Here is a 71271-nt window from a genome sequence, read left to right on the forward strand (position 1 = left end):
AAATCTCAATATAGTAGAGTATAGTAATAAAATCATCAAACTGTTTTTGTTTTGTTAAAGGCTGGACTTCTGTCATATTTTCTGTGTAAGACTAACTTATCTTATCACCAGATAAGCTACATGGTAGAAAATTTATTAGGTTGTTAATTTAGTTAGGAACAATGGGTCTGTCATACGAGCCAGTGGTAAGCATACTATCTAATGAGTTTAAATTATGAGAAGCAGTATTTTATTATGGCATATTTACTTATCTTTACCAAGGCTGCTAATAACTATTGCACATAAACTTTCAAAACCAAATGATACCATTAGGATAAATATGTAATGTTAATATTGTCCTTTAAAAAAAGGAATGAAAAATATTGTCTGAACAGTAAAAAAAAAAATAAAAAAAGTGTACCATGACATAGCAATGTGAAAAACGTTAGACAGACAATAATTCAAATTGCTACCATGCGGCTTATCTGGTGACAGAATGCAAACCTTACTAATGTCACTGAACCATCAGATGCATTACTTTCACTGTTAACAGATTAGCTGTGTCACTGTATTATTTGTTGCCACCACAATTAGCTGCAATAAGATTATGATTACATTTATGTTAGCTAGATAGTTGGTCCTGGGTATATGTAGATTTCATTCAAGGACAGACCACAATAAATGGGAATTCACCAGTCAGCACACCTATAGGCAACACCTAGGTTTATTTACAAAGCCTCCAATAACACAGCTTCATTACTTTCATTTCCTTTGTTTAAAGTCCCTTCTTTAGATATTTTCCTTTACAGTCTTTACAGATACCAAATGTTGGTTACAGACAGAAGTCTTTAGAGTCCTTAGAGAGGCAATCCAGTTTGCAGACAACAAGTAAGAGGCCCCCCTGAAGTCAGCAAACAACCTCTATGCAAACTTCACCTCCTTGTTTACTTGTCCAAGCACATACTTTGCTGGTAACACTTCCAGTGGGAGTATGGTCCCAGACATAAATAAAATACAAATGCAAATATCAATAAAGCTTCTAGCATTACTACTGAAGTGGCTACTAAACTACTACGACCACCACATAAAACACATAAAACTGAGCAAACCTACATTCAGCGTAAGAGCAGGATCACTCCTCAACAAGGTGAAAATCAGAACTGTTTGCTGTTACAAAACATTATAAACAATCTTTTTTTGGTAACTCTCTCTTCTTCTCAAAGAGGCCCCTACTGACCCACAGCGGTGAGAACAGATGTAGCACCATGACAGTGGATTACAACTGTCACATGGGTATGGTTACAATTTGTAAAGCACCCCTCTGGATTACTGACTAGAGCCTATCACAGCTCAGTTCAAATGAACTAAATATCTATAATATTTTACAAAAAAATCTACACCAAAGCACAGCTTAATGTTAAAAAAGCGCTATACAACTGGATGACTAACAGTAATAAAACACTGTCTATCCTCATTAAATCCTGGCTCAGGGTTACTCCAAACTCTGGCCACAGACTAGCTGGCCACAAAGTACACTAGAAAGCACAGGTATCTGTGTCTGTAGCCCTGGCCATCTGCTGCAATGAATCTGTAACAAGAGTGAAAAGCCCACCCTTAAGATAACAGCAGAGCTCCTCCACTACACATCTGATGGGCAAGGCCTCTGGATTCCTAAGAACAGGTTAAATGGTTTAGAGTTTGTTAGGGAACACCTCCATAGGTGCTTTTTAAAAGGTCTGTTTAAAATCCATAAAGCCGTAACACAACACTACTGGATTTCCTCATCAGCACAACCAATGACCAAAAACTCACTGCAATCCGCAATTTGAACTCAGAGCTAACGGCATTCAAATGGCCATTTGCTACACGTTCGTGTTTAAGGGGTTGGGCTGCTTCTCTGCCATCGCTCACCGGCCTCTCCTCAACCCACTGGTTGTCCCAGTCATTCATTGCATCCCGCTTGCCCCCCACAATGTTATCAAGACTGAGCTGAGACAGCTGCTAGAAGCCGACTGTGAAAGGCGCCTGACCCCCAGCAACCACGAGAGGTGGCAGGAAACCAGTGCCCAAACCTGGCATGCCGACAAGAGAAGAACAGCCCAGAAAGATGACGCTACGAGGACACCAGCAATGAGAAAAGGCAGGACAAGGACGCCAGCTGCAAGAAAATGCAAAGGCCAAAAAAGCCATGAGAAAAAGTGGGAGAGCTACAGAGCAGGGGCAGTGATGGGGAGGTGGAGCAGTGAGTTTTCTCCTTCTCTTGGCCCAGGTGCTCACGCTGTCCTTGAGAGCCAGCTTACACTGTTTTGGCTTCAGCAGCATGGGTACCGTCCCACTCTGGGCAAGTGGGCTCACTGCCCCCTATTGTGTGTGCATTCACTAATGTGTATGTGGGTGTTTCATTGCACAGTTGGGTTAAATGCAGAGGTGAATTTCCCTTTTGTGAGATTAATAAACGGTAACTTAAAGCAGAGGGAGTTTGGTGGAATTTTTCCTAGGAAGAAGCCAATGTGGCAAGAAACATTAGTAGCTCACTAACAGTAAAAAGGAATGCTTCGTTTTGTTGGCCAGGCAGTAAAACCCTGTGAAGTAAAACCCTGACAGTTTTGTGTTTCAAACTGATGGGGGCAAACCTGAGTGAAGTGTAGCACAACACCCAACAGCCTCATGTTTTACAATATGCACATGGCTAAGATTGATGGAGAACAGTTTATGAACTGATCCATGAGCACAGCTCATTTTGGCACCTTGACATTCTTTCCTATACTGGGTGGGGTTCCTGGCAGGGAGCTCACAAAAATCTGAAAGGGGCTGACACCCCCTCGGTACGTTAATGTGACAGAATTTATCTGAAAGATGCTTGTCAGGTTTGGGCCAGGGGTCAGCAACACATGGCTCTCCATGGCTCCACATGGCTCTGCTGTGGAGCCCCATTGTGGCTCCACAGCAGAATTAGATTTTTAGGTAAAAATAAAATAATCAAAGTAAAAACACCACTCACAGTTTTAATAATAAAACGTCTTAAATGCAGGATTTAATGTATAACTGATAATTCACCCTTTAACCTTGAAGGTTGGCATGCAGACTGCTGGTCACTATAGCATTGCAGACAGTCTCGCTTAGCTAGCAGCTAACGAAACGGCTAAAAAGAAAGATTTAAGATGAACATTGACTGCAACGAGAAACTGTCAAACTCTAAAAACTCACAAAGCTGAAGTCAGCTTCTCGCTTGCTAGCTTCCTGTTTGAATTTTCTCGTTCCACCTTAAATGGTGCAACAGTTAGCTACATAGTAAGCTACATTCTAGCACCTCAGGCACCATTTAAGGTGGAATGGGAAAATTCGAACAAGAAGCTGGTGAAGGAGAAGCTGATTTAGCCTTGTAAAAAAGTCAAATATTTCCACTATTGCAGAAAAGTTTCCTGCCAGAGATGCAAGAAAAGCAGCTATAGCTGAGCTGAAGCTTAAAGCAGAACAAAGCAAGTGTTTTCGTTTATAGTGTATTTTTTAGCTTATTCTATGACGTTAACACATACTGAGACATATTTTCAGCCAAGATGGTAAAATGTTACTTCAATAAAATGGGCGTTAAAACTTGACAAAATGGCTCTTCTTAACCTTTGGGTTGCTGACCCCTGTTCAAGGCAGAATGAAAACCCTGTCCCCCTGCCTCAAGTACTGGGCAGCATGGGCTGACCCACACTGTCCCGTCACAGAGGAGCTCGACAATGAGAACCTTATGGACATCTGAGAAACTTCAAAAAAAAATTTTTTTCACTTTCACGTCGTTTAATAAGGTTCCAATCTGGGCATATGAATAATACAATGGTTAATATAACGGTTAATATGATGATTAATATAATGATTTGAGTACAACACTCCTGTTTATATAATTCACCACTGTTTTTTTTTTTGGATCAATGAAGGGAGCTGGATTTTATAGTCATTCATTGGATTGGTATGTCACATTAAGGTGCTACTGGCACAAAAAGAAAGGAAGGAAAAAAATTAATGTTTTTCATGCTACTGGTACACGCATGTCCCATGTGAAGTCTATTCTAGAGAACCGAGGGAAAACAAAAATAACAAAATTATAGATAAACAAGATGAAAGGGAATATTATTGCAGCAGATCAGAGAGTGTTTATCACACACTGCAGAATGACACTTCCTTACGCAATACGTGTGAAAAGATTGCACAAGGGAGTGAAAAATAGTTTCTAAACTATATAAATCTCAGGGCTACTGGATGTTTTACCCACAACAGTCATGAAGCTGGACACTGCCGCTGCGGACCTACAGAAGATCTGAATCAGACATCTGAATCTGTTTTAAATGCTGGATCCATGAATTTTACTGAGGCTAACAAAAGTGACAACTGTCTCCCTTATACCTGTCCAGAGAGATCTGTTTCTACTGCAGTGTATGTGTTTCTGTATGTGTGTGCAGCTGCTGCTGTTCTGCTAACAGTGTGTGGAAATCTGCTGGTCATCATCTCTGTTTGTCACTTCAAGCAGCTCCACACACCAACTAACATGCTCATCCTCTCTCTGGCTGTGTCAGACTTTCTGGTTGGAGTTCTTGTGATGCCGACAGCATTAATATGGCTGATCGAGTCATGTTGGGTTTTTAAGAGAATTTACTGTATGTATTTTCTGTGTAGTGCTTATTTTCTCTCAAGCATGTCTATATATAGTGTTGCTCTCATTGCGGTTGATCGGTATTTTGCTCTCTCTAATCCGTTCCTCTACACTAAAGCAGTGTCTGTAAACACAATGTGCATTGCAGTTTTATGTGACTGGTGTTTATTGTTGGCATATAATTTAGGAGTCCTGTTCTTCAATTTACCTTTCACAAGTCTGATCATGTGTCCTGGAGACTGTTATTTCTTGTTAGATGAGGTCTGGTCTCTGGTTGATCTTTTGGTGACATTTGTTGTCCCACTTGCTGTTATAACCACACTTTATGCTCTAGTTTTTGTTATTGCAAGGAAACATGCCGCTGCTATCAGAGACCTTAATATTCATACTAGAACCCAAGCTTCAAATAATGCGGCAGAGTCAATGAAATCGGAGAGAAAAGCAGCTAAAGTCCTTGGCATTTTGGTGTCTGTGTTTTTAGCTTTTTTGTTTCCATATTTCATTTATACCGTCTTGGGTAATGTAATAGAAACTGAAGTAGAATCATATCAAAAAGTTCTGATGTTGGTGTGTCTTAACTCAACTGTCAATCCAGTTATTTATGCTTTGTTTTATCCGTGGTTTAGGAAGTGTGTTAAACTCACTTTAACTCTCCAGATATTCAACACAGATTCTTCACTGATAAATGTTCTTTAATTAATTTATATGTATTTAATAATTGTAGCTGCACATGATGTTTTTGAACAAATAGGGGAAAGCCCCCTAATAAGCTCACTTGCCCTATAAGCTTACTTGAAGCTTTAATGTGAAGCTTTTTTTGTCATTTGATGCATATATATATATATATATATATATATATTTGATTTGTTTACTTTCAGAATTTGTTTACGATTTATTAGGCAAGTTTTTTAGGTTGGAAGCAGAATCACATGGAAAAGTCTTGACTCATCCTGCTTTATATGAACCATTTATTTATGCTTTGTTTAACCCATAGTTTAGGCGTGTTACTCAAAAAAAAAAACAAATACACTGCAAACTGTAAGTACCTGGACTTTGGCATAGTTACTACTATTTTAGCTTGGGACATCAGAAAACTGAATTAAAACATTAAATCAATCACTGGTTATGTTATCTTTGATTTGAAAGCTTTTGCATTTGCACTGCATTGACTATAAAAATCTATTTAAGGGTGTCAAATATAACTGAACACATTAACCTAATCTACAATAAATTTATGACGTTTATTTCTGCAGCTTATACAATTGTATAAGTATGTATGTATACGATATGAATGTATGATATAAATGACAAAACTGTACGGTTCATAATAGTAAAAAACATAAGTCACAGTAATAGTAATAAACAGAAGTCATGCAATATCCATACATTTTCAGCTGTCCTATATCCATGACCCTCTTTCTTCCCTCCAAAGTGTTTTCTTTGATGTGCAGATTTAGCATATCACAAAACTTCAAGAGAGAAAGTACAGCACAGAAAAAACTCCAGATAGCAGATTAAAAAAAGATAAGGAAAGAGGGGAAAAGAAAAAGCTGAGGGAGGGAAAACACCATCACAACCATGTGTGTAAAAAAAAGTGAATAAAAAAAGAGTAAAAATCTTATTAATTATGTAATTGACTCCACTGCCATGGACCATTGTAGTGGACTGATGTGTACAGTCCATCCACTCCCATCTAACAGACCATCGCCTTCATACTTACACAAAACGGAAACAAGAGCCTTTACCAAACAGGACCATAAAACCATAGAATTTTGAACTAAAAATCATGTTTGAAGTGTAAGAATGGTCCGTTATGACATGGAAACAAGCTCTAGAGTCTCTGAGGTCAGCTAATGAATGTAAACCAAATTTACTTTAGTGTATTTTAACTTTGCTGAGCTAAGGCAAATGTGTTGTAATGTTGTCAAGTGAGCTCTGTTTCAAGCATATTTAGCAATTATCAATTTATTACAGTCTACCTGAACTCAGGTTTTCCTCTTTGATAGTGTGTCGGTTGATAGTGTCCAAATAAAGACTGAGTTCTATTCTGGATTTGCTTCTTTTCCAAAATATCCAATCTTTAAATTCTTCTGAAACACAATATTAGTTTAAACATTCCATTGTATTTGATGAATCCTTCAATCATTGAAGAGAACTGACCAAAAAAGTGATTTTCATTCTTGCTTTTGCAAAGTAATTGGGGGTTGTCCTTGATAGCTAGTATGATTAATCTTACGCATTCCTGCCTGACACAAGTACTCTGGAATTTGTGAAACAAATGACAAAAAATGTGTTCCATGAATATTCTAAACATTCTCCCAGCTGGACTCGAACCAGCACCCCTGGCCTTACAAGCCCAGCACCCTACCACTGCGACACCGGGAAGCAGAGGTGATGAGCGGAATTACACCCCACTGAATGGTGGGGAAAAAATGAGAGCATGGTGTAACACAAACAAAGGATAAATTAAAAAAAAAAACTAATGACCAAACCAAAAACACCTCTCAAAGGAGAGATGGGCAGCTGACTATATTTCAGCCTCTACTTTTCTTTCTCTCTCTCTTTTTTTGTTCTCGTCTACAATCAAAACAATGTTTCTTTCTCCTTCTTTTCCTTTTTTCGTTTTAATTGCTTAGCTTAGAGCCATGGCGCCAACTTTTTGGATTTCACCCAGAGAGGGAGGTCTTAGTGGACAGCCAGACTCGCTGACATGGTTTTAAACCAGCTGTTGGTACCAAAAAGCCATAGGGAAATATTATTGCATGCGGCTCAAAATAATCCCATGGCAGGGCATCTGAGGCAGGAAAAAACACTCAATCATCTAATGGTCCATTCTATTGGCCGGACATTCGTGGGCGGTGCCTCAGGATACCAAAAGAGATCCTGACTGATCAGGACACTACATTTATGTCACGCACTTTATATGAACTATACAAATTGTTGGGCAATTAAATCGATTCATACCAGTGTTTACCACCTCTGAACGGATGGACTGGTCGAATGCTTTAACCAAACCCTAAAAAATATGATTTGGAAGTTCATTCACGACGACGGTAAAAACTGGGATAAGTGGCTAGAACCACTGTTGTTTGCAGTGCGAGAGGTCACACAAGCCCCTTCTGGGTTTTCCCTTGGGAAGGAGGATGGGAGGAGGGACCTTCAAACAGTAAAAATGTAATCCAATATGTTCTTCACCTGAGAGCAAAACTCCAAGCACCGGGGCACTCAACTTAGGAGAATTTGCTCCAGGCTCAAGAACGTCAGAGTCGCGTTTTCGCCTACGCATGGCCATACTGACCTCACAGAACACCACACAGAAACTCCTCCTGGCATGGTTGTATGCAGCCGGCCTTCTCAATTTTTATTGCCTGAACACAAAAAGATGGTTGTTCAGGATAAAATCCATGCTATGCTTGATATGGGGGTAATCGAGGAGTCTCAGAGTGACTGGAGCAGCCCCGTGGTGCTTGTCACCAAGCCCAAAGGGACCGTTTGGTTCTGTGAGGACTACAGAAAAGTCAACACGGTGTCTAAATTTGATGCATACCCAATGCCGCGTATGAACTGCTCCATCGGTTAGGTGCTGCACATTTTTACTCAACACAGGACTTGACCAAGGGCTAATGGCAGATCCCCTTGACTCCAGTATCCTGAGAAGCTTTTTCCATGCCGTTTGGGTTACATCATTTCACCACTCTCCCGCACGGGTTGGTCGGAGCACCAGCGATGTTTCGGCAGCTCATGGACAAAATCCTCCGCCCACACTGTGCTTATGTCGCTGCCCACTCAAAACGGAGAGCCAGTCAGGCTGAACCAGCAGGCTAAGTAGCTGATGATATTCACCTGTGCCTTGAGAGAGAAGGAGACCTGTAGTGACACAAGCGAAGCAAAGAAAAGAAAAAAAGAAAAGATGAGACTGAAAGGTCCCAGAGGATGTGCTCTTTAATTTATATGTGAGCTTTTTTCATGATATTCAGAATAAAATTGTGTCTCCACACCCTGCTCCCGATGTCCTCACTCCTCCCACCCCTCTAAAATCGTTACAAGTGCGTTAGGATGTAAACTTATTCTGAACTTGAGATGAGATAAAACTTGAGCTCACGTTGCTGTCTGTGTGCTATATCAGCACTTCTCCCCATGTATACAGTAAAACTCATTACCCCTTGGTATTCTGGGATTTTGAGTCTCTGAGAGTAACACTGCCTCGCCGCTGTCAACCTCTGCCTGCAACCAGCCTAACAGACTGACCCTTTACAGGACCTCCTCTCCCAGGGACGGCCCCAGAAGTCCCCAGGCCTGCAGCATGCCTTCTTGGTAGCTCTCTAGCGTGACGGATTGTAATAAATAATGATGTGGGGAAAGTGAGTGTGTTGTGTACTGTTAGAGAAGAGTAACTCCCAGCCGGATTGAAACCAGCGACCCTTGCCTCATAAGCCCAGCACCCTACTACTGCACCACTGGGGAGCACAAGGGGCAAGCAGAATTATACCCCTCTATTTCAGCCTCTGCTTTTTTTTTCTCTCTTTTTGAAATTTCTTCTTATCTAAAATCAAAACAATGTTTCTTTGTCCTACCTTTTCTCTTTTCTTCTCAATTGACTAGCTTAGAGCAGTGCTCTGTTTTCTGCTCTTTGTTTGTTTTCTCTTTTACCCTTCTTTCTTCTTTTCTTACTTTGCTTTTGTATTTATACCCACTTGGGCTAAGTACCATACCGGTCACCCCTCTACAAAGGTGTGACAAGGGTGAGCTGTCTGCCACAACCTTAAAAGCCGGTATCAACAGGTGCGCTCGGTTGGCACTGTTTACCCCTTGGTATTCTGGGATTTTGAGTCTCCTGGAGTAACAGTGCTTTGCCATCGCCCTCTGCTGGCAACCAGTAGCACAGGCTGACCCTTTACACATACACATTGAAAGCACTGTTAATACCACTATGGATCAACATAATGTGGGCAATACTGCAAACATTACATATACATTTCTAGCATATTGGCCAATTTATGTCTGCAACAAAGCTTAAATTTGATAAGCTTTTATCCAAGTCATAAATATTTATTTCACTTAAAAGGACATGGTCTTAGGCCAACAACTCTTGCATAAAGAGTGAAAAAAAAGTTCTTTCCCATGCTCCTCCCAGATAAATTTTGTATGCAACCTCTTAACCATATAAATGTCAGAGCTGCTGGCTCTTTATCTGCAGTTTCTTTTGTTGATGGAGACTGCTGCTGCCTTACCAGGAGATTCTCTAAAGAGAATTCAAGATCTTAATTCTTGAGTGCACTTAAATTGCTGAGTCCATGAATCATACAGAGGCTAATCAATCCGGTCACTTCCTGCCGCTTTCCTGTCCAGAGAGATCTGTATCTACTGTTTATGTGTTGCTGTATGTGTCTGCAGCTGCTGTAGTTCTGCTAACGGTGTTTGGAAACCTCCTTGTTATAATCTCTGTTTGTCACTTCAAGCAGCTCCACACACCGACTAACATGCTCATCCTCTCTCTGGCTGTGTCAGACTTTCTGGTTGGAGCTCTTGTGATGCCAACAGCATTAATATGGATCACTGAATCATGCTGGATCTTTAACAGAATATTTTGTATATGTTATGTAATAACCACTTATTTTCTCACAGGCACATCTATACATAACGTTGCTCTGATCGCAGCTGATCGATATTTTGCTCTCTCTAATCCATTTCTCTATGCTAGAGCGGTCTCTGTGAACACAATATGCTTGGTGGTTTTATGTGACTGGTGTATATTGTTCTCTTATAATCTAGCACTTCATCATTTCGACAGTAACTTCAAAAGTGCAGTAAAGTGTCCTGAAGACTTTGTTGCCTTGGATGAGGTTTGGTCTTTGGTTGATCTTCTGCTTATTTTCGTTTTTCCATGTTCTGTTATAATCATATTGTATGTCCTAGTTTTTGTTATTGCAAAGAAACATGCCACCGCTATCAGAGACCTTAATGTCCATACCACGGTTCAGACACCAAAGAATGATATCGCAATGAAATCAGAAAGAAAAGCAGCTAAAGTACTTGGAATTGTTGTGTCTGTGTTTCTGGCTTGTTTGTTTCCATATTTTATTTACAGTTTATTAGGCAAAGCCATTGAAATTGAAGCAGAATCATTTCAGAAAGTGCTGATCCTTGTTTATTTGAATTCCACCATTAATCCAGTTATTTATGCTTTGTTTTATCCGTGGTTTAGGAAGTGTGTTAAACTCACTTTGACTCTTCAAATATTCAACACAGATTCCGCACTGATGAATGTTCTTTAATGAATGAAATGGGTATTACTGTTGGCACAGTACTGCACATTTGTGGGCACTGCATTTATACATTAGTTCTGTGTTCAGAAAAGGTACTTGGACTCCATCATACTCTAGAACACCAAACAGCGTTCTATGAACTCCAGGAATACATGCTCTTGGTTCTACAGCTTTAAAATCAAACAGCTTCAGTTGATTCAAAATACAGCTGCCAGAGTCTCACTGGGAGTAAAAGAAGGGAACACATCACCCCCCCACACCCCCCTCTTCTTAAATCCTTATACTGGCCGTCAGTCTGTTACAGTACAGAGTTTAAGGTGCCGTTACTGCTCCATAAATGCTTTAATGGTGCAGGAGCAGTGTATTTATCTGATCTGCTGAAATTATTATGTACTAGTCAGTTAGTCCTGCTGAAGTTTAAGACTAAATATGAAGAAGCAACATTTAGCTACTATGCTGCTCTGAATGCAACCAGATGACAGAACATTAGAAAAGCCCCATTACACACTTTGAAACCTGGCCTGAAAACGTTCCTATTTGAGCAGCTTTCATCTCAGTTTAAAACACTGTAAGCTCCTCTGCACTCCTCTCCTGTAAGAGCACTATGTTATTCTAATTTAAATTTTATTTTGATTTTTACTTATCCTAATTAATTTTTAATTTGATTTTTAATTCATTGATTCTTCCCTCTGAAAATCTACTATTTCAATCATGTTTTAATCACCTTTCTAATTTATATTGTCCTTCACGTTCTTCTAGTCTCCTTTACAGTTTAAATGACTTTGTATTTTATTATTTGTAAGGCACTTACACTAAACTGGCCTTGTGATGCACTGCGGCTTTCATTTATTCACTAGAGTCTAACAACAGACTTTTGCAGAGAGCAACACAGACATCTGAAGTTGTGCTTTATTTAACAGTGTGCTGTTTCCCAGATGAGATTTCTGGATGTCACACTTCTGATGAGTCATGTTTGAAGAAAATAACTCTTTGCCTAAGTTAAACTAGTCTTAACACTTTAAATATTAAAAACATATTCAGCAATTGATAAGGGGTCATACAGACATCATTTCAATTCATCTAACTTTTGGGCAACAATGCGCTCACAGTGTTAAACATACAGTAACAACAAGCAGGTAATCCCTTTGAGGCCTTCTGATGTTCACGTCATGACTTTTTCTTTTAAAAAAATATTGGATACGTACAAACACACAAAACCTGGAAGCTGTACTAACCAAGCTACACACACCAAGACATTTAATTGGATCAAAGCTTCGCTGAGTTTGCTGTTTTCATGGCACACCAGGATAAAGTGAGAATCCAACTTCAATAAAAACTGGAAATGATGCTACCAGTTGGCTGACTGCCAGTATATTCTTTTTTTCTTTCTTCTTTTGTCTTTTAAATTTAATATTTTGTGACATAACTAAATAATATATGAATGCTTTAGTGCAAGTTCTGCCAGGGAGACTTCAATGCTATGTCACTCATTGCTCTGATCAGTCACAAGCTTCCACCTGTCTTTAAAATGACTCGATTTACACATCACACATCTGCTTTGCTGCTTTCAAATGCTGATGTTTTGTCCTTCTTATTCACATTGCCGACATATCTCACTTTGAGATTCTGAGGTGTGTCTCCACCGCCATCTACGCGCAGGAGTGCTCATATTCACGTCCAGGAAGCTCCCTGGTCTTCTTGGCTGTCCGAGAGGATTTCGAAGGTGCTGGGTGACAGCAATTTGTTAAGGAATGATCTCCCCTCCTGGCTGCTCATATTTTGGGCTGCCTTACCTTTCCTATTGACAGCATTGCTCCAGCTGTTTCCATGGCGCCTGCACAACCCGCGAAAGCTGGAAGGAAGTGTTCGAAGTCTTTCTCTCCTCGCTGGGCAAAGAGGTCCTGTGGGTCTCTTGCTCATCTGCTTTCCCACCTTCGATGCTCCCCGCCTCCGGTTTCTCAGGCCCCGACTGCCCCAGATCTCCGATTTGTTTTCGGCTAAGTGTGCCTCGTACATTTCTCTCTTCGACTCCAGATTGGACTGGTCTGTCACAGACACTGAATTGATGGTTCACCACTTTGGCGGCCACTGCATGCTGGTTTGTGCTGATTGTAGGGCTCAAGGTCACTCATCTGCCCTCTGCCCTATGACGTACGCTGCTGCAGCTGCACCCACTGGCCATAGTGATGAAGCTGCAGGCGATCCTCGAGACAGATGGACCTGCCACCTTGTTAGTTTTAATGGAAACATTTTGATCTGTCCACTCCCATATGATTGTATTAAAAGCAGAACTACAGTCAATAACAGCTCAACTCATAAGTTGTGCTCTCAGCTGAGTGGGGGAATGAAGCAGATGTTGATGTTTGTGGAAAGTGCTCATAGTTGAAATCCAGGCATATCATTTCATACACAAAAACTCCTGAACTTCAACAAAAACAAATGATTAGAAACGTTAGTGTGTCTCCAAAACATTTTAGTATGAAATAGTGGCTAACACCATCGCCCCACACATGAGCAGTAAACAGTTATGCTGTCACCATGGCAATGTTTACATAGTTTCATGCTGTTGTTTCATGCTGTGAAAAAAAGACAACATGTAAATACAGCATTTAAAAAAAAGAGAACATGTAAATACAGCATTAAACATTTAGGTACTATTCAGGTTTCTAAAGACAGATTTATTTATCTGCAAAACACCTCCAAGCTGTACATGTGTATTCATTTTATTTCCCGCTGGGAGTCCATTAGGTCCACAAGCCTACTGCAATTTTAAAATGTTTCAATGGACTAAAGAAATACTGCATTCAGTGAATGATTTACTTAGTTTCTTGTAAAATGATGCTGTGGTACTGCCAGGATGTAACAAGAAGAATTTAGACTGGAGCTTAAATAAATTAAATGCATGAAATCAACTTGACATGATTTAAATAGGCTGAATTTCAGGGACCACAATGGATCATCATAATATATGTGATTAAACTTACATGTCCAGCAAGTTCACTGTGTTAAATCTGCAGCAAAGCTACAGATTAAATTGTGATACATATCTGAAAGGATATAATCCATGGCCATTAACATTGAAAGGTACTGGGAAAAATGTTCCCCTGCTCCACCCATTACTGAATATGCATCACGCTGCAAGTCAAACAAATTAACATGGCCAACTTCTCAAACATATAAATATCAGAGCTGCTTGTTGTTCATCCTGCAACTTCTTTTTCATGGAGATGGACTATTGCTGCTTTACCAGGAGAATCTCTCAGAAGAACCCATGACCTGACTTATTTCAACTGCTGAAGTACTTCAACTGCTGAATCCATGAATTATTCAGAGCTTAACCAAACTGATCACTGCTTACATTTTTACTGTGCGGAGAGATCTTTATCCACTGTTTATGTGTTTCTGTATGTGTCTGCAGCTGCTGTAGCTCTGCTGACAGTGTGTGAAAACCTGCTTGTTATCATCTCTGTCTGCCACTTCAAGCAGCTCCACACACCAACTAACATGCTCATCCTCTCTCTGGCTGTGTCAGACTTTCTGGTTGGAGCTCTTGTGATCCCTATAGCATTAATATGGATCATTGAATCATGTTGGATTTTTAATAGAGGTTTCTGTATAAGTTTTGTATTAACAGCCTTTTTTCTTAAAAGCACATCTATATTTAATGTTGCTCTGATCGCTGTTGATCGATATTTTGCTCTCTCTAATCCATTTCTCTACACTAGAGCGGTCTCTGTGAGCACAATGTGCTTTGTGATCTTGTGTGACTGGTTTATTATGTTCTTTTATAATCTGGCGGTTCACTATTTCAACAGAGACCTCAAAGGTTTAGTAATGTGTCCTGGAGACTGCTTTCTTGTCTTCGGTGAGGTCTGGTATCTGGTTGATCTTGTGTTTATTTTTGTTTTTCCATTTGCTGTTATAGTCATACTGTATGTTCAAGTGTTTGTTATTGCAAAGAAACATGCCACTGCTATCAGAGACCTTAATATTCAGACGAGTACTCAGACATCAAAGAAGGATATTTCAATGAAATCAGAGAGGAAAGCAGCTAAAGTACTTGGAATCGTTGTGTTTGTGTTTTTGGCTTGTTACTTTCCATACTTTATTTACAGTTTATTAGGTAGGGTAATTGAAATTGAAATTCAGTCATTTCAAAAAGTTCTGATCCTTGTTTATTTAAACTCCACTATTAATCCAGTTATATATGCCTTGTTTTATCCATGGTTTAGAAAGTGCATTAGACTAGTTTTAACACTTCAAATATTAAAAAAAGATTCTGCGCTCATAAATGTTCTTTCTTAAGCCCACTTAACCAATAAGCTCACGTGCAGTTTTAATGTGAAAAACCTTTTGCCATTTGCTGTCTGTAAATTTGATTTACTTACTGTTTATTTTGTTTATTCGTTATTAGGCAAGTTTATTATACTGATAGATGAATTGCTCATGGATGAAACGGGTCTCACTATCACGTTAGTTCATTTAACCAGATCTTCAAAATGTAGAAGAGTCAAGACAAATTGACTGAATTGTTATTTTGTTTGTTTGTTTATGTGGCATGTATAGGAATTTTGGAGGATTTGGCATTTCATAATTTCACACCTCCACAGTAAAAAAGCACAGTAGTCACTGCATAATGACTAGTGGAGTTACCATGGCCAGGTGTGGTTCTCTCAGTGTAGGCTGGTCCTTCCTGCATACATTCACTTGTACCTATTGTTTCTGATGAGTCTCACAGAGACTTCAGTTACATTGTGAATATTTAATACTGCCATTACATTCTATCAGTAACAAAACTGGAGCATTAAACAGAATTATAAAATGACTGTTACCAGCTCTGCCTCGGGGACTGTGTTTTGGAACTTTGTTTCTGTTCTACATACACCTGGCCCTAACAGCACTTTACAGGTTTGTTCTCAAATTCACCCAACAAAACAATAATACTATAAAAAAATTAACATCTGTCTGATAGAAAAACATACATTTATTTTAGACTACAACTTTTGTGGCTTAAAAAAAGACAAGGCTTTTAAACCGAAAAAAGCTATTAAACAGAAAAAAACACCAATGTAATGGATGAATGCTTGAGTATTCAAATTATTTGGGCCAGCCTTAGTCCTACATACAGTTTACAACACAGTAACATATAATATATGACTTATCCGAAAGCATGGGGTAAAGATTTGATTTAAAGGGTGGTTTTGATCCCTTGTAATATTTAATGCTTGTGAACATACCCTAAAACTCCACAATCATCTCCTTTGTTTTATTTACATTCAAAACGAAAGTGTTGAGATTACATACACCATTCAGCTTAATCCACTATCCCCATTCGTACCTATTAACATACTAAGTCACTAAACCAGTTCATGAGGCGTCAAACACATTGTGGCGTCAGCATAGTGTAAGACACAGAGGAGGCCGTGATTTCCACAAGAAGTGCTCTTTATTAAACACCAGGACAGAAAGGCCATGCAGAAGCCCAAACCCAGAGGGGAGGTCACTATTAGCCAAAGGCTTCACCCTCACAGTGGATCAATCCCCAACACCAAACACACTAACTACACCTGTACACTGGCACAAAATAACACAAATAACATACATACACAACGTAAACTAAAGCTACATCAACATCACTGGTGAGAGCCCCAGGGAATCATATTCCGCACAGCAACAAGTGGTCACTTGGCATTACTGCTGGACAGCAGCCGTCACTGTGATGCAGCTGTGTTTGGCACTGGAGAGGAAAGCATGACAGGTGCTTGTAGATCCGCTACCTGAACATGATCACCTAGCGATACTGACCACAGCCTTCCAGTGACGCTTTGACGAGTCGGTTAGACAGCTGCTACTGAAGAGGCACAGGCTAAAGGGAGAATGGATCAGCATGCTGGCAGCAGAGCTCAGCACAATGGTTCAACAGGCATACTCAGCTTCCAAGAAGACTGCGCAGGAAGAGTTGGAACCCTTCCTAAATGCGCAGCTGTCAGAGGACTTGAGACAGCACGTGAAACTCGCAGATTAACACAGTGTTAAGCAGACAGAGAAGCTCGAGGAGAAGACGATGTGTCGAGGAGGCCCAGACAGAGTGGCGCAGAAGCAACTGGTGTGCGGGTGGTGCAGTAAGAGGGAACACCATGCCTGTCAATGCCATGAACATGAGCCGGCAGGAAAATGGAAGCCAACTAGGAAGAGTAACTGCATTAGAGGGAGGAAGTTTCTCCTGGTCATAGCAGGGAGCCTGAGCCAAGCGTACAAATTCTGACTACCACCTATACAGGATGCGTGCATGCTCAGGCTGCATTTCCTCAAAGCGGCTGGGGCCATGCTCAACATTAGGAGGGAGCTTCAAGAAGGGACAAGTGAAGCTGCTTGACGTGGCTAGTGGTAGATCCCAGAGTTCCATGGGCAGCACACACGAACAGCACCCCTGTCAGCACTGATGACATAGTGAATGGTTGAGAAAACAGAAGACAGCTAACAGGAGTGAAACTGCAGCTGTCATCTCTCCCAGTAGCACTGGACTTCACACTGCGAGGTACGAGGAGTTTAGCCGTGCCAAGGAGGACCCCTGCCACTGTATTAATATAATCCGTCAGCCTAGTTTGGTGCCGCAGTGCCAAGGACACAGCACCGAGAGAGAACTGGGGATACCCCCTGTGAAGGAGCAGGCACCCCGAGGCATTTGTGCTGTCCTAGATGGTGGACAAGCCCGGGCTCCAACTGCAGTGAGGCCACGGTATGAGTGATACATGCTTGCACACCCCAGGGACTTTGTTTGGGCTGTGTGGGTCGCTGGGACAACTGACCCTTGAGAGAGGCTGTCTGGCATGCACAGTGAGCTCCACACTGCGTGGGGAAATTAGCAGGTGTGGCCCTGCAAACTGGCGCTCAGGGCGCACCACACTCCCAATTAAAAACACAGCTCTTGTTGTACTGGTACCTTTGGTGTGTAGATGCATTTAACAGAGTAATTGTGTCCAAGGAGGATGGACTTTGTGGGTAAACAGTGTCTCCTCTTTGTGTTGGGGAAGCACTGGGCTGGGCATTTCTGGTCTTCGTAATGACTCACTGTCGAACTGCCTGTTAAAAAAGAGCATTAGCCTGTATGCGCAATGTTTTTTGTGGCTTCTTCTTCGCCAATGCTACAATATTTGATAATTAGAAATTGCATATGCTTGAGAACCATGTATACAGAGTAAATCAACAGACATAAGACACATCGCTTGAATGACCTTATTCTTAATACTTACTCAATACTTACCCATGGATACTGAATGCTGGACAAATTGATTCTGTCTTTATGCAACCAGCCAGGGGAAACTCTTGATAAGACACTAAACATGTTCTTAACTTATATACTGTCACGCCTTCTTCCAGCCTGGCTGAAACTACAGCAAATGGGGCTGCCCAGGATTTCAATTCCCAGAACTCCATGCACATGACAATGGACACTCACCAATCCACCTATCAGCACTTCTCATCTCCAGACTACTGATTACTCTCACACCTGTTCCTTATTTCCTTTGTTGGTTAGTTTAGTATTTAAGCCCTGGCTTTAGAATAAGTTATTTGCGAAATATTGCCACCTATGTGCGCACTGAGCATTTCTCCAATGTTTCTGACTGCTTCCCTGTGTATGATCTGTTTTCTGTTCATGACCTTGATTCTTGCTGTACCCTTTTGTTCTGTGTTTGTGTTCTGGTTTTCGACTTTCAGCTTTGGTTTATCGACCACATATCTCATGGTCCTCCCGCGAAATAACAGTTTCATCAGACTATTGTTACTCTAATTGTCTCACATTTCCTGTACTCAACTGAGTCAGTTCTACCACCATTGAATGTCCCAAAACCACTTACATTACACAAATTCCCCCTGAATATTCCAGCCTACTCGAAGTTTTCAACAAAAAGAACGCCACTAAGCTTCCCCCTCACTGTCCTTATGACTGCTTGATAGATATCCTAGAAAGTGCCCCATTGCCTTAATCCCATGTGTATCTGCAAAAGCAAGAAGAGGAGAAAGCCATGGGGAGTACATTGACGAGCATTAGCTCAGGGGTTTATCCGTCCGTCCACTTTCCCAGCTGCTTCAGGGTTATTCTTTGTTAAAAAAAAAAAAGGATGGAGATCTTAGGGCTTGTACTGACTATCGAGCTCTCAATGACATCACCAAAAATTCACCTATCCCTTGCCACTTATCCCTGTAGCACTCGAGCAACTTTGTGGAGCCCGATTTTCACTAAATTAAAGCGAGCAAATCACAGCTGTTCTTAAGGGAGCGTCTAAAAAGTTAACTTGGTGTCCAGCAGCTAAGAAAGCCTTTCAGGATCTAAAACTTTGTTTCCACTTTATTTGTGATTCTGCAAACATTGAACAAACATGTCCAGCAAGGTCACTGTTTAAAATCTGCAGCAAAGCTACAGATTAAATTGTCAAAAATATCAGTTTCATTTGAAAGGATATAATCCATGGCCCTTGACATTAAAAGGTACTGGGAAAAATGTTCCCCTGCTCCACCCATTACTGAATATGCATCACGCTGCAAGTCAAACAAATTAACATGGCCAACCTCTCAAACATATAAATATCAGAGCTGCTTGTTGTTCATCCTGCAACTTCTTTTTCATGGAGATGGACTATTGCTGCTTTACCAGGAGAATCTCTCAGAAGAACCCATGACCTGACTTATTTCAACTGCTGAAGTACTTCAACTGCTGAATCCATGAATTATTCAGAGCTTAATCAAACTGATCACTGCTTACATTTTTATTGCCGTGACAGATCAGTATCTAGTGTTTATGTGTTGCTGTATGTGTCTGCAGCTGCTGTAGCTCTGCTGACAGTGTGTGAAAACCTGCTTGTTATCATCTCTGTTTGTCACTTCAAGCAGCTCCACACACCGACTAACATGCTCATCCTCTCTCTGGCTGTGTCAGACTTTCTGGTTGGAGCTCTTGTGATCCCTATAGCATTAATATGGATCATTGAATCATGTTGGATTTTTAATAGAGGTTTCTGTATAAGTTTTGTATTAACAAACTATTTCCTTAAAAGCACATCTATATTTAATGTTGCTCTGATCGCTGTTGATCGATATTTTGCTCTCTCTAATCCATTTCTCTACACTAGAGCGGTCTCTGTGAGCACAATGTGCTTTGTGATCTTGTGTGACTGGTTTATTATGTTCTTTTATAATCTAGCGGTTCACTATTTCAACAGAGACCTCAAAGGTTTAGTAATGTGTCCTGGAGACTGCTTTCTTGTCTTCGGTGAGGTCTGGTATCTGGTTGATCTTGTGTTTATTTTTGTTTTTCCATTTGCTGTTATAGTCATACTGTATGTTCAAGTGTTTGTTATTGCAAAGAAACATGCCACTGCTATCAGAGACCTTAATATTCAGACGAGTACTCAGACATCAAAGAAGGATATTTCAATGAAATCAGAGAGGAAAGCAGCTAAAGTACTTGGAATCGTTGTGTTTGTGTTTTTGGCTTGTTACTTTCCATACTTTATTTACAGTTTATTAGGTAGGGTAATTGAAGTTGAAGTAGCATCATTTCAAAAAGTTCTGATCCTTGTTTATTTAAACTCCACTATTAATCCAGTTATATATGCTTTGTTTTATCCATGGTTTAGGAAGTGTGTTAGACTAGTTTTAACACTTCAAATATTAAAAAAAGATTCTGCACTGATAAATGTTCTTTCTTAAGCCCACTTAACCAATAAGCTCACTTGCAGTTCTAATGTAAAACACTTTTTTGTTATGTGCTGTCTGCATTTCTGTACTTCCATATTTTGTTTATACTTTATTAGTCAAGTTTATTATACTGGGAGTAGGATCCTTCATGAATGAAACAGGTCTCACCAGCACATCAATTCATTTGAGCTGATTTCAGCTGATCTTCAAAAATGTAGTGGAATCAAGTCAAACTGATTAAATTGTATGTGGCATGTAGACAACTGAATGGGAATTTGAGGATTTGGCATTCCATAATTTCACACTTCCACAATAGTCATTGCATAAATACCTGTCATGGAGGTCTTTAAGGATCTAATGGAGTTATCATGGCCAGGTGTGGTTCTCTCAGTGTAGGCTGGTCCTTCCTGCATACATTCACTTGTACCTATTGTTTCTGATGAGTCTCTCAGAGACTTCAGTTACACTGTGAATATTTAATACTGTCATTACATTCTATCAGTAACAAAACTGGAGCATAAAACAGAATTATAAAATGACTGTTACCAGCTCTGCCTCAGGGACTGTGATTTGGAACTTTGTCTTTGTTCTACATACACCTGGCCCTAACAGCACTTTACAGGCTCTGAACATTTGTTCTCAAATTCACCCACCAAAACAATATTATAAAATACCACCTGTTCAATGGAAAAGAACACATTTTAGTTAAATTTCTGTGGACTGAAACACTATTTTAGACTACAGTTGCTGTAGCTTAAAATAAGACGACGCTTCCAGCTATTACACAGAAAAAAAACACCAATGTAATGGATGAATGCTTGAGTATTCAAATTATTTGGGCCAGCCCTTGTCATACATACAGTTTACAGTAACAGCAACATACAGTATATGATCTATCCTATCCAAGATTTGATTTAAAGGATTATTTTGATCTCCTGTAATATTTAATGCTTGTGAACATACCCTAAAACTCCACAATCATCTCCTTTGTTTTATTTACATTCAAAACAAGATTGTTGAGATTACGTACACCATTCAGCTTAATCCTCTATCCCCATTCGTACCTATTATCATACTAAAAGATTAAACCAGTTCATGAGGTGTCAAAGACATTATGGCGTCAGCCTAGTTTGAGACACAGAGGAAGCTGTGATTTCCACAACGAGAAGTGCTCTACATTAAACACCAGGGCAGAAAGGTCATGCAGAAGCCCAAACACACAGGGGAGGTCACCATTAGCCAAAGGTTTCACCCTCACAGTTGACCAATCCACCAATACAAAACACACAAAGTAAACCTGCACCCCAGCACAAATTAATACAAATAACACATATACACAACTTAATACGCTACAACATAAATGGTGAGTGACACTGGGAGCCATCCTCCACACAGCAGCAAGTGATTACTTATAAAGCAGTACAGGTACTCAGGTAGATCCACCACCTGAATATGATGACTTAGCAATACTGACCACAGCCCTACAGTGACACTTTGGCGAGTCTGCCAGGTGGCTGCTGCTAGAGAGGCAGAGGCTAAAGGGAGAGTGGATCAGCGTGTTGGCGGCAGAGCTCAGCACAGTGGTTCAACAGGCATACTCGGCTTCCAAGAAGGCTGGGTGGCGCTGGAACTCTTCCTGAACGCGCAGCTGTCGAAAGCAGAGCTGGGCGATAGAGCCAAAAATGTTATCACGATAAACCAAATTCATATCAGTCGACAGCGATACATATCGCAATAAATGTCGAATCATTGTTTCTTTCAACTTTGAAGGCTGATTTTTGCTCCTAAGTGGTTAATTGCTGTTTTAAACTATCCTTTATGGTCAGAACATACAAACACTCACCAAACAGTGGAACAATTCACAAATCTGTAATGGGACGGTGGGAGAAAGTTTCTGGTTAGCTCTTTTTACCAGCTGGAGAAGCACGGCCACAGTTTTTGTGCAGCTAGCCTGGAAAGATAGCGTTTTCCCGCTCTCCAATGGCACACATACAACTTCGCATCCTCAGTTTACTTTCGTTTAAATCAGGGCTGTAATTTGCATGAACCCACCTTATTCTTTCACTTTCGTTGCTTGGAACTGCACTGATACTAAAATATGACTATTTGAGCGCTGTAACATTGCAGTAGTTGTGTGGAGCAGATGTGATTTAAGCTGGGGCCATATTCAACCTTAGGAAGGAAACACTGGGACTAGTAAAGCTACTTGCGGCGGCTAGCAGGGGATTCCCGAGTTCCGTGGGCAGCACACATGAGCGGCACCCCTGTCAATATGGACGATGCAGTGGATGGTAGAGAAAGCAGAAGATAGCTAATAGGAGTGACACTGCAGCTGTCGTCACGGCCAGTAGCACTGGACCTGACACTGTGGGCCATGAGGAGTTCAGCTGCGTTCAGGAGGAGCCTTGCCACTGTGTCAAAGTCATGTGCCGGCCCAGAAGGACACGGCCCCAAGAGAGGACTGTGGGAACCCCAAGGCACTTGTGCCATCTGGGTTGGTGGATAGGTCAGGTCTCCGTCTGCAGAGAGGCCACGGCATGAGCAATGGCACACCTGCGCATCTCAAAGACTTTGTTCAGGCTGTGTGGCCCTGTAAAGTGGCGCTCAGGGCACACCACAAAAAAAACAGACAGTTGTTGTTTTGTTGATACTTCTAATGTGGTTGCGAGCAAAGCAACAGACTTTAGAAACATCTCTGGAATGACCTTATTCCCAATATTTTGTAAAGAACATAAAATTATTTACTCTTACTCAATGAGGTCCGTCAAACAAAAGTGCTACAGTCCACACAAATACAATCTCTCTGTCAATCAAGTTAGGAGATATGATTGTAATAAAAGCAGAACTAAATTCAATAAAAAAGCCTCCAAGTATGTTTTGTATGCTAACACCAAAACAAAAAAAAAGATTAATGATCAGATTTGCCAAAAGTTGCAGAGGGAAACGTTCAATATGCATTTTTAATAATGATCCAGCGCTATCTGAGTATATTCTGACCTCTTGTTCTGCCAGTAACAGCATCAGGATGCCCTTTTCATGCCTGCTGATGTCAGGCCATTTAGCACACCAGCACTATTAGCCTGAAATGAAATGTAGACTTCAATCAGGATTACACTTGAAAATTCTCTTGGTACAAAATAGGGCTGACACTTGATCAACAGACATTCCAGGTATCGCAGATTTGTTTTTGACAAAACTTCCACTTGACCTGTTGTCATTATCTAGGAAGCAGACACCTCCACCTCTGGTCTTCCTTGTGGACACAGGATCACTTTTCAGTCTGACTACAGAGAAGCTGTTCAGCTACACAGCCAAGTTGGGAACAATCATCGAGCACGTTATATAGAGAATACACATGTGCTAAAATTATACTAGGCAGAGGAGGCCAGTCAAAGAGTCTACACACTAGGCCTCCGTGCTTACCATGGTGCGTTTTGCAGCGGCGCTGCACATGAGATAATCTGCTACCTGCTTATCTCAAATGGTGAATAAATGATGCTGAGCATAAACAATTTCGGTCGACATGTAACAGATTGACTAAAAATTACCGGTACAATCCAAGTGCAGGTTAAACAGCCAACTAGAAGCTGATGTGTTCAAAAAACAGGTGAGCACAGGTAAAGTCCATGCAAAGAAATCCAAAGCAGGAATCCAAAAACACAGGTCCGAAACCCATTCCAAGGTTGAATATCAAGGGAAATGGCATTAAAAGAAGCAAGACAAAACACCAAGAAGGCGAGGAAATGCAGATAGAGTAAACACAGAACTTCACAAAGAAAGACTGACCCGTAAGACTATGTAAAACCCACTGATTAACAAAAACTGGATGCAGGTGAGCAGCAAAAAGCACAGTACTGGGGGAGAGCAATGCCTGGAGGCATGGAGAGGAATCTCCAGGCATTTATGTGACACGCATTTTGTGTGGGAAAGGTTAAAAGTCGAAAAAAACAAAAACAAAAACAACAAACGTCAATGAAAGTTCAGCAGGTGTTGAACATTTAAAGGTTTTCAGTGGTCTAAAGAAAGCATTGCATTCAACATTCTTAATGATTTAACTAGCTGCTAGCAAGGTGATGCTGTGGTGCTGCTATGATATCAGAATGTAAGAAAAACTGAGACTAGAGCTGACCAAACATGATTTAACAAGTTTTAAATTCAGAGAACCTTCAGATCACTTTTTGCTAATGCCCATCTAGCAGCTGCAATGCCTGCAAAAACGTTAAAAAAATGCTTGATACCACAACGGATCATCATAATGTTTGTGACATTGCAAACATTACACAAATATATCCAGCAGGGTAACTGCAGGAAATCCAACTGTCATAAATATAATTGTTTCATTAGAAAATGGTCCAGCGTCACAAACTCTTGCATTAGAGAATACTGGGAAAAAATGCTCTTTTCCATGCTCCACCCATTGCTGCATATGCATTATGCTGTAAGTCAAACACACTGACATGGACGGGTTCTCAACCATATAAATATCAGCGCTGCTGGCTGTTCCTCCTGCATTTTTTTTTTTTTGCTTATGGAGATTGATAATTACTGCCTCAACAGGAGAATCTATCAAGTATAATCTATTTCAGTTCTTTCTTTGAGTGCACTTTAACTGCTAAATCCATGAATCATACAGAGGTTAATCAAACAGATCACTGCCTGCAGTTCTATTGTCCTGAGAGATCTGTATCTACTGCGTATGTGTTGTTGTATGTATCTGCAGCCGCTGTAGCTCTACTAACAGTGTGTGGAAACCTGCTTGTTATCATCTCTGTTTGTCACTTCAAGCAGCTCCACACACCGACTAACATGCTTGTTCTCTTTTTGGCTGTGTCAGATTTTCTAGTTGGAGCTCTCGTGATCCCTATAGCATTAATATGGATGATCGAATCATGCTGGATTTTTAATCGGGGTTTCTGTATAAATTTTATGTTAACCTCTTATTTTCTTACAAGCACATCTATATATAATGTTGCTCTAATCGCTGTTGATCGGTATTTTGCTCTCTCTAACCCATTTCTCTACACTAAAGCAGTCTCTGTGAACACCATCTGCATTGTGGTTTTATGTGACTGGTGTATATTGTTCTCTTATGATTTAGCCGTTCACTATTTCAACAGAAACTTTGAAAGTTTAGTAATGTGTCCTGGAGACTGCTTTTTGGCCTTGGATGAGGTCTGGTCTTTGGTTGATCTTCTGTTTATTTTTGTTTTTCCATGTGCTGTTATAATCATACTGTATATTCTAGTTTTTATTATTGCCAAAAAACATGCCACTGCTATCAGAGAGCTTAATGCTAGGACTCAGACATCAAAGAAGATGACCGACTCTATGAAATCTGAGAGAAAAGCAGCTAAAGTACTTGGAATAGTCGTGTCTGTGTTTTTGGCTTGTTTATTTCCATATTTTATTTACAGTTTATTAGGCAAGGTAATTGAAGTTGAAGTACAAGCATTTCAAAAAGTGCTGATCCTTGTTTATTTAAACTCTACTATTAATCCAGTTATTTATGCTTTGTTTTATCCGTGGTTTAGGAAGTGTGTTAAACTCGTTTTAACACTTCAAATTTGTAAAAAAGATTCTGCGTTAATGAATGTTCTATAATGAAAAAAACTATTATCACATAAATCTATCTCTCAGCTAGGAATTTGTTCAGAAAGTTACATGCAGAGTAATTACATGTACATAATCTTTTCTCATGCCTTGAGATGTTCAGCCAAAGGCTTTATTTTTAAAAAACGTTTTGTAAATGTGTGTATATATATATATATATACACACAAACACAATTCAGAATCCAACTTTATTAAACTCTAAAGATGATGCATGCCACCAGCTGGTTTATCGCTGATATACACTTCTTTTACTTTTGTGTTACGTCTTTAAAAGTGTCTACTTATTTTGACACAATTTGTGTCTATATATTTTGTGGGAGGATTTTGGCATTGTATACTTTCAAATTCCCAAAGTAAAAAAGCACAAAAGACATTACATAAACACCTGAAGTAGTGGTCTTCACAATTTGTCAATTTACTGGAGTACACTGGAAAATTATGTAATATGAGTATTTGTAAAAATTAGTTCAGCTGGGTTCTGGTTTAAAAAAAAAAGGCTAACCTGTTCATTACAAGTTCAAATATACACACCACCTAGTGCTACATCAGTGTTTCCCATTAATTACCTTGATTGTGGTGGCCCTCCATCGTCTAATTTGTCCCGTCACAGTTTCATTATGAACCAAAAATATCTTTACACATCTCATTATAACATGCACAACGTTGTGTTTTGCCCCGTTGCTTTGGCAAAGCATCTCTCACTACCAGTCAGCCCCACTTCTCTCCCGGCTGTACATGTGCATACACACACACACACACACACACACACACACACACACACACACACACACACACACACACACAGGACTGTCTTGTCACCGGGCTGCATCCAAAACACATGCATTTTGAGTACACAACACTTTGATTTAAGGTAAGTATCGTTAACGTTACAGTGTCCACTGCAGTCTTCCACTTGTCCAATCACAATCTTATCATTATCAATGTAAGACTGCAAGTAAATAATGTCAGTGCAGAAGTTATCACGTTGATATCACGTTAACATTAATCCAATTTTAACTTAGCTAAGGAAAATTAACATCAGTGTGTCCAAATCTTGTCTCCTTGCTTTAAAACAGTGCACTGAATTTGAATTTGAGGACTTTTAGCTTGTTTCTGAGACAAAAAGGTGACATCAATACTGCTAATACATCTGGTGGCGTATTTTTTGACCCTTCAAAAAACAACTGCACGCTCTAGCGGAGCTACTGTAATATATCAGCGAGTTCTGAGATGTGGCCAGCATAGAGGCAAATTTATATAACTATGTCACACACAAAACTGTTTTTGGCCTCTCAGGAGCAAGTTGGCTCTTCATGTAACATTAGGATATTTGTAATTTTAACTGTGACCTTATTGCTGTGTCTTCATTCATACCTATACTGCCAATATGCTTATGACTAAATTACTAAAGCACAAAATAGTTTAGATCAGGGGTTTTCAACCTTTTCCACTCCAAGGCCCACCTGTTTATAACTATAAAGCATAGCGGCCCACAGAACAACTAAAAATCAAATTTTTTTTATTGTTCCAAAGGAGTAACTGTTTGGTCTCTAGATGTCTCTAGTTTTGAAGGTTTTAGTGCCTCATTTGAAATAAACCTCACACCACTCAGTGGGCTTTTGGATTAGCATCGTCACAGTCAACAATAATGATAAACCATACTTGACATCTGCTTCTTTGTCAAAGGTTTATCAGTTTGAGTTTAATTACTCAGGTCGCTGATGCTCGGCCAAAAATCAACAGCAGATATTATTTATAGACACGTCTGTCGTTTTTATCAGCTGCAGCTCGAGCTGCAGGAATGATATAAGTGCAATGAGAGTCTGTAAAGAGTCAGACGTTAAAACAGGCAGATTATACTGACAGTATACAGCGCTGCTGTGCTGCTGGAAGAAGAGGAAAGCCAGGTCTATTGACGAATTCCCTCATTTCATCATAAAATGCGTTCACACCAGCAGTGAACTGAACAGGGTTCGGTTGGAAGTGGACCGAGACCTGCAGGTTTTGCTGGACCTGTTCAGCTGTTTGATGCAGACCCAAATACAGGTGGACTGTTCACATACGTCAAAACAGAGAAAACTAAAGAAAAAAGTTTGATCCGCACAGAACAAGGTAGCACCCCGAGGAACCTCTCCATCTCTGACTAGCTGTCTGCACTGTTCCCCATGGCTGCGTCGTCACAAACTGATGACGTTTAATTAGCCTGCGACCGCTATGTTTTTATTTACACGTCTCTACCGGCCCACTACGAACTATTGCCTCCCCCTGAGTACAGGCCCGCGGACCACCAGAGGGCGCTTCACGGCCCACTAGTGGTCTGCAGCCCACAGGTTGAGAAACCCTGGTTTAAAGCACAGCATTCTTCATAGATGTAACCTCTTAATTTTGCTCTTTTAGTGCACCAGATTGATGCATTTAACTACCAAATATACAAAATTTTCCTAGACCCACCCCAGAGGGTTCAAGTGAGGTCCAAAATCCTGTGGCACTGGCTACATCATGAAAAGAACCCAAAATAAACAGATCTGCCTACTATAACACCACAAAAAGATCAACCAAAGCTACTAGTAACAGTATGTAGTGTTAATCTCTGAGCTGACAGTGAATCAGTCAATTTGATTTATGATATGATTCAATTCAGAAACAATTAATGTAATTTACTAATAGCACTAGTGATTTGATTAGGTGATTAGATTCAGTGATTCAAGTCGGTGGTTCTGAACATGAGGTGAACACCGATACTCTGGCTACTATTTAAAGAGAATAATTTTTCATAAAATCTTGCCAATCTCACGGTAATTAATTTCCTCTCCACTGTTGCTTTGTGTACGGGCAGAGGACACTTCAGCTAGGTCACAGTGGCAGTATTTTGCGAGCTCAAGTATACTGATAATTTTCCAAATAAAGACGTTTGCTTGAGCTCACTCGACCACTGCTTCCATTACTTCTTCGCCGTAATCTCTATAATATCTTGTTTTCTAAATGAAAATAGGAATGATTGGTGTTAAAGCATGAGGACACCAACTTAAAACAAAAAGTCTCAAACTTTTTTAGCAACCAAACTTTACTACCTTCTATGTATATTGGTACTATGTGATTTCTAAGTAACCACTCGTGCTGTAATGTGCTGAAGTCTGAGGAAAATATTGCACATGCGTGCTGTGCAAAAGTCAGAGGTCACACTTGATTCGTTTAATTTCACATGAAAATGACCTGAATTCACGTGAAAATGACTGAAAGTTGATCATTGTCTGAGAAGATTAGATACAACCTAATGTGTTTGCAAAGAAGGAAGAAAGTCAAAGAAAAAAGTGAAAAAAACTATAAAAAAGACACAAAGAATGGACTCCTAACAACCACTTGGAAGACCTGGTCGACCCCAAAACTGCTCCCATCAGATAAACAGCACTTAAAGCTTTCATCTCTGAGAGAGAGGAGAAAATCAAGCTGCTTCAGATCTGAAAACATCCACAGGTGTTTCTGTCCATCCTTCCACTGTGAGAAGACGACTCAGCGCTGTGGGTCTGAAAGGATGTGTAGCTGTCAAGAAGAACCTCACTGACAAAAGGAGACGGACACATCAAACAAAGAAGCTGAACGATGGACTGACCACCCCAGAGTCCAGACCTCAACACCACTGAATGAGTTTGATTACTTCAGAAAATCATCAACCAGCTTCTAAGACTGAACTTTGGAGGTGTGTCTGCAGATTCTTTGAGGAACTGAAAGTGAGTCTCCTGAAAAGAATGATCTCTGACTTCTGCACAGTACTATATTTGTTCAAATATCACATATATTTGTTTAAACAAGTTTGTTTTGTTAATAATTTGTTATTCATGGCAATTATTATCATTTTGATTTATGGAATTAAATCTATTTTTGATTGATGTAAATAATTCAATAATTTTCTTAATTTCACAACTGATCCAGATGCCTTGGGAGAAATTCTAAATGACGCACAGAGAAAATGAATAAATCATTCCACTACTAGGTAACAAAGGCCAAAACATGCAAACTGTACTCAAGGGTTTAAATATCCAAACATCCATGATGGGGATCGCCCTGCCATTCCGGATGCTTATAGGCTCTGCGCACAAAAGCATCAATGGGCAGAGGAGGCAATAGAGGAGAACAATAATACAAATTGTAATAAAAACGTATACAACATCTTCTCACAACAGATATATACCACTATTCTTTCTGTATTTCTGGTCTGGAGAAATGTCTTAAGGACTATCCTGTAATCTAGCCTGTTCCCTGTAAAATGTAAAAACAATGATGAACATAGGTGAATTTGAGCGCTGTATGAGCTTACTCACACGTCATGACATCATATGGATGAAACTATTATTCAAATGAGTGGGAGTGAGCAGCTTTTAAACCATATTAATATCCGAGCTCCTGGCCAAGATCTTGGGCATTGTTAACTGAGCACTGACTCTGCAGCCTCTCAGATCGGAATTATTTCTTTGATATGCTGGATCCATGAATTTTATGGAAGATAACCAAACTGATCAATGCCTCAGGTTTTCCTGTCCAGAGAGATCTGTATCTACAGTGTATGTGTTTCTCTATGTGTCTGCAGCTGCTGTAGCTCTACTAACAGTGTGTGGAAATCTGCTGATCATCATCTCTGTTTGTCACTTCAAGCAGCTCCACACACCAACTAACATGCTCATCCTCTCTCTGGCTGTGTCAGACTTTCTGGTTGGAGCTCTTTTGATTCCTTTAACATTAATATGGACGATTGAATCATGCTGGATTTTTAATCACGGGGTCTGTACAGGTTATATGTTAACCTCTTATTTTCTTACAAGCACATCTATATATAACGTTGCTCTAATCGCAGTCGATCGGTATTTTGCTCTCTCTACTCCGTTTCTCTACACTAAAGCAGTCTCTGTGAGCACAATGTGCATTGTGGTTTTATGTGACTGGTTTGTATTGCTTTTATACAATGTAGCACTGCAGTACTTCAATGGAAACTTGAGAAATGTACTAACCTGTCCTGGAGACTGCTTTCTATTGTTAGATGAGGTCTGGTCTCTGGTTGACCTATTAGTTACATTTATTTTCCCATGTGCTGTTATTATCATACTGTATACTCTAGTTTTTATTATTGCCAAAAAACACGCCACGGCTATCAGAGAGCTTAACGCTCAAACTGCGACTCAAACATCAAAAAACATGACAGACTCTATGAAATCTGAAAGAAAAGCAGCTAAAGTGCTCGGCATTTTAGTGTCTGTGTTTTTGGCTTGTTTATTTCCATACTTTATTTACAGTTTATTAGGCAATGTAATTGAAATTGAAGCAGAATCATTTCAGAAAGTGCTGATCCTTGTTTATTTAAATTCTACCATAAATCCAGTTATTTATGCCTTGTTTTATCCGTGGTTTAGGAAGTGTGTTAAACTAGTCTTAACACTTCAAATACTTAAAACACGTTCTGAATTGGTAAAAGTTCTTTGATGAATGAAACGGGTATTAGTTCTGAGTTTTGAACAACAGTTTTCAGGTATTTATCAGACTTTTGAGATTATTTAATTTGTTTAGAATGTTGTTTAAATGTACAGTAATTATATATAACAATATAAAATTAGATTTTTTTCAACCTATCAGCTGGGAGCCTTTATAGAAACGTACAAATTTATCTATGCTCATTGATATATTTAGATGACTCGAATCTTGAGTAATTCTGCTGTTTTCATGGCATGCCAGAGTAAAGACAGAATCCAGCTTTAAAGATGATGTTCACTGTGGGTTTACCTTAGTTATACTCAAGAAAGTGGTGTCTGAGTGTCTACGTAAACAATGTTGTCTGCTGCTTGGAAAAAGATCTGTTTTCTTTCTTATGCATACAGATCCTTCCTGAAATGTTGGTGTCAGTGTTAACTAAAAAAACAATTGAGGAACATGTAGCACGCCCTGTGCTACCCTGGGCGCATGAACACTGGAGGCAGGGTTCAAATTCACAGCAGCCATTTAACTTTATCTTCTTACCAAACAAACACAAAACAACCAAACCAACACTAAGCTGGATACTTTTCAGTGGCTTCAAACTAGACTTTTCAGTCCTGTTCTCCAAACTAAGCTTTTCAGCTCTTCAAACTCTTCTGCTGCTGCTTGTACCTCTCTCTTCTCTTTCTGCTCTTTTTAAAGGCAGCTGAGCCAAGAAGGTAAGAGAGCTTGTTGGTCCGTCTTCCAGTCATCGACCCCGCTCTGCAGCTCAGCTGCCCAGGACAAACGTAAGGCAAATTAAAGTGACCTCACTGCAGGACGGGAGGCGGTGGCTTGGAGACAGGGCCCAGGATTCACGTGCTGTCCCCCACCCACTCGCGGTTCTCCTCTCCCCGCTGTCCTCACTGGGATTCGTCCTTACTTGGAGTTTGGGCCCCGTCTTCATTCCCGCTCTCGCGGCCGTCATCAGGGCACGGGAGACAGGCTCTTGCTGTAGAATAATATCTTGGCAACGAATATACACAGAGGTGCCACTGTCTAGGTACATATACCTTGTGCCTGTACTTGGATAAAGTCTAGTCTCTGACTGATCTTCTACTGAAGTAGAATCCTGATCCTTGTTTATTTAAATTCTGCTATCAATCAAAACATGCCACTGCTATCAGAGAACTTAATGTTCAAACTAGACTCAAATATGAAAGAACATAGCAGACCATAAAATCTGAGAGTAGAATCACTTCAAGAAGTGCTGATGCTTGTTCATTTAAACTCTACAGTAAATCCAGTTAATGTTTTCGTTAAAAACTGCTGTTGCATTGGGAGAAATTCTAAAAGATGCACGGAGAAAATTAATGAATCGTCACGATGTGAGAAAATGGGGTGACAGACAGCTATTCATGAAATCTGATCAACAGACACGATGGGGACCAAGAAGGCCAAAGAGTAGAAATGGGAAAACTTGCACCTTTGCAGAACAATAAAAAATGAGTCATAAATGATTAGTTATTTAAAAATATACAAGTTGGAATTCTTTCTAAAGTATTAGTTTCACTGGTGTTCCACAGATACACAAGATAACACTGCCTTGAGATTCTGGTCCATGTTGACATGACTGCATCATGCAATTCCTGCCAATTTTAATGCTGCAAATCTTCTACCACATCCCAAAAGTGTTCTATTGGACTCTAATTGGATCCGGTGGCAGGGAAGACCATGCAAGATCACTTAACTCAATGTCATGTGCATGAAACAAGTTTCAGACAATTTCTGCTTTGTGACATGGTGCATTATCATGCCAAAGTTGCCATTAGAAAATGGTAAATAGTGGCCATGAAGGGATGCACACGGCTCTCAACAATACTCATATAGGCAAGTGATAATTGATTGGTATAATCAAGCCCAAAGTATGCCAAGAAAACATTTACCACACCATTACACCACCTCCACCAGCCTGGACTGTTCACACGGCAGGTTGGGTCTGTAAGGATTCGTCAAAAACCAGACGCTCGCGGATTAAAAGGAAAAAAGGCGTTTTAATAGGGCTAGGCAGATGCAGGGTCAGAAGGCAGGCGTTGGTCAAATCCAAAAGACAAACCATAAACAAGGCGGTGATCATATCAGCGAGCAGACAAAGTCCAAAAAAGGGGCAAGGCAAAAACGAAATCAACAAACAGGCGAAGGTCCAAAAACACTGATCAGCAAGGCAGGCAACAGTACAAAAGGGCAAAAGGCAAAGTCAAAGAACGAAATAATGGTCAAAAAACGTACAGCAAATAACACTTGGGATAAACACTCAGTATGTTCGTGGAGAAGCAATACCTCGCAAAGAACTAAACTAAAGCCCGGGCTTAAAAGCTAATCTGACTAAGTCATGTGATTCAAAACACAGGTGCAAACATTTAGTACTCAGGTGAGTGCAACCTCTGATAGGAGCGCGTGATCTCCTTAGAGGTCATGTGATTCCCCACAGTATTGTGGATAATGCAGTCTGTTGAGTTTTCCGAGTCGGAGTTGAGTCGTCACGTGAACCTCCTGAGGGTTCTGGGAACTGAAGTCCAAGTTATCTTGTGACACGAGTCGATGTGTGACAGGGTCCATAAAGTCATGCTATTGGAAAAAAATGCGAAATTCATCAGACCAGGCTATGCTTGTCTGCTCACCACAATTGTACAGAGTGGTAACCTTAGTTACTGTGGCCTTTCTGTCAGCTCAAAGCAGTCTCGCCATTCTCCGCTGACCTCTCTCATCAACAAGGCGTTTCTGTATGTAGAACTGACACTCATGTTTCCTTTATTGCTCCATTCTAAGTAAACATTTTTGTCCACATTCTGATGGTTCATGTGAACATTATCTGCTGGCCCATATCAATAAGTATGTGTGTGTATATATATATATATATATATATATATATATATATATATATATATATATATATATATATATATGTGTCACACACACCGATCAGGCATAACATTATGACCACCTCCTTGTTTCTACGCTCATTGCCAATTTTATCAGCTCCACTTACTATATAGGTGCACTTTGTAGTTCTACAGTTACAGACTGTAGTCCATCTGTTTCTCTGCATACTTTGTTAGCCCCCTTTTATCCTGTTCTTCAGTGGTCAGGACACCCGTAGACCCTCACAGAGCAGGTACTATTTGGGTGGTGGCCTTGCTTATTTCAGCAAGACGAGGTTAAACCACATTCTGTATGTGTCACCACTGAAAACATCGGGCACATTATGAAATGAAAAATACAACAAAAGAAATCCAGAACCGTTGAAGAGCTAAAATTGTATATCAAGCAAGAACAAGAAAGTATTTAACTACAATACAAAACTACAGCAGTCAGTTTCCTCAGTTCCCAAATGATTAGTGTCGTTAAATAAGTAAAAAGTTTGGGCACCCCAAAAGATCTGAGCTCTCGGATAACTTTTACCAAGGTTTTGACCTTAATCAGCTTGTTAGGGCTATGGCTTGTTCATAATCATTGTTAGGAAAGGCCGGGTGATGTTCATTTCTAGTGATGGGCCGATCCACATTTTTTTCAGTTCCGATCCAATTCCGATATACAACTGCCGATAACCATACAGATTCTGACACAGAAGCTCTTTTTACTTTAATATTATCTTTATTATTGTTGGTATTGTGTTTCCGTTTGAGTTTGAGGTGTTATATCTTCCAGTACTAAGCATATCTGTAATGGAGGCTGCAGCTAAACTGCTGGTGTGTGACCCCCTGCCTTTTTTTACCTGACGCACCGCTCTCTGTAGTCCTTATGTTTCCGGGTTCACCCAGTGTGCAGTGAGACTTATGAGAGACACTGGGCTCACATCTGAGGACCAACCATCAGTTGTGAAGCTTGCGGCTTTAACATCTAGCTAACTGCGCCGCTAACTGTGTGTGACACTCGGTTGTGCAGTTCAGGTATAGCGGTCTCTCAAATGTATTTTCTGGATGGCAGATTATGAGAGTCGTTGCCTGGCAGTTTCTTCCTGTCTGTTAACTAACATGAACTCCTGGTACTCTTTCACATGAAACCTTTGCAGGTGATTAAATTGGTTGTAGTGTACGACTCAGACGTTCTTCTGCCCCTCAGCACGCTGACTTTACTCACATTACAAGTAGCTGTCTTGCTTTTTGGCGTTTTCAGACTAAAATATCTCCAAACAAACGGCATTTTACTCAAACCAACAGCTATTATTATTTGCTCACTGAGCCAATACTCAAGGATCAGACATTGATATCAGAAGAGAAATTTAAAAATGAGCACAGGTGAATTTGAGTGCTCTGTGAGCACTGTGACAGAATGACATCATGAAGATGAAGTTATTATTTAAATGAGTGGGTGTGAGCAGCTTTTAAACCACATAAATATCAGAGCTCCTATCTGCTCATCCTATATACGTTTCGTTTGGGCATGTTACCAACAGCATTTACACTGCAGTCCTTCGGAATATATTTTATATGCTTTCTTTGATATGCTGGATTTATGAATCTTATGGAAGATAACCAAACCAATCACTGTCTGCAGTTCTCCTGTCCAGAGAGATCTGTATCTACTGCAGTGTATGTGTTGTTGTATGTGTCTGCAGCTGCTGTAGCTCTACTAACAGTGTGTGGAAATCTGCTGATCATCATCTCTGTTTGTCACTTCAAGCAGCTCCACACACCAACTAACATGCTCATCCTCTCTCTGGCTGTGTCAGACTTTCTGGTTGGAGCTCTTGTGATCCCTATAACGTTAATATGGACGATTGAATCATGCTGGATTTTTAATCGAGGTTTCTGTGTAGGTTTTACATTAACGTCTTATTTTCTTACAAGCTCATCTATATATAACGTTGCTCTGATCGCAGTTGATCGCTATTTTGCTCTCTCTACTCCGTTTCTCTACACTAAAGCAGTCTCTGTGAGCACAACGTGCATTGTGGTTTTATGTGACTGGTTTGTATTGCTTTTATACAATGTAGCACTGCAGTACTTCAATGGAAATTTTAGAAATCTGGTAACGTGTCCTGGAGACTGCTTTCTATTATTAGATGAGGTCTGGTCTCTGGTTGATCTTTTGGTTGCATTTATTTTCCCATGTGCTGTTATTATCATACTGTATACTCTAGTTTTTATTATTGCCAAAAAACACGCCACGGCTATCAGAGAGTTCAATGCTCAAATTAGGACTCAGACCTCAAAGAACATGACAGACTCTATGAAATCTGAGAGAAAAGCAGCTAAAGTGCTCGGCATTTTAGTGTCTGTGTTTTTGGCTTGTTTATTTCCATATTTTATTTACAGTTTATTAGGCAATGTAACTGAAATTGAAGCAGAATCATTTCAGAAAGTGCTGATCCTTGTTTATTTAAATTCTACCATCAATCCAGTTATTTATGCTTTGTTTTATCCGTGGTTTAGGAAGTGTGTTAAACTCACTTTAACTCTTCAAATATTTAGAACAGATTCTGAATTGATGAAAGTTCTTTGATGAATGAAACATGTATTAGTCCCCCAGAGTTTCGGACAAGAATTGTTTTTTCAGCAGGTAAAAGTAACCTCTGAGCTGGAATTTGTGTAGAATGTTGTTAAAGGTACAGTATTTATATATAATAGCAAAATAATAAGTTCAGCTAGTGGCTTTTATAGAAACATGTAAAATTTGGCTACGTTCACTGGTACATTTAGCTGACTCAAACCTTTAGTGAGTCTGCTGTTTTTGAGTCATGCCAGTTGTGAAGACAGAATCCGGCTCTGGAGATGATGCACACAAAGGGTTTACCTCAGTTATACTCAAAACAGTGGTGTCTGTTTGAATGTCTTAACGTAAATTTTGTTTGCTGCAGTTTTTGTTCCTTATTTATGTATACAGAGCATTCTTGTAAATACTGGTGTCAGTGTTAAATAAAAGAGTTTCTACTGTCTAGGTACGTACTATATATGTGCACTTCGTACATTTACAATTACAGAGATCTGTTGCTTCACAGTTTGTCAACAACTGTCTACACCTTTTATTTATGGAAAGAGACCACCATAGGACCACCACTGACCACATTTTATGGTACTGGAATGGTAGGGTGGGTGCAGGCTCAGCATTTTGAAACACCTCAGCATCATTGCTAGGTTGACAATAGTCCACCAACCAAAAATATCCAGTCAACAGCGGTCTGGGGGTCAGAAACTGACTACTGATGAAAGGCTAGAAGATGACACAAACTGTGCACAGAAAAAGAGCTACAGTGTCTAACTGTACACCTAACTGTAGCAACAGACAGGATACAATCAGTAACTGTGCTATATTACAAGTGTACCTGATAAAATGAACAGCTAAGACATAAAGCTCTGTCTCTGATTAAACCCACTGAGTCTAATTGATCATGGTGTATTTTAGCCAACAGTATCAACTTGAGTTAGCCAGAGTTAGCTTGTGAACTACAGTTATCTCATATACACAATTCACAAAGTGATTAATCAAAAATCATCGCATTTCAATATTCACCTGCTATATTTCTTTTCTTATCATAAAGGCTTTCGAAAAAGAGCAGATGTATCTTTGCATTCAGCAACGTTTGTTTTGTCTTTTGTCTTTTATTCCACTCTCTGGAGTGGAGTAAAAAGGCTTCAGGAAACGTCTAAACAAAGACAAGAATTTTGTCTCTAAACTCTCAGGAATGAACTACAATTGAATCAATGAAATCACAACAACGATGGCTCATCTTTTAGCCACACTTATTGCTAACAGCTGTATAAAATCAAACACTCAACCATGCAATCTGCATAGGCAACCCTCGGCAGTAGAATGCATCATACTGACGAGCTCAGTGAGTGTCACAGGATGCTTGTCAGCCTGGGTGTCTATTGGCTGAAGCAGCAGAATTGACAGTTAGCATTTTCCTTCAAGCATGTTCAGCTGTCCAATATTGTTGTGTGAGCATCAATTCGAAAAGATGTGGTAGCTGGCTTCATATGACTCAGAGAAAGCACATCCTAGCCTTCACCCTCAGGACCGTGTGATATGGCGACATCTAGCAAGTGGGTGGAATTGTACATGATTACACTGGGGAGACAATTTGTGAAAATGCCCCAAAAAATTTAATCTTTCAACATGAGTTCTCTTAAATGGATTTAAAATTAGTGCACCAACTGTATTAGCAGGCTGTGTTATGTTAGTCATTATTTTGTAAAACTGACACCTAAAGTTTTGGATTAGAGAACATGTGGCCTAAGAGCAAGGCAATAAATCTGATGGAGAGTTGAGAATCCACAGAGCACTGTGGCACCCACAGACCACAGAAACAGCTTCGAGCAGTTTTATAAACTGGCATGTATTTTTTCGACCTTCTGGCCAATTTCACATACATACCATCCCTTTGTGGTCTGGACCGACCGCAAGAACCTGGCCTATATCCAACAGGCAAAATGGCTCAACCCTCGCCAAGCCCAACAGGCGCTGTTTTTTAGCCGCTTTGATTTCCTGTTGCCTTATAGACCAGGCTCTAAGAACACCAAACCTGATGCCCTGTCCAGACAGTGGGCACCTCCGGGGCCTGAGCCCTCCCAAGAAACCCATTATTCCCACTCCTCGGATCTTGGCCCCACTCCGTTGGGAGCTGGAGACTGCCATCAGGGAAGCCCTACGGCAGGAGCCCGATCCTGGAGGCGGTCCCCCCCCGATAAGCTGTACATGCGTGCTCCTGTGGCAAAGGGTGCTGCTATTATGGGGGCACACCTCCCCATTTTCAGGTCACCCAGCGGTGGCTAGGACCCTGGACTTTTTGCGCAGGCGATTTTGGTGGCCTAACATGGAGAGAGACAACACGGACAACACAGAGAGGGCAACACGGTCATCCTGGTACTCTTGGACTGCTTCTCCAAGGCATGCAAGTTTGTGGCACTGCCCAAGCTTCCATCTGCCAACGAGACAGCGAAGCTCCTGTTACAGCACGTGGTCAGGGTTCACGGGATGGCGTTTTTGGAAGGCCTTCTGTCGGCTCATGGGAGCCTCTGTGAGCCTCTCCTCCGGCTTTCACCCAGAGTCCAATGGCCAAACCGAAAGGGTCAATCAAGACCTTGCCTGGACTCTGCGGTGCTTGACCTCCGCCAACCCCTCCTCTTGGGCGGAGTATCTACCCTGGGCGGAATATACCCATAACACTCTCCGGCATTCGTCCCTGGGCATGTCAGCCTTTGAATGATAGTTTGGGGTTTCTCTGGCCATGTTCACCGAAGGGGAGCGCTAGGTTTGGGTTCCTGCAACAGAGCAGTTTGTGCAGCGTTGCCGGAGGGCATGGTGGAAGGCCCGTGCTTCCCTCCTGGCCACCACCGAGGCCAGAAAGCAGGTGGCTGACCGCAAGAGGTGCCCGGCACCCACCTTCTGGCCAGGCCAGCAGGTCTGGCTCTTGGCCAAGGATCTTCCGCTCCATGTGAAGTCTAAAAAGCTGGCACCTAGATATGTGGGGCCCTTTAAGGTCGACCAGCATATCAACCCGGTCACCTACCGGCTACGCCTTCCGCCCTCCATGCGGATCCACCCTGCATTTCACAGGTCTCGCCTTGGGCCGTTCCTTTGTGGGACCCCCAGCACTGCGTCTTGTTGCCGGCTCCCCGGCTTATGCGGTCCGGCGCCTCCTGGACTCCCACTGTGTGCGGGGTTGCATCCAGTACTTGGTAGACTGGGAGGGGTACGGGCCTGAAGAGCGGTCTCAGGTTCCAGCACGCCATATCCTGGACCCGGAACTCATTAGGGAGTTCCCACGGGCACGCGCTGCTGGCCTGGGTACTTCTGGGGCCATCCCTAGGAGGGGGGGTCCTGTAAGGGTTCAGCCGGCCCCGTCTGCTGCCAGCAGAGGGCGACAGCGGCATGGGGCCATAACTTCAGGGAACTCCAATTCCCAGCAGCCCTCAGGCTGATTAGCCCAACTCCACACACCTGCGGACTCTTTTACTTAAGGCCGTGGCAAACAGGGGCATTTGTCACACTTTTGTAGAGGGGTGACCGGTACGGTACTTAGTGTCATTCAAGAAAAGAAAGGAAAAGAAAAGAGGGCTGAGAAAAGAAATTGCCCCAAAACTATAGAAAAAAGAAAAGGAGGGCAAAAAAAAAAGAATAAACTGTCCCAAAACTACTTAAAAACCAAAAGGAGGCTTGAGCTACAAGAAACAGAAGAGGTGTTTGCTCCACCAAAAGCAAACAACTGAAACAAAGTCTGCTTTCCCTTCGTTCTTAGAGTGGAAATGTTTTTTGTTTTCCCATTATCTTTCATTTCACCTTTCTAGTTCAACCTTTCTTTGAGCACGCTGCTTTTAGCGTTTCTTTTGTTTGCTGTTTGCCGTTGTCCAGCCTCTTCTTTTCCCCTTCCTTGAGGTGTTTTACCTGTAGTTACCTGTGCTCCCCAGTGGTGCAGTGGAAACCCCACAGACCGCCTATCAGTACATTGGCGGTTTGAGCCTGGCTCTAGGTCACCTCAACCGCAATGTTTCAAACTCACAGTCCAGTGCCCCAATATACTCATTTATCACTCTTTCTCTCTGGTTTTCATTTCTGCACTTGGGTCCGCCTCCCCGCCATCCCGTAACACCATGGGGTCCCACCAAATACATACAGAAATAATGGTATAGTGTTCGCTTGTCTCTGCTATACTTGACTCAGCTACATATCATGATGTGAATCATGTGAGCTGAAACAGGAAAAAATTGAACCGTATACAATTAAGGAAAGTATGCACTAGCTTGCCAGACAGTTTTCTTGCTCTCCAAATAGTTGTTTCAATTACATCATATGTATTAAGTGGGTGTGGGCAGGTTCTGTTCACTATAAAAAGCAGAGATTTAATCTGCTCAGTCACAGGTTCATTCACCATGAACCTGGAGTGTTACTAGAGATATAACTGCAAATCACTAGAAGCCAAGTTCTGAGTCACTGCCTTACAACAACTGCTGTATCCATGAATCTTATGGAGCTTAACCAAACTGATCGCTGCTTACAGTTTTCCTGTCCAGAGAGATCTGTATCTCCTGTTTATGTGGTAGTGTGTGTGTGTCTGGAGCAGGTGTTGTTCTACTAACAGTGTGTGGAAACCTGCTTGTGATCATCTCTGTTTGTCACTTCAAGCAGCTCCACACACCGACTAACATGCTCATCCTCTCTCTGGCCGTGTCTGATTTTCTGGTTGGAGTTTTTGTGATGCCGTTCCATTTAAGTCATTTGACTGAATCATGTTGGATTTTTGGAACAGCTATCTGTATGTTTTCTGTTTTAATCTCCTTTTTTGTCACAAGCATATCAATATATAATGTTGCCCTTATTGCTGTTGATCGATATTTTGCCATTTCTAACCCCTTTCTCTACACTGAAAAGGTAACTGTAACCACAGCTTGTGTTGTGATCTTATCTAACTGGTTTATATTAATGTCTTATAACTCTGCACTTCTTTACTTCAACAGAAACTCCACAGGTCTGATAGCGTGTCCTGAAGAGTGTGTTTTTGTGTTACATGAGGTCTGGTCTCTGATTGATCTTCTGTTTGTTTTTGTTTTTCCTTGTTCTGTGATAATCATATTTTATGTTCTGGTTTTCATTATTGCCAAGAAACATGCTAATGCTATTAGAGAGCTTAATGTGCACAGTAAGGCTCTGGTCTTAAAGAATACGATGGACTCGAAATCAGAGAGAAAAGCAGCAAAAGTACTCAGCATTTTAGTGGCTGTGTTTTTGGCTTGTTTGTTTCCGTACTTTGTGTACACTTTGATTAGCAATGCCATGGAAACTGAGCCTTTTTTTAATTTGGTGATTCTTTTATATTTAAACTCCACAATCAATCCAGTAATTTATGCTTTGTTTTACCCATGGTTTAGAAGGTGTACTAAAGCCATTTTAACTCTTCAAATATTCAAAACAGATTCTGCATTAATAAATGTCTGCTAATTAATAAAATAGCATCAAGAGCAATCAAATGGACTTGTTCTATCAATCTCAATGAATTAAATAAATCCATTTTGTGCAGAAAATATACTGTGCGCATGGAAGATTTTACACTGATAAATGTCAACTGATGAACTAAATGGAATGAAGAGCACAAGAACTTGCAGACCTTGTGCATCTGCATACATGAATCCCAAATTTTGATATTTTGTGTGGAAAATATATACTGTGGAATATGACTAGAGATGAGGAAAGGCACACTCTCTGTGTGCTTACATTATTTGCTGCTTCTCCAACATTATATTTCATCTTTAGTTTGAGAAACATGGCAAAAAATGTTGGTCTCACTGTTTCTTCTGTAATAATGACCATGAGGTAATTAAAAAATTAATAATGTGAATATTAGTGGTCAGTACTGTGAAATAAAAAATAATCAATTACTCAAAATTAATCAAGTCTGAAATGAACACCAAATGTACTTTGTGCTTTATACAAAAACTAATTTAATGAAAACAGCTTCCTTGCCTCCTGTTCTTTAAGTCAAATTAAGCAGCTGCATAAAAAGGTTAATGAATGAACAAATGTTGAATAAAAAATTTATAACTTTGGTCTTTTGAGGCAACAAATACAGTCCATTATGATATTCCATCTTTAAAACTTAATCAAGAGATTCATTGATGCCACTCAGTTTACCACTTTTGGTTTATTTTCGTTATTAAAAAAATAAGATGTTACAAACTCTACTTATTATTAAAGCATCACCCTAGCGCTCTAACAAGCAAACTGCATACATACATAATATACATACAGCAAAAGGGGTTTTCCTAGGAGACCTGAAAATCTGCCTCACCATCCTAATGGCTAAGCCATTTCCTCCATTTGAATGGGTTACGACCATGTGAGGAACTGTTCTGTAACGTTTGAGAACTATGAGCAGTGAACAACACATCAAGGGGCCATCCACTGTCAACAGCTCAGCATCATCCGAAACAGTTAATAGATCCTTAACAGGAAATCCTTAACTCTGAAATCCACACTACTATTCTCCATTTCAGAGTCAGTCACTACTGCTATAGTTTCTTTCTGAAACTCCTTTATATCTTCACTAAAGGTCTCAATATTACAAAACTGGTCACATGGACTCAAAAGACATTCAATGGCAAGACTACATTACAGTGAATCACTTCTGCACCTGTTGTAATCTTAAATTATTCTTGACCTCAGTCAACAAGCTTGCCTTTTCCACGCTCACCTTTACAGGATGGAAGTGCTCAATCTCTGACACAATAAGTGCTTCCCTCACATTTGTCACAAAAAGCCTGCCTTCTGATGCTGCTTACAGGCTAACTTGATGGCTTAATGAGCATGGTTTAAGGTGGCAACCAGGAGGTGGATGCCAAGGCACCTCACCTTTTAGGCAACCTCTGATAATTGTGGGGAGAAGGCTGCTGTAGTGAGGCCTTCCAGATTCTGTCTTCTCATCACCTCATTCTGGCATCATCAACCACAAGGGCCAGGGAAGTCCATGTCCTCCAATCAAGGACTTGCTATGCTATGCCCGTCTCCCCTCCCCTGCAAAACATAATCAGAAATGTGGCAAGTCTCTAGAATGGGCTCTTGACTGACCGGAACTAACGCAATTCAGCCTGCTGTCTTGTGTCATCCTCTTGCTTTCCCTACTGGTTGTGGCAGGGCACATAACAGCAAAGACACCAGGAGTTCCATATTTCTGTTACCTACACCGCTGCTGTGTGCAAAAAACATAGCCAGTTCTTCAAAAAAATTGAATGACAACAAAATAAAGAAAATAAATGAATACTGGAAGGCATATAGACACTGCCTTTAGATAAAATATACATACATACATACATACATACATACATCATCTAAACCGCTTATCCTTCTGGGTCACGGTGGGGTGCTGGAGCCTATCCCAGCTGTCATTGGGCAGAAGGCAGGATACACCCTGGACAGGTCGCCAGTCCATCGCAGGGCTTAGATAAAACAACTTAATATATTCTGTGGAACATTCAGAAACTGCAACTATTTTAAAACCTAACTAACTTTTTTCCTCATCCATAACTGGGTAAATCTGCTTGGCTAAAAATAATAAAAGCTGAGTCAAAAATTTAGATTCAGACTTTTATGATCTAGCTAGCTAGATAAAAAGTGATGCTTTGCAGGAATCACTGCTAGGCTTGCCAGGTGTCTGGTTTTGGACCAGACAACTGGTCTAGACACTTTTCATCTCTGTTGTCAGACGTCTAGTTGGTACTGTTACCAACAGCTGAGTCTCACTCTAAACGTTTTCCTTTTGTTGACTTATGCCATTCCAGTCATGTCATTGCATCTAATTAGCACATCAAATTGGTACACCTGTGTTGGTTTTCCCTGTTTGTGACCCCTGCTACGCACTCTGTTATATGGACAAAGAACACTGTGCTGCCACTAATAAAACCGCTTTGCGTTTGCAACCTGTTTCAGCCTCTGTGTTACAGAAGACAGCTGCAACGAGTGGCTTCACAAACCCCAAAGCTATCAAGCCCAAGTCCACACTGCCAGCATACCCCCACTTGGACCAGAGCCCACTTTAATGAGTCATTCCAGTCTGAGGAGATTTAAGTGGCCTTCGTAATGCTGTTGATGCAACGGCCTGCCTTAAACTGGGCGGCTAAAATGTGGGCCTAACATAAAGAGTTGGCTTGCTCATTAAAAAAGTTCTGGAGCCTCTTCCAGTCTGCCTTCAGGTAGGTGCTAAGAGAGGACGAGGCCCCGCAAGGATTTTTTTTTGGGGGGGTGGGCTATACCAATATTTCTTTAGTCCCTGTGTTGCCAACAGGGACACACCGGACGCAGAGGAGGGTCCCACAGCGCCGCACAGGACACTGGATTCCACAGTGCCAGCTCTACGCAATGCTCCTGTTCCAGTCCCTCAAGCTGCTCCTCCTCCAGTGCTGGTTCCCTGTGTGACTCCTGTGCCAGGTCTCTGTGCTAATCCGGTGCCGGCTTCCTGAGCTGTTCTTCCTTCAGTGCTGGTTCCCTGCATGGCTGCTGTGCCGGTTTTCCCAGCTGCTGCTCATCCCTATGATGGATCCTTGTGTGCTTCCCTGTTCAGTTCTGGTGCCGGCTTCCCAAACTACTGTCTCAGCTTTTAGGACTGCTCCTCCCAGAGCTGCTCCACTGCTGGCTTTTAGGATGGATCCTTCAGAGCTGTTTTCCCAGGGCCCGACTCTGGTCCACAATTCTGGTCATGCCCCGTCCCCTCTGTTTACCCAGTTGATGGACTGCCCTCCCCTCTGGACTTTCTGCCGATTGGGGCCCACCCTCTGTGCACTTCGGAAGCCGCACCGTAAGAGAGGTGGCTCTGTTACCTTGGACTCTCCCTGGCTCTGCTCACTCTCCTTCTCTGTCACACACCTGAAGCTCATTTCTAGGCCATTAAGACTCCCATATATACCCCTTTGCTTGTTTCTGCGGTGGTGAAATCTCTGTGTTCCTATTTGAGTACCAAGCCTTTTCTCCTTCTGTTGGTTTCCCCTGTTTTTGCCCCCTGCTACTGTCTCTGCTTTTTCAAGTATGGATCTACCTTTTCTATTGCCTGCTTGTGTGTTGACCCCTGCCTGTAATATGGACAATGAGTGTTGGACTGCCCCTAATAAAACCCCTTAGCATTTGCAACCTACTTCAGCTCCTTCATTAAACTAACCTAAAATGTTTGTTTTATTTAGTTTTCTTTGTTCATTCTTATTACTATTACATTAGTAATTGCAATATTTATTTCAATACTATTATTATGATTAATATACCAATAAATACTACTGAATTACAATCCCGTTTCAAAAAAAGTTGGGACACTGTAAAATGTAAATAAAACCTGAATGCAATGTGCAACAATTTAAATCCTATATTTAATTTAAAACAGTACAAAGACAACATATCAAATTAAAATAAAAAAAAAGTAGAAACTGAGAATTTTTATTCATTTTTTTAATATATGCTTGTTTGGAATTTAATGCCAGCCACAAATTTCAAAAAAGTTGGGACGGGGGCATGTTTACCATAGTGTTGCATGACCTCTGCTTTTAATAAGCCTCTGTAAGGGAACTGAGGACACCAACTGCTGCAGTTCTGAAAGTGAAATGTCTGCCCATTCTTGCTTGATACAGAATTTCAGCTGCTCAACAGTTCAAGGTCTCCTTTGTCATGTTTTTCGTTTCATAACGCGCCAAAGGTTTTTAATGGATGGCAGGTCTGGACCGCAGGCAGGCCAGTTCAGCACCTGGGGCCGTATTGCAGAAACTTTCTATCGTTTTGTCTTAATTTCAGATCTGACAGGTCAAGATAAGATTTTTCACAAATTTGTATTACAGAAGCAAATCTTATCTTGATTTATGAATCTTATCTTACAGCATCATATCTCAAGTTGGGAAATCTTAACTTACTCGATTGAAGTCGACAATCAACTGTCGTGTCTGAAATGCTATTCTTGAACTGTTGCACTATTTGCTGCGTGCATTCTTTCACAGAGTGGTGAATATTTCCTCATCTTTACTTCTAAAAGACTTAGCCTCCACTTTTTTTAAATATGTTGCTGGCATCAAATTCAAAAAGAGCATATATTTTTCAAAAAACAAAAAAAATCTTAGTTTAACATTTGATATGTTGTCTTTGTACTACAAAGATTAAATACAGGGTTTAATTACATATAGGGTTTAAATGATTTGCACATTACATTCTGTTTTTATTTTTACATTCTGCACAACCTTTTTAGAAAAGGGTTGCATATTATTATATTATTACATAATGTTCTTCTTACTTTGACGAAGATCTGATTTTTTAGGTCAAACTTGCTTTCATAATATATATTCATATTCATAACACACACACACACACACATATATATATATATATATACCTTTATATATGTGCTTTTGTCCCCTGCCTCTGCTGCCACACTGTGGACAATAAAATACATGACTCTTAATTCATGGTTTAATTGTGCAGTATGAATGTTTCATACTAGTGGCATACTGGATGCCTTATGTTTCTTTAAAATATCAGTATGTGGTATTGGTTAAATAGGACTATACATAATGGGGACCTGTGTGTGAATGCTGAATACATTGATACTGATATCAAACTCCAAAATTCAGCTGTGATATCTGATTACTAAACTAAAGTTTATCTACAAAAATTAGGACAGGATTCCACAACATCTGATTAAGGCAAAGATCATCCTGGTATCAAAAACACTGATGCATGCCTTACAGAAAGGAGTGGTTAATTTCATAGTTGCTATGTTTCACAGTCAACAAGAACATCTGAAACAACATCTGTAATCATGGAACATTTGCTGGGCCCGGTTTAAACAATACTTAAAGCATTCATCTTTGAGAGATACAAGAAAATCAAGCTCCAATCTTGCTTCAGATCTAAAAGCAAGTCTCCCAAAAAAATCAAAGTTGTAATAAAGGCAAAATCTGGACACTAAAAAAATGTTTAGTGGTTGAGGTTATGTATAAAATTTCTGTTAATTATTTTTCTGCTTTTGTCCTTGATACCGAAAGTGAATAACTTGTACTTAATGGTTGTTTTGACTGGAAATTGAATACTTGAAAAGTGATTCCTGACATAGTACTGTACAGATGAGAATTTCTTGTAAGAACTGAAATGTGCTACATCAGGTAAACATACTGTTTCCCTAAGCAAATGAGTCCAGCAGGGCCATAGAGAAATAGTGCTGTTTCTTTTTTCTTTTTTTTTTTACAATGTACCTAATTCAGTAAGACCTATTGATTCACCTGCTGACTTCAATAAGTGTGAAGTAGTTTATGCAAAAGCTGAACTGTGCAACGAGAACTGTTTGCAGTGGATTGAGAAGCATCTGCATTGTTCTTAAATGATTGTTATATCAGTCAATTGTTGTAATTCCCTCTGTAAACGTCCTCTTCTGAGTCAATTACATCATTTGTATCTAGTGGGTGTGATCAGGTTCTGTTCTACATAAATATCAGAGCTTTTGTCTGCTCAGCCTACAGTTCCTTTCACCATGAAGCTGGACTGTTACCAGTGAAATCACTGCATTCCAACAGAAACCAGGATCTGAATCGCTTTGCGCACATTTTAAATGCTGGATCCATGAATCTTACAGAGCTTAACCAAACTGATCGCTGCTTGGGGTTTTCCTGTCCAGAGAGATCTGTATCTCCTGTTTACGTGTTTCTATATGTGTGTGCAGCTGCTGTAGTTCTGCTAACAGTGTGTGGAAACCTGCTTGTTATCATCTCTGTTTGTCACTTTAAGCAGCTCCACACACCGACTAACATGCTCATCCTCTCTCTGGCTATGTCTGATTTTCTGGTTGGAGTGTTTGTGCTCCCATTCCAGTTAAGTCGGCTGACTGAATCATGTTGGATTTTTGGACCAACTCTGTGTGTATTTTATATTTTTATCTCTTTTTTTGTCACAAGCATATCAATTTATAATGTTGCCCTCATTGCTGTTGATCGGTATTTTGCCATCTCAAACCCTTTTCTCTACACTGAAAAGGTGTCTGTAAACACAGCTTGCATTGTGGTTTCATGTAACTGGTTTTTATTAATGTCTTACAACTCAGCAGTTCTTTATTTTAACGGAAAATCCATGGGGCTGATAACATGTCCTGAAATGTGTCTTTTTGTGTTACATGAGGTCTGGTCCCTGATTGATCTACTATTTGCTTTTGTTATTCCATGTTCTATAATAATCATATTTTATGGGTTAGTTTTTATTATTGCCAAGAAACATGCCAACGCTATCAGAGACCTTAATATTCAAACTAAAGCTCAGGCCTCAAAGAACACAACAGACTCAATGAAATCTCAGAGGAAAGCAGCAAAAGTACTGAGCATTTTAGTGACTGTGTTCTTGGCTTGTTTGTTTCCCTATTTTCTTTGTGCTTTAGTAAGTAATACCATAGAAAGTAATGTTTTTGAAAAATTGGTGATTCTTCTATATCTTAATTCTTCTGTCAATCCAGTGATTTATGCTTTGTTTTACCCATGGTTCAGAAAGTGCATTAAAATCATTTTAACTCTTCAAATATTAAGAACTGATTCTGCACTGATAAATGTCCACTAATGCATAGAATAGTATCAAGAGTAGCATAAAATAATTTGCTTACTTGTGCTAAAACGTTCTGTGCAGAAACTATGCACATTTGAACATTACTTCCAAAGGCTCACCGAGTGTGATCCTTTGAGTATCTTGCAAATAATGTTGCTTACTGTTTGGGGGAAAAAAATAAAATAAAAAAACTTTTCGTATTTTATCATAATTGTATACATATAGCACCACTGAAAAAGAAATGTTGGTGTCAGTTCTTTCCACTTTAACAATAAACAGGAACAAATAAAATATGAAAATTATGCAAATAAAACTTGAAATCTGAAACACACACAGCATGCCTCTGACTACGTTAAGGACATATGCTTAATGTGTGATAAAAGCTTTAATGCTTATTTTAGGGAAATTCAGAAATATGGAGGATCAAGGGTCATTGTTTCAAAAAAATACAACAGAAGTCATGACTACAAGCAATAAAGAATGGTAAGAGAACACTGAATAAGCGCACTGTGGCATCATCTACTGCACACTGAATTGCCAGTTTATTAGGTACTGACTGGAGTGCTCCTTTTGCATGTTTGGGGGGATGGAGTCTTTTCTGCAAAAACCAACCACTTCAAATAAATAGTGATGTTGTAATGACTTGCTAACACCCCCTCAGTGTTAGACATTTTGTGACATGTTCAGCATATTTGCAACATACATAATTGATATCCTAATATATTCAACTTTTTGCTAGGGAGACATACAGTACAAGGATTGTAGGGCCATTGCTGTTGAGCTCCAACTATACGTGCAATCAGAATCAGGCCTAATTGGCCAAATATGTTCACACAGTTTGTCTTTTGTTACACTGTAGCTCAAAATAAACTGTGGCTGACAACAGAAATATCATACTTGAACACTGATACAGACATCCATGTCTTCAACCACTGCGGATATTAATGATTAACCGATTAACTGTTATCTGAAAAATAAATAATCAATCCATCAATGAGTAACTCAATGCTGGACCCTGGAGACAAACATATTTGCTTTCTTACATAAATGAAGATGCAGTGTGCAAAAGGGAAAGTATGCAAAGTGATAAATATAACAGAGGTGTCACCAGTAACAGGCAAGAGAGGTGAGCCTGCTAGTGCAGAAATCAGCAGACAAGGCAGACAAAGGCAGACAAAGCCAGTAAGAAAAACAATGTTACTTCTGGGAAAACGCTACTTGTCTTCAGTTTGCAACTCAGAAACAGAGATAGAGGCCTATTTCAACAATATTCTGCCAGCAATGGACAAATACTTTCTTCAGTAGGGGAAAGTAAAGAGCACATAGTTCATGAGACTAGCAGCTGTAACCAGACACTACTTGTCCATACCCAGCACATCAGTATGTGTCGAGAGGGTACTCTCATTGCAGGTGAGAATACTTGGCGCAGGTCTGTCCATCTACAGACTGTATAGTGGATTAAATCTTTCCATAAGTTCACATAAGGAGATGACAAGTCGCCAATGTTGCCTCAAGTTTGTCTCTTGTGGGTGTATCTGATGCTGCTCGTCATGTGTGGGCATGTACAGTGTTAAGCTTTTGTCAACAAAATGTAAAAATATGTACTAAACATGTATTGCTGATTTGTTTAGAATATGAACCACAGTTTACACAGTAAGTTTACATGGTAATGTTTGTATCCCTTCCTGGATCGAGGCCTTGCCATGGCAGAATGGCTTGTGTTGTCTAGGGATCTTCAGAGCTAAGTCATCTGGAGCAATATACTCCTGGTAGGTTCTCACAAGGCGAACAGGTCTGGAGTGAAGACCCAGACTAACTCGATCCAAAAAATCGTCCATGACTAAGGGACGCAGAATATCATGTACCCTGCAAGGAGAGGGTTACCGGGACCTACCCCTGGAGCCAGGCCTGGGGTTAGTGTTCCTCGGCGAACAACTGGTGGCCAGGCAGCCCACGTAACCCGGCCGGGCTCAGGCAAAAAAGGCATTGTGGGAGGACCATGTGGGCCTACCACTCGCAAGGTCCAGTACGGGAGAACAGTGCAGTGCCAAATAGGCAGTGAGGCCCTTGGCGGCATAGACCCCCGTGGCGAAAACTGGCGTCCTACGTGGAATGTAACCTCACTGTGGGGGGAGAGGCCGGAGCTTGTACGGGAGGTTGAAAGGTACCAACTAGATAAAGTTGGGCTCACCTTCACCCACAGTGTGGGCTCTGGAACCAAACTCCTTGATAGGGGTTGGTCCTTCTACTCAGGAGTTGCACAGGGTGAGAGGCGCCAGGTGAGTGTGGGGTGTCCCCGGCTGGCTCCTATGCAGGTGGAGTTTGTCCTGGTGGACGAGAGCATTGCCTCAATGTGAATTAAAATTACAGACAGGAAAACTCTGACTGTTGTGTGTGCTTATGCACCAAACAACAGGTCGGAGTATTCGGCCTTCTTGGAGCGAGTGGTCGGGGTTCTGGAAAGGGTCCCGCCTACAGACTCCATAGTCGTGCTAGGAGACTTCAATGCTCATGTTGGCAATGACTGGGAGACCTGGAGAGGTGTGATTGGGAAGAATGGCCTGTCCGATCTAAACTCGAAAGGTGAATTGTTATTGGACTTCTGTGCTAGGCATGGATTGTCCATAACAAACACCAAGTTCGAACACAAGAATGTTCACAAGTTTACAGGGTACCAGAGCTCCTTGGGTCAAAGGTCAATGATCAACTTTGTTGTCGTTTCATCTGACTTGGGACTGTATGCTCTAGACACTTGAGTGAAGAGAGGTGCTGAGCTGTCAACCAATCACCATCTGGTGGTGAGTTGGATCAGATAGTAGGGAAGACTGATGATCAGACCCGGTAGGCCTAAGCGAATAGTGAGGGTGTGCTGGGAACGACTGTCAGAGACCCCTGTTCAGAATGATTTTAACTTCCACCTCCGGGAGAGCTTTTCTCATGTTCCAGAGGAGGAAAGGGACATGGAGTCTGAATGAATCCCGTTCAAAACCGGCTTGGCGTCCCCCAGAATGAGCTGGAGGAAGTTGTGGGGGACAGAGTTGTCTGGGATTCTCTGCTCTGCCAACCCTATCTGGAGCAGTCAATGATGATGAATAAATGAATGGATATTTTGAGTGATACTATTGGGAATAGGAATAAAATGACAGTAGGAACAAAAAAACTCAGAGACCCATGACCCCTGGGCCTATGAATGTTCTTACACTGTTGATTCATGGCATCATAGTTCATTTGCATGAAGTTAAGAAAATGTCAACGCAATTTGTCAATCATCATCCTGCCGCTGTATCGCCTGCTGCTTTTCATGGCTACAAATCCCTGAAGAAATGACTGGTCAGCTGTTGCTCTGTCGACTGTTAGTTTAAACGTTCAGTTAGGCACTGCAGATATGTTGGTATTTTTCTTGACTAAGTGACTAGGCTATTTAACCACGACAGTACTAGCTACAGACATCACGTTTACTGTTGTTTAAAATGTGCATTCTAAACGACAAGCTATTCCCAGTCAGGCTATTTATGTTCATTTTTGCTTGGTCTAATATGTGCTAAATGAAATTAAACTAAATTACTGCCATACCTATTAAAGTTACTTTTTTTATTACTGCCACAACCTATTCATTAAAATTAAATTTACATATTTCTTTTTAATAAAGCTGAGGCATTTTTATATAAAACTCAGTGATGTCTTAATATTTTTATGGATAGCGTCCTGTTGGTTCGTGTTTAATTACCAACTAATGTCGGAAGGTTATCATTCAAAAATTTGGCAAAATTTGCATGTACCATGCATCATCTACCACACACACAAAAACACACACTGTCACAATTTCTGTAGACATCCATGCATACATACATGTATAGTTCCCATGTTAAAGTGTCTGTTCACTGATGTTACACTTCAAAACCTGTAACAACAAAGAGAACATTTCTAGTACCAATAATATCTGATGTGTCCCTCACAGAAAGAAATGGTTCTGTTTATAGTAAATAAAACATATGTAATACAGTATGTAATTGTCTTCCCATGACGATAGCTCCGTAAAATATTTCATACTGTAATCTACTTCAGTGTACAGTTGAGTATTTTCCTTTATCAGCTGAATCAGTTACAGCAAGGAACAATAAATCTACCCAACATAAAGGAGTGCAGCATAGGCATAGAGCCATAGTGCTATAGGAATTTAGACAAGCCCTCAATCAGCTACTGAATTGAATCAGGTGTTGAAACAAGAACTGAACTGTGCACTGTTGAAGACCGTCTAGACTGGACTGAGAAACACTGTTCTAAACCCCTCTCTAACTTGCTTTTTCTCTTTGGAGTCAATTACATCAGTTGTATCAAGTGGGTGTGATCAGGTTCTGTTCTATATAAATATCAGAGCTTTTGTCTGCTCAGCCTACAGTTCCTTTCACCATGAAGCTGGACTGTTACCAGTGAAATCACTGCATTCCAACAGAAACCAGGATCTGAATCACTACTTTTAACACACTTTCAATGCTGGATCCATGAATCTTACAGAGCTTAACCAAACTGATCGCTGCTTACAGTTTTCCTGTCCAGAGAGATTCGTATCTGTCTACGTGTTTCTATATGTGTGTGCAGCTGCTGTAGTTTTGCTAACAGTGTGTGGAAACCTGCTTGTTATCATCTCCGTGTGTCACTTCAAGCAGCTCCACACACCAACTAACATGCTCATTCTCTCTCTGGCTATGTCTGATTTTCTGGTTGGAGTGTTTGTGCTCCCATTCCAGTTAAGTCGGCTGACTGAATCATGTTGGATTTTTGGACCAACTCTGTGTGTATTTTATATTTTTATTTCTGGTTTTGTCACAAGCATATCAATTTATAATGTTGCCATCATTGCTGTTGATCGGTATTTTGCCATCTCAAACCCTTTTGTCTACACTGACAAGATGTCTGTAAACACAGCTTGCATTGTGGTTTCATGTAACTGGTTTTTATCAATGTCTTACAACTCAGCAGTTCTTTATTTTAACGGAAAATCCATGGGGCTGATAACATGTCCTGAAATGTGTCTTTTTGTGTTACATGAGGTCTGGTCCCTGATTGATCTACTATTTGCTTTTGTTATTCCATGTTCTATAATAATCATATTTTATGTTCTAGTGTTTTTTATTGCCAAGAAACATGCCAACGCTATCAGAGACCTTAAAAGTCAAACTAAAGCTCAGGCCTCAAAAAAGGCAATGGACTCAATGAAATCTCAGAGGAAAGCAGCAAAAGTACTGAGCATTTTAGTGACTGTGTTCTTGGCTTTTATGTTTCCATACTTTCTTTGTGCTTTAGTAAGTAATACTATGCAAAGCAATGTTTTTGAAAAATTGGTGATTCTTCTATATCTTAATTCTTCTGTCAATCCAGTGATTTATGCTTTGTTTTACCCATGGTTCAGAAAGTGCATTAAAATCATTTTAACTCTTCAAATATTAAGAACTGATTCTGCACTGATAAATGTCCACTAATGCATAGAATAGTATCAAGATTAACAGTGTAAACAAGATTTTATTTACTTGTGCTACTAAATTTAATTAGTCAAATGTTTGTGCAGAAACTATGTACATGGAACGTTAGTGACAGAGTGTATACCTTTGGGTATCTTGCAAATAATGCTGCTTACTGTTTGGGGAAAAAAATGTTTTTGTATTTTATCATTATGGTACAAACATAGCACTAAAAAGTTTGGTCAGTTTTTTCAAACTTATCATGAAAATAAGGCAAATAAAATATAAAAATTATGCAAAGAAAACATGAAACCTGAAAAACTTACGGCATGCCTCTGAGCGTGGTAAGGACATGTCCTTAATGTGTTGTAATAGATTTAATGCTTATTTTGGGGAAATTCAGAAACGTGAGAGAGCATGTGTCACTTTTACAAGAGGAGTCATCATTACAAGCAATACAGAAACACTGAATTACCAATTTATTAGGTACTGTCTGGAGTGCCCGGTAGTTCCTCTGTGCCATCTGGTGAGAGTGACGGGGGGGGTGGTTCAAGTCATTACAACGTCACTGTTTATTTGTAGTGGTTGTCTTTTCTCCTAAAATCAACCACTACAAATAAACAGTGACGTTGTAATGACTTGAACACCCCCATGGTCTTAGACATCTGTGACATATTTAGCATGTTTGTAACTGTACATAAATTATGTTCTAATATATTCGCCTTCTTGCTAGGGACACATACTGTACGTGAGGAGGGAACTGCCATTGCCGTTGAGCTCCAACTATATGTGTAGATGTACAATCAGAATCAGGCTTAATTGGCCAAATATGTTCACATATGTTGTATTTTGTTACACAGTAGCTCACAGTAGCTGACGATGTAAATTTCATACTTTTGCATACTTTTGCATTACCATATATATCCATGTCTTATTTCTACCACTACGGAGATTAATGATTAAACAATTAACTGTTATCTGACAAATAAATAATCTTTCCATCAATAAGTAATTCAGTGCTGGAGCCTTATGACAAACATACAGTCCATATGTATTTGGACAGTGACTTTTTTGCGATTGTGCCTCTGTAAACAACAATGGATTTGAAATAAATCAGTCAAGATCATCATCATCATCATCATCATCGTCGTCGTTAACCACTTAGTCCAGCTAGGGTCACGGTAGCAGTTGGGAGAGCAGAGAATCCCAGACGACCCTGTCCCCCGCAACTTCCTCCAGCTCATTCCCGGGGACCCCAAACTGCTCCCAGGCCAACCTGGAGATATAATCCCTCCTGTGTGTCCTAGGACGACCCCGGGAGTAGCGGCTCTACTCACCCTATCAAATAGAGTGCAGCCCGCCACCCTGCGAAGAAAGCTCATTTCCGCCGCTTGTATTCGCGATCTCATTCTTTCGGTCATTACCCACAGCTCATGACCATAGGTGAGGGTCGGGATGTAGACCGACCGGTAAACAGAGAGCTTCGCCTTACGGCTAAGCTCCCTCTTCACCACTACAGTCCGGTACAGCGACCGCATTACTGCTGCCGCCTGTCCCGGCCTGCGGTCGATCTCACGATCCCTCTTTCCATCACTCGTGAACAAGACCCTGAGATACTTAAATTCCTCCACGTGGGGCAAGTCCTTTCCCCCTACCATCCTTTTCCGGGTTAAGACCATGGACTCAGACTTGGAGGTGCTGATCCACATACCAACCGCTTCACACTCAGCTGCAAACTGCTCCAGTGCGCGCTGGAGGCATCCATGTGATCCAGCCAAAAGAACAACATTGTCTGCAAATAGCAGAGACGCCACCCTTCGGCCTATACACATCCTGACCACGGCTACGCCTTGACACCCTGTCCATGAATATCACGAACAGAAGTGGAGACAGGGCACAACCCTGGCTGAGCAGTGTAATACCCCAATAGTTGGCACACACCCTCCGGTCCCCTTTCTTAAAAATAGGGACCACCACCCCGGTCTGCCAGTCCAAGGGTACCGTTCCCGAGGTCCATGCAATATTGCAGAGGCGTGCCAGCCACGACAGCCCCACAATATCCAGAGCCATAAGCATCTCCGGACGAATCTCATCCACCCCCGGTGCCTTGCCAGTGAAGAGCTTGCCAACTACCTCAGTGACCTCCACCAGGGAAATGGAGCTTGACACGCCAGAAGCCTCTGGCCCTGACTCCCGTGAGGGAGGCATATCTCCCGGATTAAGGAGTTCCTCAAGGTGCTCCTTCCACCGACCGACAATATCCTCATTTGAAGTCAGAGCTTCACCACCCCTGCCAAACACAGCTTGGGCGCAGCCACCCCGACCGCTCCTGAGTCGCCGGACAGTCGTCCAGAACCTCCTTGAGGCCGACCGAAAGTCTTTTTCCATGGCTTCTCCTAACTCCTCCCACACCCTGGATTTAGCTTCTGCCACCGTTGCAGCTGCCACCTTTTTCGCCTGTCGGTACCTATCTGCTGAGTCGGGAGTCCTTCGGGCCATCCAGTCCCTAAAGGCCTCTTTCTTCAGCTTGACGGCATTCTTGGGTTACCGCCCTGACAGGCACTAACAAGATTTTGGCCACAGCTATGCCTGGCAGCTTCCACAATGGAGGTTTTGAACAGGGTCCATTCAGACTCCATGTCCCTTACCTCCTCTGGGACATGAGAAAAGCTCTCCCGGAGGTGGAAGTTAACATCTTTCCAAACAGGGGCCTCCGACAGTCGTTCCCAGCACACCCTCACTATTCGCTTGGGCCTACCGGGTCTGATCATCGGTCTTCCCTGTCATCTGATCCAACTCACCACCAGATGGTGATCGGTTGACAGCTCAGCACCTCTCTTCCCCCAAGTGTCCAGAACATATGGTCCCAAGTCAGATGAAACGACAACAAAGTCGATCATTGACCTATGACCCAAGGAGCTCTGGTACTATGTACACTTATGAACATTCTTGTGTTCGAACTTGGTGTTCATTATGGACAATCCATGCCTAGCACAGAAGTCCAATAACAATTCACCTTTCGGGTTTAGATCGGGCAGGCCGTTCTTAACAATCACGCCTCTCCAGGTCTCCCAGTCATTGCCAACATGAGCATTTAAGTCTCCCAGTAAGACTATGGAGTCTGTAGGCGGGACCCTTTCCAGAACCCCGCCCACTTGCTCCAAGAAGGCCGAATACGCCGACCTGCTGTTTGGTGCATAAGCGCACACAACAGTCAGAGTTTTCCTCTCTGCGATTTTAATTCGCATTGAGGCGACCCTCTCATCCACCGGGACAAACTCCAACTGCACGGCTGCCAGCCGGGGACTCGTGAGTATACCCACACCCGCCTGGCGCCTCTCACCTTGTGCAACCCCAAGGTAGGAGAGGGACCAACCCCTATCAAGGAGTTTGGTTCCAGAGCCGACACTGTGGGTGGAGGTGAGCCCAACTATATCTAGTTGGTACCTCTCAACATCCCGCACAAGCTCCGGCTCCTTCCACCCAATGAGGTTACATTCCACGTACCAAGAGCCAGTTTCTGCCACAGGGGCCTAGGCCACCAGGGGCCCACTGCCTATACGGCACTGCACCGCTCCCCCATGCCGGACCTTACGAGCGGTGGGCCCACGTGGTCTCCCCACGTTGCCTCTTCGGGCTGAGCCCGGCTGGGTTACGTGGGCTGCCCGGCCACCAGGCGCTCGCCGGGGGACGCTACCCCCAGGCCTGGCTCCAGGGGTAGGTCCCGGTGACCCTCTCCCGGGCAGGGTACACGATTGTCTGTGTCCATTTTTCATAGAGGATTTTTGGATCAAGATGTGAAGTGTAAATATTCAGTTTTAATAAAAGGGGTTTAACAAAGTACAGTACTTTTTACAAAGTCCCTCCAATTCCATAGGCTCAAATGCAATTGGACAACTGACTGATAAGCAGTTTCATGCCAGGTGTGGCTTGTTCCCTCATTATTTCATGATAAATTAAAGAGATAAAAGGTCTGGAGTTGTTTCCAAGTATTGAATAACCAGGTGGTAGCTGTTCATGGGAATTCTCACATGCAGTCTCCAGAGGTGTTAATGCAAGTAAAGGAGGGCAGCATTAGGCTGAAAATGATCAAAGAATTCTTTCCATCGTAAAAAAGAAAAAACCCTTCACAACATCTAGTCAAGGACATTCTAGAGAAGGTTGGTGTATCATTGTTAAAGTCCATAATCAAGAGACGCCTTCAAGAATGTAAATAAAGAGGATTTACCTCAAGATGCGACCAGTAACACCGAAGAACAGGCCAGATTAGACTTTACTAGAAAACAAAGCTTGACCAGTTCTGGAACAAGACTCTTTGGACAGAGAAGAGTGTGTAGAAAGAAAGGAAAGGCTCAAAATCTGAAGCATACCACATCACTTGCCAAACATGGTGGAGGCAGTATTATGACAAGGGCATGTATGGATGCCAATGGAACTGGGTCCCTCATGTTTATTGAGGATTTAACTGCTGATAAATGTAACAGGATGAATTCTGAAGTGTACAGGGCTAAACATTCTGCTCAGATTCAGTCAAACACTGCAAAACTAAAATGACAGCATTTCACACTACAGTTGGATAATTGCCAAAAACATATTGTGAAAGAAGCCCAAGAGCTTGCAGACAGGAATAATAGTTAATAGTTTTTGCATGACGTTGACAACTTTTTCATTTCATAATGCACCAAATGTTTTCAGTGGTCACATGTCTGGACTGCAGGCAGGGCAGTTTAGCACTCTAACTCTTTTAATACAGAGTAATGCTGTTGTAATACATGCAGAATGTGGTTTGACACTGTCCTGCTAAAATAAGCAAGGCGTTCCCTGAAAAAGACGTCGTCTGGATGGCAGCATATGTTGCCAAAACATGTATATATCATCCAGCATTAATAGTGCCTTCACAGATGTGAACGTCACCCATGCCATGTGCACTAATGCCCCCCTGTACCATCATGAATAATGGCTTTTGAAATGTACGCTGATAGCAAGCTGAGTGGTCTTTAGCTCGGAGGACACAGTGTCCATGATTTCCAAAAACAATTTCAAATGTTGATTTGTCGAAGCACAGGACACTTTTCCACTTCGCCTCAGTCCATTTTAAATGAGCTCGGGCCCAGAGAAGGTGGCAGCGTTTCTGGATTCTGTTTAACATTCACATTTTAGAGTTTTAACTTGCATTTGTGACTGCAGCAACAACGTGTGAAAGACTCAGCCTCTCTGAGATGCTCTTTTTATACCCAATCATGTTACAGACCTGTTACAGGTGTTTTTTTTAGCATTACACAACTTTACCAGCCTTTTGTTGCCCCCGTCCCAACTTTTTTGGAACATGTTGTCGGCATCAAATTCTAATTGGGCATATATTTTTCAAAAAACAATAAAATGTCTCAGTTTCAACTTTGGATATGTTGTCTTTGTACTATTTTCAATGAAATATAGGGTTTAAATAATTTTGTGATTGCATTTTGTTTTTATTTACATCTTGCACAGCGTCCCAACTGCTTTGGAAATGGGGTTGTACTTCAATGTGCAACTGAGTATTTTTCTGTATGAGCTGAATCAATTACAGCAAGAAAGAATACATCTACCCAACATAAGTGCAGCATAGGCATAGAGCAGTAGTGCTACATTAAGTTAGGCCCACTGATTCAACTATTCAGCTAGCATTGAGAAACATTGTTATAATTCCCTCTGCAAATTCATTTTTCTTTTTTTTCTTTGTCAATTTCATCATTTGTATCTAGTGGGTGTGATCATGATCTGTTCTACATAAATATCAGAGCTTTTGCACATTCAACCTACTGTTCCTTTCACCATGAAGCTGGACTGTTACCAGTGAAATCACTGCATTCCAACAGAAACCAGGATCTGAATCGCTTCTTTGAAAACAATTTAAATGCTGGATCCATGAATCTTACAGAGCTTAACCAAACTGATCGCTGCTTAGAGTTTTCTTGTTCAGAGAGATCTGTATCTCCTGTTTACGTGTTCCTGTATCTGTGTGTGGCTGCTGTAGTTCTGCTAACAGTGTGTGGAAACCTGCTTGTTATCATCTCCGTCTGTCATTTCAAGCAGCTCCACACACCGACTAATATGCTCATCCTCTCTCTAGCTATGTCTGATTTTCTGGTTGGAGTGTTTGTGCTCCCATTTCAATTGAGTCGGATGGCAGAGTCATGTTGGATTTTTGGTCCAACTCTGTGCACATTTTATGTTTTCATCTCCTTCTTTGGCACAAGCATATCAATTTATAATGTTGCCCTCATTGCTGTTGATCGGTATTTTGCCATCTCAAACCCTTTTCTCTACACTGAAAAGGTGTCTGTAAACACAGCTTGCATTGTGATTTCATGTAACTGGTTTATATTAATGTCTTACAACTCAGCAGTTCTTTATTTTAACGGAAAATCCATGGGGCTGATAACATGTCCTGAAGAGTGTCTTTTTGTGTTACATGAGGTCTGGTCCCTGATTGATCTACTATTTGCTTTTGTTATTCCATGTTCTATGATAATCATATTTTATATTCTAGTGTTTTTTATTGCCAAGAAACATGCCAACGCTATCAGAGACCTTAATATTCAAACTAAAGCTCAGGCCTCAAAGAACACAACAGACTCAATGAAATCTCAGAGGAAAGCAGCAAAAGTTCTCAGCATTTTAGTGACTGTGTTCTTGGCTTGTTTGTTTCCATATTTTCTTTGTGCTTTAGTAAGTAATACCATAGAAAGTAATGTTTTTGAAAAATTGGTGATTCTTCTATATCTTAATTCTTCTGTCAATCCAGTGATTTATGCTTTGTTTTACCCATGGTTCAGAAAGTGCATTAAAATCATTTTAACTCTTCAGATATTAAGAACTGATTCTGCACTGATAAATGTCCACTAATGCATAGAATAGTATCAAGAGTAAACATTTACAGAGTATTTACAGAGCCAGCTAAATCTATTTTGTGGTGAAACTATATTACGCACTTCTAGAGGCTTATAGAAGTTGTACTCTGAGCTATTGTGTAATTATTTAATCATTATTGTATGAACATAGCACTAATAAAAACAAATTTATGCAAATAAAGCTAAAAACCTAAAAACACTTACAGCATCTTCATGGTCCTGGCTGTGGTAAGGAAACATGCTTAATCTGCTGAAATGCTTGTAATGCTTATTCTTTTTGATGATTGTGTCTCATTGCTTTTCTAATTACAACAAATGTCATGATTACATATAAATACTGTACACAAAGTTGCCAGTTCATTACGTACAACTATCTTGGACCAAACGAATGCATAAAATCTGGTGTATATGAGAAGGGACAAATAGAAAACAACCTTTTCTGCTCTGACTCGTGGACGCCCCCTCAGTGTTACAAACATTTCACGCTCAGTATTTCTGTAACCATACATAAATAATAATGTGATACATTCAACATCTTTCTAGGGCCATATTCAGTACATGAGGGTAGTGTCACTGCCCTTAAGTCCACCTATATGTGCACAGTAGTTTCATTAAACACCAATTGCTTTCCTGGGGTACATCACCCAAGACTGAGTTTAGATGGATGAGATAAATGTGGAGGCTGTAAGTTTCTGGCAGGAGCCACAAACAATAAAAGAACTACAGCACTTCTTGAAGTTTATTTCAAAATAAAGGTCAAGAAGATCATGAAGATATTCATCTCACCCACGTACAATTAAACAGTGGAATAAAAACGTGCCTCAGAGCCACAGACAAGCCAGGGAATCTATCTACAAGACCACACAGTACAAGAGAACAAGACACAGACTACATAACGTAATTAATCTACTGACATATATTGATGTACATCACATCTTAGAACGCAATAAATATACAACAGTGACAAACTAGGTTCAAAGCTCAAAAGTAACAGTGCAATATATACACAGGGAAAAACAACATGCTGGAGGCCTTAATGATGCAGCATATGTGGTAGGTGTCGTAACATGGAAACACTGCATTTCCCATAACAAACAGTGATGCAGCAAAAAAACATTACCAACGACACTCATGCCCTTTCAGACATGCAGAGTGACCAAGAACCTTTCCCGACAATATGTGGAGGAGCTGTAAGTGCAAACACAAATCCAAATCCAAATCTAGTACAATTCCAGACAATGCCCAGGTGAACCCATGTGTGAATAGAGCAGGTAATTTTCCAGAGAATTCATAGTGGGATTCTGGAGTGTAGCTGCTTGTGTGTATGTTTCTTTCCACACTTTTGTTGATATTGCGGATACGTCCAAATCCATTAAGCATTAATATTGATGCAAATACCACTACGGATGTGTGCAGAAAATCTCCGGCTAGACCTTACATGTGCGAAAGCATGACCCAGATATCGTCCAGACCTGATTCTCTGGACATTTTCTGGAGTTCATACATGAAAACGGCTTCATATAGTATATTATGAGAACATGTTCTCTCCTCACCAAAAGAAATTGAGGCCTTACAGTAGGCTATAAAGGGAGTCCTGTCAGTAGTTAATATAATCAGGCCGGAGGTGATGTTCCACGCGCAAAACGCCAGAGGCCAGTTTCTATGTGACCTGTGACTAGCTCTTTAAAGTTGTGTAATGATGGATGCAAATATCACCAAAGTGACAGCCATCAAAGGGTCATCTCACTGATTTTATTGCACCATGCAGAACCAGAAATACCTTTTGAATCCTGACTCAGTCTAAACGGAAGTCACACCCAGTTTGTGCTCAGGAGCGCCATTTTCAGAAAATGAACTTATGTTCCAAAAGATCTTTTACAAAGACTCACAGACACACATTTGCATGCACCCACAGATTACAATAAAACAAATAATAAATTCTATGGCTATTGAACCAGACAGGGTTCCTAAAGAACAACATCTGGACAATAACTTTTTGGCCCAGTAGACCAGCAGACAGACAGCCGAGGGACAGCAATGGGCTTATGGTGACTAAAGACTTCAGAACTGGTTTGGCCTATTTAAAAATGCAGTCTGCAAATTGAAGTCTGAGTGCCTGGGCACAAATTATGATTTATCACTACTCCATTATTATCAACATCACATCTAAAAATCCAGAAGACACTCTGAATTGCAAAAGAATGACTGCCTTTGCATTTTGGGTAGTTACAACCCCTGGATCATGGCACAAGCACTGTAAAATAAGTCAGTATGTTTTTTCATTCTGAATGTCTTTGTTTATATTTCAACATTTGAATTGTGCAGAAATCAGGGGAATTCCCCTTGTGATGGCTGAGAAGCAGATCTGCCGTTTCCCTGGCCATGTGCAAGTGCTCCTTGCCCTAATGAAGGGCAACATCTGGACTGGGTCGGTTTTCCCCCCCAAAAAACTATACATAAAGGGTTAGCCAGGGCTCCCTAGCAAGTTTGTTTGTACACAAGATACAAACACTCATTACACACAGTACACAGAAGGCCAGTCCAGAAATCATTCCTTCGGCTCTAAAGAGTCTTTATATGAAGCAAAACAGATCAGCCTCGCCAATCTGTAATATAGGGGGTGATTAGTGTGCAACACAGGAGTTGATGTCAGTAGCTGATGGTGGCACATGATGAAGGTAGGCCTTTGAGAGTCTTTGCAACTGCAGTAATTCTTATTCGCAATCGGTTCCCACTGTAAATCCCCAATTCAGCAAGTGTGGACTATGACTCACAGACAGAAGACAGAAAAGCAAAAAAAAAGTCCATCTAAATAAGAGAAACAAAATTACTTTAGTCCACAATCACCCTCTCAACCTAGGTCTTCAAACATTAGATCAACCCCCTAAAATAAACAATAGTACACACCAAATCCCTTTTTTTCAGTGTACATATATGCATCAATTAAATGTAGTAAAGCGAGCAGACACTTTTAAATATCTTTCACTTTTAGATTTTCACATTTTCACTTTTAGAGTTCGATCCCTGGTGATGCTACAGCCATCCATAGCCGGGAGACTCCCCCCTCCCCCTGACGTAACAGATCTGGTGGTTGGCGCTTTCCTCCGAGCGCGTTCAGCTGTCCAATGACATTGCGTGAGCGGCAGTTTGAAAAGAAGTGGTGGCTGGCTTCAGAGGTCTCGGAGGAAGCCTATGTTAGCCTTTGCCCTCCTTGCGTTGATAGTATCGTGTGACTGGGGGAGTCCTAACTAGCGGGTGGATGACTAAATTGGGGAGATAATTGGGTTCAAATCCAAAAAAAAAAAAAAAGTTACATAAATACCAAAAGTAGCACCATTTGTCTAGAAGTTTATCGATATTTTGATGCTGACCACTCAGGAACCGATACCAATTTAGTACCAGTTCCCAAGACCCATCCTAGTGCCAGGCCTTATGGTGCAGCCTGTTTTATACTGAAACTGCATGAAACTAATTATATTTCACCAAGTGTAAGAGCACTTTCTAATTTCAGAAAAAAAAAGCATGTTGCTCATTTTGAGCAACACAACATTATTTACGCAATTACAGCATCACAACAACATGCAATACACTGTTTTATCAAAGCTGATTCATCTCAGCAGCTAGGTCACACCCTTCACTGCTTTGAGCACTGGGAAACACTGTCAATGTCCTTGCTCCCTGATTCGTTTTTTTTTTTTTCCTTTGAGTCAATTACATCATATATGCTAAATGGGCTTCAGCAACATAAATATCAGAGCTTTTCTTTGCTCAGGCTATATTTCCTTTCACTAATGAAGCTGGACTGTTTCCAGTTAAAGTGCTACATTGAAGGACAAGAGATCTTTATTTCTATGAGAATGCTTTAAATGTTGGATCCATGAACGCTACAGAGCTCAACCAGACCGATCACTGCCTGCGGTTTTCCTGTCCACAGCGAACTGTATCGGCTGTGTATGTTTTACTGTGTTTGTGTGTAGCTGCTGCCGTTCTGCTAACAGTGTGTGGAAATCTGCTCATCATCATCTCTGTTTGCCACTTCAAGCAGCTCCACACACCGACTAACATGCTCATCCTCTCTCTGGCTGTGTCAGACTTTCTGGTTGGAGTTTTTGTGATGCCGTTCCAGTTAAGTCAGTTGACTGAATCATGCTGGATTTTTGGACCAGCTATCTGTGTGTTTTCTATTCTGATCACTTTTTTCCTCACAAACATATCAATATACAACGTTGCTCTTATTGCTGTTGATCGGTATTTTGCCATCTCAAACCCTTTTCTCTACACTGAAAACATAACCGTAAGCAAAGCTTGTGCTGTGATTTTATGTAACTGGTTTGTTTTACTGTCTTACAACTCATCACTTCTTTACTTTAATGGAAACTCCATAGGTCTGATACTGTGTCCAGAACAGTGCCTCATTGTGTTAAACGAGGTCTGGTCTCTGGTTGATCTTGTCTTTGTTTTTGTTATTCCTTGTTCTGTGATAATCATATTTTATCTTCTAATTTTCATCATTGCCAAGAAGCATGCAAATGCTATTCGGGAGCTTAATATTCATGCTACAACCCAGGACTCAAAGAACAGGATGGACTCAATGAAGTCTGAGAAAAAAGCAGCAAAAGTACTCAGCATTTTAGTGGCTGTTTTTATGGCTTGTTTATTTCCATACTTTGTTAACACTTTAATAAGCAATGCCCTGGAAACAGAGTCTTTTTTTAATCTGGTGATTCTTCTATATCTGAACTCTACTATCAACCCAGTGATTTATGCTTTGTTTTATCCATGGTTTAGAAGGTGTATTAAAGTCATTTTAACTCTTCAGATATTCAGAACTGATTCAGCGCTGATAAATGTCCACTGATTAACAAAACTGTAGGAAAAAAGCCTCATCCCAATAATTAACATACTCACACTGTTTTGCTTCAGTTAATGTGGATCAGATAAAACTTAGAGTGTAGAAATATTGTGAAAATACTTCCAGTATCTACGCTCACAGTGTGTACAAAGTGTGTACACATCTTTTAGGTGTCTTGTAGTTTATACTGCTTACTGCTTGCAGAAAGTTATCAAATTTCATCTTTATTGTGGACAAAAGACAATGGGCCTCATTTCAACTGCTCTTAAGAAGAATTTTCTTCTTAAAACCCACTTACGCAGTTTTTACATGATTCTGACATTCACTGATGTTCTCTTATTGAGTATTTGTTCTTAGGTAATAACGGAATCTAGACAAAAACGCAAGAGCGCAAAGGTGCGAATAATTCTGAGGTTTAGGAACATGTCGTAAATCAGATTTTTTCTTAGGACCTTTCTCAAGAACAAATTTAAGAAGAAATTTAAGATATTGGTGAATGAGGCCCATTGATCCTGACATTCAGGTCAAATTTTTCAGTAACACTTGAGAAATGATTCTTATGGCTTCTAAAAATCCAAATCTATAACATATGCGCCTGGCCAATTCTCCCAATTCTGATTTATGCTCTCAAGGAGTACTATGGACCATTCTGCATTATTTCTGACCAGCACTTTCAACATTCTAATATTTTACTTCTTATGGAAAAGAACATACATAACACCAGATGACATTTTAAAAATAATTTAAATAATTTAATGGCAGAGAAATCTACTGCTAGCTGCTTTTATAGCTGCTAAAGTTTTGATTTTTTTTTTTTTTTCCTGTGTCAAACTACATAGTACACTATCTTTATTGTGGGACGAAGACCACTGGAAAATCTGTGCTTTGCATGTTGCGGACGTCTTAAGCTGGCAGTAAACTTCAAATTAAAACCACGAAAGTCAGATAGCAATACATGGATACAAGCTTAGCACAAATGCATGCACACACGCGTATATACTGACACACAACACAAACAAATCTGATCAATAAAACAGACCATATGTTTTAAAGGCTCTATAACTATATAATGTGACGAACTATATCATTTATTACTTCGACAGAACTGTAAATTCAGATTGTGTTCAGGTTTTCCTGCAATAACTCTTAAAATTCTTATATTAACACTGGAATGCTGCTGCTCTTCAGAACTAGCATCCATTGTAACAGGTAGAAATATCTAGTAAACTGTAATTAATTGCCCCTGAAGTGTCCAGAAATGGTTTAAATATCATCCCATATACCTTGTTCTGCCTTGTTAATGATCCATAAGGATGGGATGTAGCTCAGTGGTGGTGTGTATGTTTTGCATGTGTGATGCAGAGGGTCCAATCCCTTGCATCCCCATACTCTTGGGCGGCTTAGTGCTTAGAGCTCTGGTTAGTTGATCAAAGGGTTGTGGGTTCAATATCGAGGTCTGCCAAGTTGCTACCAGTGGCCCTTGAGTGAGGCACTTAACCCTCTCTGCTTGAGTGATGCCATATCATGGCTGCCCCTGCACTCTGACCCCAACTTGCTAAGCTGGGATACGCAAAGAAATGAATTTCATTGTACTGTGCAAGCGTAATAATAATAAAGCTACTTAACAGAACATAGTGAAAGAAATACACTTGAACTGGCTGAACTGTTAATTTCCCTGTAAAAATCTGCTGTGGACTGAAAAAAAAAAAGTTTTAAATCACACTCAACATGGTCTTTCAAAAATGGAAGATAAACCGGAAGACCTTACTTTAGAGACTTCTACATCACTGTAAATGTGAAGAGTAGTCAATGTTTACAACAGATGTTGCAATAGCTACATTTTTTTTTTCCTTTTGGCCACAGCCCTGCTTTAATATTTGCATATCCTTGTATTTAGTAAACTAAATCAAGGTATGATGGGTTTTTTGTCCTTAACTTACAAATTTCTGCAGTTTCTTTGGGAACTAGTCTGACTTCACTCGGGATAAGAGCTGTAGGAAAATTACATGATATAAATCCAGTAGTGTGGAACTGCAATGAAAGGCGTTTCCGTAAAACAAGAATACAAATACAAATAAAAACAAAACATAGAAACCATTAAGAGTTTCTGTTGATTCTTAGGGGTTTGTAATGTGTTTTGGCTTTTCTTGATGAGTTGATAATGTAAAAGATCCTAATGGTTTAACAGGTGACCTAGTGTTAAAGATACATTTCCAACATTACTAATTCTTCACTAGGAAACTAGCGGTCTCTAATAGTAACCATTAGGCCAATTTCCATTAGGAGGCAAAATCATAAGGTTTTAATCCTAATGGTTCTAATGGTCTTTAGACAGCAGATGTTACCGTGGTGCTGCCAGCTTGCACAGTATAACTTTGACGATGTTGAGCATTGTTGACTATTGAGCAACCATGTGCTTATTTTCCACAAGTTTTAACGATGTACTAAAATGTTAATGTAACAGTAAACTTAGCGACATCACAGTCTAACGAAAGCACTCGTAAATCTTCAACCTTATTAATCTTCCCCATCTTTTTCGTGCCGTTCTGTTTACTCAAGAACGTTACTGTGGCTTTGACTCAGTGCAACACAACAGAAGGACCAACAGGAAAGAGAAAATTGTGTAAATTTGACTTCTTGGTGAACAACTCCTTGAGGCTGTCTGCACAGGTCAGAATGCAAAGATGTCATTACTCACAACATCATCTGATGCTGAAAGGCTTGGAAATTTAAAAATAGCATTGTTTTGTAGCAAACAAAGCATTCATTTTTACCAGAAAAACACTGCATTGGTGCATTTCTACATTTAATAGGCTTCTGTTTCTCACTGATGACTCAAAATATTGATTACAATGCTTTTCTATTATCTTTCTGCATTAACCTTCCTTTATGTTCCTGTTCTGGCTCCCTCTCAAACCTGAAACACTGCAGCAATCTGTGCCACATTTTGGCACTGCTGACCATAAATAAATTAAACAAAAACTCTGCGAATTTCCGACAGCTCTTGTGCACTGGCGTCATTATGAATGAAGACATTTGTCTATTTTTTGTGCACTTTTTAGCACTGTTAGCTAAAAATCACAAAACACTTAAACAAATAACTTGCAACTTGGCTCCAACTCTGTATGTGCCTTCCCTCACGCAACCACACTCTGTTTTAGCTCACAGTGACATGACATTGTAGCTGGTGCTGGCTCTGAGGATCTTGGGAGGTGTGGCCATGCGGTCGGCCATGCACAGGGGCTTATGGTAGGTGACGCACCTTCCTAAAAAAAGGCACTTAAACGTTATGTCTTTGTTTGTTAATCTAAATCTTGTTAATCTGTGCTTACTGTGTTGTTCTGTGCTGGGAAGTCGGTTTAGTTAGTAGGTTTTGTGTTTGGTGGTCACCAAGAGGGTGAAGTGTGTGGCTAGTGGTGACCTCCATGAATATAGTGCTCTGTATGTGCCTTTCTGCTTGGTGTTTAATAAAGAGCACTTCTAATGGTGGAATAATGACATTCCCTGTGTCCTACTCCACACAGACGCAAGTCAGTCAGAGCTGGAGAACAGTTGCTGTGTTCCAGAGCTATTCAACTCTATTCCTGGAGACCCAGTGACCAGCACACTTTGGCAACTACCCAACTCAAAAACACTAACCTTGTTAACTGAAAGATGAGCCGAGGTCAGCTGTGTTTAAGCAAGAAGTTCACCAAACTGAACTGAAACTCCAGGATCAGAGCTAAAGAACCATGGCATAAACAATACAGAGGCCTACAAATGTCTCAGATAAAGAACTAAATAATTGACAGTACAAATTTGAAATAAAAAAAAATAGAATAGGAATAAGATAATAAACAAACAATTTAAATGTGGTAGGTAATTCTTTCCCTTTGTTCATTTCATTGTACTTACGGATACATAGACACTTTGGAACATATCATTTTGCAGCTTAAAAGCCCCACCCCTTACTAAAAATGATGAAAATGTGAAATTATGTTCCCAGGATGAAATCAATGAAAACTAATGTTCAAGGATAATACAAGCATATGTTAAACTAAATGATTGTGTGAGTGTAATTTTAATATTTCATAACATTTAACTTTGTGACAAAATGAATGTTTAGCTCCACAGTACTGTGGAACTGATATATTTTGACTAAGGAAATGGTCAAACCACAACTTCCCTACTATCTAAAACACATGATTCAGTTACTGGTTGAGCTACTAATCATGATCTGAAACAGAAACCGACTTCTTTGCTCTCTAGATTTTCAATAACAAAAAGTCAGTTATATCAGGGTTTCTCAACCTGTGGAAGCACCCTGTAGTGGTCCACGGGCCTGAACTCTGGGGAGGTAGTAGTTCACAGGGGGCCGGTAACGTCACTTTAACGTCATAAGAACATAAGTGGAAAAAAG

The 71271-nt window shown here is 40.6% G+C and overlaps 11 protein-coding genes and 1 pseudogene across 11 annotated transcripts; all 12 read left to right on the forward strand.

The window, feature by feature from the left end:
* The first annotated feature begins 4324 nt into the window (after positions 1-4324).
* Positions 4325-5314, forward strand: LOC118816257 (trace amine-associated receptor 13c-like). The gene has a single exon (XM_036582778.1). The coding sequence runs from the start codon at positions 4325-4327 to the stop codon at positions 5312-5314; it is 990 nt and encodes a 329-aa protein (XP_036438671.1).
* Positions 5315-9912: 4598 nt separating this feature from the next.
* LOC118816258 (trace amine-associated receptor 13c-like) lies at positions 9913-10893 on the forward strand. The gene has a single exon (XM_036582779.1). It carries the CDS (start codon positions 9913-9915, stop codon positions 10891-10893), a length of 981 nt encoding a protein of 326 aa, XP_036438672.1.
* Positions 10894-14202: 3309 nt separating this feature from the next.
* LOC118816259 (trace amine-associated receptor 13c-like) lies at positions 14203-15189 on the forward strand. The gene has a single exon (XM_036582781.1). The coding sequence runs from the start codon at positions 14203-14205 to the stop codon at positions 15187-15189; it is 987 nt and encodes a 328-aa protein (XP_036438674.1).
* A 4419-nt stretch (positions 15190-19608) lies between these two features.
* Positions 19609-20595, forward strand: LOC118816260 (trace amine-associated receptor 13c-like). Its single transcript, XM_036582782.1, has one exon. The coding sequence runs from the start codon at positions 19609-19611 to the stop codon at positions 20593-20595; it is 987 nt and encodes a 328-aa protein (XP_036438675.1).
* A 4608-nt stretch (positions 20596-25203) lies between these two features.
* LOC118816261 (trace amine-associated receptor 13c-like) lies at positions 25204-26184 on the forward strand. The gene has a single exon (XM_036582783.1). The coding sequence runs from the start codon at positions 25204-25206 to the stop codon at positions 26182-26184; it is 981 nt and encodes a 326-aa protein (XP_036438676.1).
* A 4494-nt stretch (positions 26185-30678) lies between these two features.
* On the forward strand, positions 30679-31665 carry LOC118816262 (trace amine-associated receptor 13c-like). The gene has a single exon (XM_036582784.1). It carries the CDS (start codon positions 30679-30681, stop codon positions 31663-31665), a length of 987 nt encoding a protein of 328 aa, XP_036438677.1.
* Positions 31666-36147: 4482 nt separating this feature from the next.
* Positions 36148-37137, forward strand: LOC118816263 (trace amine-associated receptor 13c-like). Its single transcript, XM_036582785.1, has one exon. The coding sequence runs from the start codon at positions 36148-36150 to the stop codon at positions 37135-37137; it is 990 nt and encodes a 329-aa protein (XP_036438678.1).
* Positions 37138-41590: 4453 nt separating this feature from the next.
* Positions 41591-42570, forward strand: LOC118816326 (annotated as a pseudogene).
* Positions 42571-48705: 6135 nt separating this feature from the next.
* On the forward strand, positions 48706-49686 carry LOC118816327 (trace amine-associated receptor 13c-like). Its single transcript, XM_036582850.1, has one exon. It carries the CDS (start codon positions 48706-48708, stop codon positions 49684-49686), a length of 981 nt encoding a protein of 326 aa, XP_036438743.1.
* A 4385-nt stretch (positions 49687-54071) lies between these two features.
* On the forward strand, positions 54072-55151 carry LOC118816328 (trace amine-associated receptor 6-like). Its single transcript, XM_036582851.1, has one exon. The coding sequence runs from the start codon at positions 54174-54176 to the stop codon at positions 55149-55151; it is 978 nt and encodes a 325-aa protein (XP_036438744.1). The 5' UTR covers positions 54072-54173.
* A 5883-nt stretch (positions 55152-61034) lies between these two features.
* LOC118816329 (trace amine-associated receptor 13c-like) lies at positions 61035-62015 on the forward strand. Its single transcript, XM_036582852.1, has one exon. It carries the CDS (start codon positions 61035-61037, stop codon positions 62013-62015), a length of 981 nt encoding a protein of 326 aa, XP_036438745.1.
* Positions 62016-65897: 3882 nt separating this feature from the next.
* On the forward strand, positions 65898-66878 carry LOC118816330 (trace amine-associated receptor 13c-like). Its single transcript, XM_036582853.1, has one exon. It carries the CDS (start codon positions 65898-65900, stop codon positions 66876-66878), a length of 981 nt encoding a protein of 326 aa, XP_036438746.1.
* The last annotated feature ends 4393 nt before the right edge of the window (positions 66879-71271 follow it).

Source organism: Colossoma macropomum, unplaced genomic scaffold (assembly GCF_904425465.1).
Source record: "Colossoma macropomum unplaced genomic scaffold, Colossoma_macropomum, whole genome shotgun sequence".
Taxonomy (NCBI): domain Eukaryota; kingdom Metazoa; phylum Chordata; class Actinopteri; order Characiformes; family Serrasalmidae; genus Colossoma; species Colossoma macropomum.

Excerpts from the sequence above, each read along its gene's own strand:
- LOC118816327 (XM_036582850.1), top strand. The coding sequence starts at position 48,706 with ATGAATCTTACAGAGCTTAACCAAACTGATCGCTGCTTGGGGTTTTCC.
- LOC118816263 (XM_036582785.1), top strand. The coding sequence starts at position 36,148 with ATGAATCTTATGGAAGATAACCAAACCAATCACTGTCTGCAGTTCTCC.
- LOC118816328 (XM_036582851.1), top strand. The coding sequence starts at position 54,174 with ATGAATCTTACAGAGCTTAACCAAACTGATCGCTGCTTACAGTTTTCC.
- LOC118816261 (XM_036582783.1), top strand. The coding sequence starts at position 25,204 with ATGAATCATACAGAGGTTAATCAAACAGATCACTGCCTGCAGTTCTAT.
- LOC118816259 (XM_036582781.1), top strand. The coding sequence starts at position 14,203 with ATGAATTATTCAGAGCTTAACCAAACTGATCACTGCTTACATTTTTAC.
- LOC118816258 (XM_036582779.1), top strand. The coding sequence starts at position 9,913 with ATGAATCATACAGAGGCTAATCAATCCGGTCACTTCCTGCCGCTTTCC.
- LOC118816257 (XM_036582778.1), top strand. The coding sequence starts at position 4,325 with ATGAATTTTACTGAGGCTAACAAAAGTGACAACTGTCTCCCTTATACC.
- LOC118816262 (XM_036582784.1), top strand. The coding sequence starts at position 30,679 with ATGAATTTTATGGAAGATAACCAAACTGATCAATGCCTCAGGTTTTCC.
- LOC118816329 (XM_036582852.1), top strand. The coding sequence starts at position 61,035 with ATGAATCTTACAGAGCTTAACCAAACTGATCGCTGCTTAGAGTTTTCT.
- LOC118816260 (XM_036582782.1), top strand. The coding sequence starts at position 19,609 with ATGAATTATTCAGAGCTTAATCAAACTGATCACTGCTTACATTTTTAT.
- LOC118816330 (XM_036582853.1), top strand. The coding sequence starts at position 65,898 with ATGAACGCTACAGAGCTCAACCAGACCGATCACTGCCTGCGGTTTTCC.